The 72089-nt window shown below is 40.7% G+C and overlaps 2 long non-coding RNA genes across 2 annotated transcripts; one reads left to right on the top strand and one right to left on the bottom strand.

Moving 5' to 3' along the window:
• Positions 1-27331: 27331 nt before the first annotated feature.
• Positions 27332-41938, bottom strand: LOC106036405 (uncharacterized). The gene is made up of 3 exons (XR_001207271.3): positions 41844-41938; positions 31118-31225; positions 27332-30682 (listed from the first exon to the last, which is right to left on the bottom strand). It is a non-coding gene; the product is annotated as an uncharacterized lncRNA (long non-coding RNA).
• Positions 41939-46807: 4869 nt separating this feature from the next.
• Positions 46808-51117, top strand: LOC106036431 (uncharacterized). Its single transcript, XR_001207276.3, has 3 exons — positions 46808-47253; positions 47478-47551; positions 50541-51117. It is a non-coding gene; the product is annotated as an uncharacterized lncRNA (long non-coding RNA).
• Positions 51118-72089: the final 20972 nt, after the last annotated feature.

The raw sequence follows: 72089 nt of genomic DNA, 5'->3' as shown, positions 1-72089 counted from the left end.
AGCCCCCGCTTTCCACACAAGCTAACAGAGGTCACGCTGGCCAGAGTTTGAATCTTTCTGGCAAGCAGCTCGCTGCAGCTCTACACCTGGCTGGGTTTAATTTGTTATTTATGTCAGCTTTGCATATTTGTAAAGTTCAAGGGTTTATTGCCCTGGCCTGACCTTGCCAAGTCAGAGCTCACATGTGGTTCTCTAGTAGCAATTTCTTTCTAATAAACTTTACTTGAAAGAACATGTGTGATAGATTTTGTTGATGATTAAAAAGAATGGGGCTATGTTCATTGTTAGCCAAGCTGGTTTTGAAGTTTTGTTGGAAGTCACCTCTGTTCTCATTTAAAAAAAAAAAAAAATGTCCCCTTCCCCCCTCACCCCTTTATTTTACTGCACACCCTAATTATGTTTCATGTTGAAGCATGTAGCATTGTTTGGGCCTATACAGTAAAGACACTCCCCACCATGTGCTTATTAAGATCATTAAATTAAATAACATTATTCAGAGTTGTTCTTTAATCAGAGCATGTGCAAGCACCCAAAACCTGGGCACATACAAAAGCATGAAAATGCAAGTCTCTGATGTACAGACATGTAAAAAGCAACCAATGCCTGATGCACTGTTCACCAGCCCCAAAGGCTGTTGCTCCTAATTTGCTCTCTTTTTCCATACTAACAAGGAAACAAATATTTTCTGTCCCTACAGGCTATGTAGCGGGCTATGGTCCTAGCTCCATTGGAAGCAATGGCAAATTCACTTTGTCTTCAAAGGGCTCAGAAATTCACCCTCTTATGCTCAAAAAAATAAAAGCCAGTGGTCCCCTGAGAAATGGAACTTCTAAAACCTGCTTTTTTGAGTTTTCTGTGGAGTAGATTCTCATGTGGCTAAAAACACAGTTGTGTCTGTGTTGTTTTACCTCACTACTTTCAGAATGAACAACTCCTGCCCACTAGGTGCCACGCAAACTCAAGTGCTAGAAGCATTGTAGGGATTATTTAAACCATGTACTTTGTGCTTGTGCCCATGAGCCTATTTTTAATCTGGCACTGTTTATCCTTCTGCCAAGTGTGATTGATACTGTCCATCAAGTTTTAAAGTTATTAGAAATAGATAGATAGACAGACAATCAGATTATAAAATCCAGCTGAAAGCATTATAACACTGCTAGCACATCCTAAAATACTTTCTTCCCTTACAACTCCATTTTCCCACAGCTTGTTACATTTTCAGCTTGGACCCTAATTCTGAAGAGATAGCGTTAAGGAAGTTTTCAACTGATGTAAAGCAAGTTAGCATGTGCTTTTGTGATTACTTGAAGAGCATGTATGTGCAAGTACTTTCCGGAATCAACAGCTTTGATTGTAAATCATTTGAGGCAGGATTGCCATTTATTAAATGCGTGTACAATGACCTGCGTGAGATCCCTAACACTACTGTGAAATGACTAAATAAGTAAATAATACTGACATTCATGCTCTGACAGCAGCCGTCAGACTTTCCATTAAATGAAGAGCTTAAGAGGCAATTGTGTCTAATAGTCAAAGCAGGGACTAGGAAACTGAATTTCTGGTTGTCACTCGCCGAGTGGGGTCAGGATGCTCTGTCGGTTACTTCTGCCTGAAATATCAGTTCCTAGCTCCTTCTGTGAGTGGGACGCTGGCCTAAGAAATTGTCAGTGTGACACAAGTTTTTCCTTCACTAAGTGGCAAAAGACTCGTTTGAATTACGCTTATTGTGGGTTGGCCTAGAAAAGCTGCAGGGCAATCAGCAATGATCAGCGGTGTGCCAACTGATTATAAGAGCTCAGCCTTCAGTCCTATCTGAGATTTGCTTTCCCCAGTGCTCCTTAAACAAATCTTAAATCTCCTTGCTTATCTTCCTGCTGTATGAGGTGACTTTTCAAAAGAGCCAGGCAATTTTAGCAAACCATAACAGAAGTGTATGCACGTGTGTGTGTATATATATATATACACACTCCACATACTTCTTTTTTGCTTTCCTTTATCTTCTCTGTTTCTTTGGCACCACTGCTGTCGCTGTCTCTGTCTCCATATGCAGTCTTCTCATCATATTCAATGCCTTTTCTTTTCCTATCTCTTTCTCCCTTCCAGTTCTTTCTCTCCCTCTGCTAATTTCAGATCATTTTACCTCCAAGTGTCCCTTACTGACCCTACTAACACCACATATTTTTGTTCAGATAGCACCCATTTTTCCTCTTGCAAAGCTCTGTCATAGCGTTCACACTTCAAATGCAACAGATAGTTTGTCAAGAGCATGTTTTTGCAAGGAACAACCAAATTAAGGGGATCCAAAGCAAAGAAAAGTGGTCCATGTTCATTGGGTAGAAAAAAAAGTACGACCAAAAGTAAAGCAGAAATAGGGTTTCTAAAGCAAGCTGGAAAAGTTTCAGCAAAGTCCTAGCCCTTATTCTGATTACAGCTTAATTGGACACCCTGGTGTTTGAAGGGGCTCAGTGGAAAATAAAACAAATGTGCCTATTGTTCTTAGAATAAGTATTATAATAATAATCATTCTTTAAGCATCAGTAGTGCCTTTCATCTAAGGGCCATAAAGCACTGTGCAAACATTAATGAACTAAGCCTCTCAGTGCCCCTATAAACAAGGTAGATATTTTAGACACATTTTTTAAAGGAAGAGTGAGGCCCACGAAAGATAGCTGCAATTTGGTTTGTACATTTGCAGTTGGTTACTTAAGTCGATGTACATTTACACCCAATAGTAAATACAGCTTTATTTTCAGAAGTGATAAGTGTCCGTGGTTCCAATGGTTTTGGAAGCATGTAACATCTCTAAAGCTTACGTCCTACCTTAGGTGCTTTAAAAGTATGTGCTTAGAAGCCTCTGTCTCAAGTTCTCTGCCAGAATCAAACAACAAGCTTGTGCAAGAAACAGAGGGATTTAGGACTTCTGGTTCCTACTCCCTTCCTCTATGCAGTAGTCTACCATGATTTTTGTAGTATAGCTATCGTCCTGTAAAGACCTAAGCATAGTCTTCACTTTCGGCATGAACAATTCTATCGAATACGATACTGAACACAGTGAATACAATTGATCTAGCGTGCATAGGTTTTTACAGGATTGGACCTCACATATTTCCCTTTCTAGACTTTAAAAATTCTTGGATGGCTTCACATACCACCCAAGAGTTTTAAATATGAAATGGAGCTAAAAGCCCAAGAAACCTTGTTTTATCAACATTTGCTAAATATTTGGTGATTGGTTAAGAAATTTGTAAGCAGCATTTCCCAAGCATTGGCTTAATAAGAAGCTTTCATCCTTGCTCTCAGCCAATCCAAGTCCTAAACAGAACACTACCCAATTTATTTTTTAACAAGGTTCTCTGCTATTGAAACCAGTATGAAGTGCAATTTATGGGCTTAACATTCAACTGTTAAATTATCCTCCCAACATCTTTCCAGGCCACTCTCTTAGCTCTTCAGAAGAATATTTTATTGGAAATGGTAAATGTATAAAAATCTACTGTTAAAACACTTAACAAATCTCCCCTGTCAGGCCAGTAAACTGTAGTCCATCCACTCTGATCTGTGATTGCTGTTTCTCTGCTCCCCCTTCCCCACCTCCCTTTTCTTTGTTTAAAATATGCTGACCACACAGTGACCTCTCGTAACCCATTGGTCGAAAATTACAACCAGCCACACAAACAAGCAGCTCGAGGTCAGAAAGAGCAGGGTCTGCTAAAAGTTAGTAATCATACATTAATTCCCTGACATAATTAATCAAAATGAACCACCGTTATCTAGCACGGAACCTTTAACCTATTACAAAGGGGTCAATTTGCAAACCACTTGAGCATGGGAGTTTGGTACAAATAGCATACTCCCTTCATCTGGGATGCCCTAAGTAGGCAAAAATGCCTTTGAAGTCCCAAATCTACCAGATTTAGATATAATTTCATCAATCAAGTTAAAAGGCTGCCTTCCCTCCAAAAAGGATTTCATGTAGATCTGTCATCTAGCTCTGTTCAGTGGGTGACTGAAAATCCATTTGTTAGGCTCTTTTTGTCAGGATGGAGTAGGCTGCAGTTGGCTCTACATGTCAAAATAGCTGAAAGTTTATCAAATTGAAGGCTAAGAGGCATGATTTGTGTTAGAACCTGTGCTGGCCTGGTAAAGGAAGCAGTAAATCTCAGCTTTGTTATGCCAATCAGCTTCAATTCTGGAACTTAATTGTGTTTTCATTTGATATGACTATAATTATATCTATACAGTGTACGCAGCTACTCCTAGGGAATCAGAGACAGGACTTCACACATCTGTACAGCTCCCAGGACCACGCACAGTGCAGTAAGGCATCTTTCATGAACTCACCCAAGCAATGTCCCTGTGAAATAATATCTCCATCCTGAAAGTAGGGAACTGCTGCCCAAAGAAACATAGCCCTGATCTTTCAAGGGATTTTAGCACCCAGTTCCTTTTCAAATCTTAAATTTCTACCAAAATCAGCATGAGCAAGGCATCCTGACAGAATCGGGAGCCTAAATACTTTTTAGATTTGGTTTTAAACAGCATGTCCAAGGTCACACAAGAGGAACTTGCAGCAGAGAGGGGAGCAGAATCCAGGTCTCTGAAGTCCACTGAATCAACCTTCCTCCATCAGATTTAAGATCCCTACAGTCCATGGAGCCTCCCTTGAGTGTTATCTAATCCTCTTTCATATGTACCAATACTAACACTCCTCCGTATGTATATTTAATGTATTTATTTATTGCATGCAAGAATGGATGAGCTGTAGAGTTTTAGAAGAATATTATCTTATCCAGTGATATCATATATCACACAGGTGAATCTCAAGGGGTTTATGATGTTACCAAGACCCCAAAATAGAATTAATTTTAAGCCGTTCACTGAATCTCGTTTTCTGTGTCATATAATATATGACCACAACAAAGGTGTCAAAATATTTTAAATGACTTTACATTAGTATTAGTGCAACAACTGCATTTGGAAAGTATCACACCTACTTAAAAAGTTTCTGGGAAATGTAAAACAAAGTTATTGTTAAGGTCAGTGTTTTAGCAGAGGTCACTTGAACTACAATTCCCAATATGCACATGGAGTTGACATGTCTGGCTTTTAAAACAAAATCACAATTCATCATCTGAATGTCAGATCTGTGGCTTATGAGTTCCTGGTGTCTGAATGATTATGACACTTATAAAGTATATTTTATTATTACAGCCCACTCATTGCCACTCTCCATATGTGAAGTGATGGATATTTTAAATGTAATTCTACTTATTTATATTTATATCTTACTAGTGACAGGTAAAAAGCATCAACAAATCACTGCAATTTTTAACTAGTCAGAGACAAGATTTATTTTTAGTATAGTTAGTATGCACACTGTGGTTATTAGGAAGAATGATTCCCACCCAGAGAATCATTGTTTAGTCATGTTTAATTAAAATAAACAAACAAACAAAAAAATAAAAACCAACCTCAAAACAATCAGAAATGTAACAGAAAGGTAAAAAGGATGATGGCAGAAATGCATATCACAAGAAGTCTTTGTGTAGAAGCAAGGGGCCAGACTCTGCTCTCCTCTAATACGCTGGTCTGCAACCCAAGAGCCAGGAGCTGCCCACTGGCTGCAGCATCTCCCTGTGCTGGAAGTGGCCCCTGGAAATTGAAAATCTAGAGCTGTCTCTGGGAGGAAGAGGTGAGATTGCCTGCAATGTTATTTCTTCAGATCGTTACTTTTTCATATTATCTAATTAAGTACATAATTAATTTATTAAGAGACTTCTGAACATTAATTGTTAAAAAAAGTTAAGACTGCAAGGGACTTATTTAATAGATAGAGTCCTGGAAGGGGATACTGCAGTTCTGGCTCAGGTTCCTCTCCTCAGGCACTTCATTTTCTGTACAACTGTGAGTAAACAGCCTTTGCTGTTTAAAAGTTCGGTAAAGACCAAAAAAAAAAAGAAAAGATGTGTTCTCATATGGATGTGAACAGGACCACATAAGTTCCTGGACAGACCAGTGGTTTGGCAGTGCATCGCAGCTATGCACTGCTGCTATGATATTGCAATTAAGACCAGTTAGCTTTGTACAATCTCTGTAAGATACTTTTGTCATTACTGTAGAGACCTTCAAGGAGTGCAATGCTTCTTCTCCAGCCCAACAATCCTTCCAGTCTGTAAGGAAGGACAGCTGGCATCAGTTCCCAGGACACCTGGACATCCTGCCAGACAAAACTGGCCTCTGTCTTCACTCCACACACTGTACACACTGCATGACCTAGTACAAACTGCTGAAACCCTCACTTAGCATATGTGTAAAATGGATATAACTATAATTAATGACCTCTAGGGTCTCTGATAAAGCCATTTAGCATTTGCCAGACACTTTGCGGGCTTTTGGGTCAAAAACAGTAACTGCAAGGTAGCATTATGAAGAGTTTCATCCTCAAGTTATAATAATATCTAATAGCAGGATCTTCAAGTTAGAAATAAATCATATTGCAGAAATGTATAACACAGAAAATGCAACCGGACACATCACACATTCAAATAGATTTAAGGGCGCACCGCTTGTAGATGTTTTCTAGACCTGAGCCTTTACACAGTGATAAACCTGTTCTTATGTAGGTAACTTCTGCTCCTGTTAACAAATGTGGAACAAGTGTGAAAGCACCAATTGCAGCATCTTACTTCCGATGGTAAGTTGCTCCAAGGCATGAGTTACCGTGAGCTTATTCAGTAATACCACACGAAGGACAAAGAGGTTGCTGGTAGCTTGTTCTGCAAAACTGTCTGAGCTGCAGAGGCTTATGAGTCACACTCCAGAGAGTCTGAAGGAAAAACACATTACATTTTCCAGGCCACCAAAACTCCTGCTCAAAGTGGGAAACTCACACATGTTGAGCCTGTTCCCTCCCCCACATACACTGTCTCAACTCCCACAGGATAGGGAGTTTATTAGTTAATTCTTGAGCTTAAATCTTCATCTGAGGAAGTGATGAGCATCTAAGTCTCTCCTCCCTTCTTGCACAGAGATGAAAGTTTCTTAGTTGGCCTGTTCACTCCAACCTCCCCCTTTCTGGAAGAGATGAATCCCTGCTGAAGAAATCTGAAACCTCTGGCCACCCAGCATATCCTTCAGAAATAAAAGCATCTTCTCTGAGAAAATGCATGCATGGAATGAAGCACAATGCAAGGCAAGCTCTGCTTGCACAGAGCTGTAGGAAATGAAAGGTAAAAGCCAAAAAAGCCAAATGGAGTGGTGTTAAGATAACAACAGGACATTGTTTTGATCCCAGGAGATCCTGTGGTTTTTCTTTTTAATAGTGTCACATAGAGTAACTTATAAGGGAGGCAGGGAAGGTGACACAATTTTATAACTCTGCAGGGGCTTCACACCATGGGACAAGATTCCTATTGTACGGAGCAGTATTGGAGAGAAAAGGGGGAAAAGAAAAAAAGAAAAAGAAAGAAAGAAAATAAAAAAAAAAAGCTTGCAAAGCAGATCTAAAATTACACCTATTCTCAAGGAAGATACAAATCTAGGCCAGAAGGATTGCTCATTACAATGAACTTTCCTAGCAAATGCTTCACAGGTATTTATCAACCTAGCTGAGGGCAGGTGAGGAGGATCAGAAAAAAATCGGCCTGCTTTCTCCCCACAAAACCCTCAGCCCAGCTTCTACAATTGATCAGGTTTTGTTTTCTATCTACCTGAACCAAAATCTGTGCAAGAAGCCCCCCAGTTACTAGAAGGGTTTGGATGGAAACGTGATGGAGAGACAGGAAATTTCAAAAGTAACTTACTCACATATCATTCCCATCCAACAAAAAACCCTTTTAGCTACTGGAGCCAAACAGAAAACAAAAGTCCACTGGGGTCTGCAGGGTGTGGCTGTGCATTAGGGAAAGGACTGGATCGGTCCTACAAGGTGTAGCCCCAGTGCACTTCTTCCCTTCTGGAGTCAGATACCTGTCTCACGTTGCTTGCTGCAGTCAGTCTCAACAGCTCCAGAGCCCAGCACCAACAAACTGGTTGCAAATTTCAAGCTAAAAAGGTGGAAGGAACCCAAGCTGCTGCCATCCTCTTGTGAGAGAAAATCATAAACAGTCAAGTCCAAAATAACACAAACCAGGCAGTTTCAGGGGGAGAAACAAAATGCAACAAAACTGTGTGGGCATCTGTGATTTTTAAACGATAACGTGAACCCGTGACAGTAATTACAGTGGGATGACCTCCAGTGTCCCACTGTTATTGTTGTGAGGTAAGGTCTCCAAAGAACTCTGTCTGAGCTAATTTTGGTTATTTGCTACAGAACTTCTTTTCTTCCCTTCCCACTCTGCATCACACAATGCTCTTTTTGGTGTTTCCGTTCACACAGCGGGCACTGATCCCTGCTAGGAGAGGTGTCAAAACTTCTAATAAAATGACTGCTCACGCAGAAAGTCTCACAGCTGAAATTTTGGAGTCGTACAAACTCCCACACAAAGCAGGGCTGTCAGATCAGATTGCAAGGTGTCAGTTTACCCAATTGAAACCTGAGGTTCTATTAAAAAAATGCACAACAACCCCCCCCCCCGCACACACACACACAAATGGAAAATGTCAATCAAAAGTAATTAATAGTTTTCCTTCCTCTTTCGCACTCCAAAGAATGCCAGGAGACAATATTCTGTGAACTCAAATGACTGATGAATAACATTCATGCGAAAATCAAACTCCTGGTGAAACGCTCGCAGGAGGTGTCAGTGCTACCTGAAGCCTGCACTCCAGAGGCACGGCGATCCCAAATTCCTTGGCAGGGGCTGTGCTGAAAAGCGCTGCACAATGTAAAGTTTCGGAGGTGACAGAAGGCGTCAGTACAGATGAGGAGGACAGATGTGGGGTTAAGCCAGATGTGAGGGAAAGAGCTCGGGGCCAGATTCAAGCCTTCAGCACCCACCATTTACGTCAAGCAACTGTGAATGATCTCATTTCCCAAGTCATCCAGGGCAAAATGGCTTTGTGCGGAGGAGCCAATATTTACGGGGGATTATGAAAAATAAAGAATTCTAGTGAGCTTCACTTGAGACATGCAGGGATTTAAACTGAACGCCTCCTCCATACTGAAGGCCAGAGTTCTTTTATCCAGCAATATCTGCATAAAAGGGCAGTATTACAGTTTGCTGGCCCTTCAATTTGGTGCATCAGACAGTGCACCCAGTGCTAGAATAATACTTAATTTTTAATAATTAGCTGTGCATTTACCCACAGAAGCATGCAGAAAGGCTAACAGATCTGTAGCCCCATACTCTTCATCGCCCATCAGTCCACTAAATACATCATCTTTGAAAAGAAAAAAAAAAAAAAAAAAAAAAAAAACTCTCCCTTTTCCTTCATGTTCCTTTTCCTATGGAGAAATGCTCTCTTTTTGGAGCAGCTTCCCTCCACCTGACCAGGGATTTGGAGGAGAGGGCCATACCTGGCTGGCAGAGCTTGCTCTCTTCATCTGCACACCACTTTCACACATGAGTTCTCCCTAGCTCCCTTCAGCCAAACCCTCCTTGGCTTAGCAAAGAGCACCTCCTGAAACAGTTGTGCAACTTTTTCTTGCTATTTCCCATTCAGTTCTGTATGTAAAGGCGTGATTCTGCAATTAGGCAGTGAAGGGGGGGGTTCTCAACATGCATGCTGAAGTTCTTGCATAATTATGGGTGGTAAATGTCTCTACACCATCCCCTTTCACCACCTAACACATGCATTATTTTTACAGACAGACATCTTATGTATGTTCTGGTGTTTTGTTGGTGTTTCTTTTTTTCAAAACGTTTTTTCCCCATTTTCAAACATATTGTCTACAATCCTCTTCATGTATCCTTAATCTAGTCTGAATGGCGAGGAGCAGTATATGACACAGGTAGGTCTTCCCAGCCTGCCTACAGGCAGCTTCATGGAAAAACGACCACTGTTCTTGCTATCTGCAAAGGGACAGGCCTGGAAGTTGTTGCTGCTGTTGTAACCCCATAAAGCTCTCTTCTTTTGTTCTCTTCTTGAGACTGGTTCCTAGTACCCTTCAGACATTTTATTGATCTTTCTCCCCCTCTAGCTCATACATGCTAATTGTACCTCTGTAGCAAAACAATCTTATTATCATGTTAATTAGTGGGAGGGTTGTTGAGGGTTTCCAGTTCATTACCTGCTAATTTCAAGATAAATGAATCCACAGGTTACTAAGTAAATAAGGTCACCTATCAAGTACTTGTAAACGTGTTTGTAAACAAGGAGGGGAGATGGGGAGGGAGAGAAAGGGAAGCATGTTTGGCTTGGATGGTGGGAAGTAGCTTTGGACACGGATTTGGCATCCCATGCTGGGGTGACTCCATTTCCCTTGAACTCATTTGTAATGGAAAGCGAATGTTTGCTGTCCACCTGGTTCCCCAGTGGGACGTTTCCTCCCTGCAACTACTTTGTGCACTCAAAAGGCTCTTTGTGAGCAGATTACTCATTCGGAGGTTTGGTTGATTGTTGCTGCCTTTTGTGGTGAGAGCCAGGAGTGAGGACACGCACTAGGCAATACAGCACCAAAGGGGGAACAAAAAAGCATGGTAGTGTGAGTCACGGTAACCTCCCCCTCCACAGCCTCACATGGCCCAGGGTTATTCATATTGCCTTTATACGCGGGGCAACAGGACAAAGGAGTTCAATGGGCGAGGGGAAATAAACAGTCAGATCCTCTTCTGGGGTAAAATGACATATTGCTTTGAAATCTGTGCCTCTACACCACCCCCCAAACCTCCAGGGGAGATCTCTCTGAGTGGGGCAAGCGAATAAAAGGACCGTGCATATCTGGACTGTGAGGATTGCCGAGGTAAGTTATCAGCAGTCAAAATGGAAAGTGATGCTGAGTGAGCTCCCCTGGGGTTTGTCCTGGGACCGGCCCTGTTCAACGGGATTGTTAAAGCCAGCGAAATAAAGAATATGGGCATTAAATGTCCAGAGCACATTGAGCTGGGGAGGGTCACCAGCTCACTGAAAGGAAGGAGAGCAATTCAAAGAGATCTTGATAAATGGGAAAAAATGGTCTCGAAAAAAATAAGGTACCACTCCCTGAGGGCAAGTTTGGAGTCCAAGTCTGGGCAGGAGCAAGCTACATGGAGACAGGAAAAGCCGGGCAAGGTGGTGATTCTTCAACAAGGACATGAAGAGACGAGCAGATCTCAAGTCAAAGAGGAGGGAACGCTGTGATGATGTTGTGGAAAAGGCAAACATCATATTAGCATGTGTGAGCGGGGGTATTGCCTGCAGGACTCCTGAATGACCTCCAGCCCATGCAGAGCTGACTGGGGGCAGGTTTGGAGGGCGAGCAGAAAGATCAGAGCTCCAGGGAATCTGCCCTGTGAAAGAACACAATTGTTTCAACTGAGGGTCTTCAGAAATGCAAAAGATGAAAGAAGAAAATAATCTACCCTCCACAGCCGTACTGGCTATACTAGAAAGGAAAGAGTTTACTTTAGGGCAAGGATTCAGATCAGGGGAAAAGCTCAGGTGCCTATACCTAAATGGTTAGTGCCAAGAGTATCCAAGACAGGCTGGCAGATATAAGGGACCTATGCAAGATTTGCATCCTTGTGATGGGGTTGTAGGCCTGGCAAGATGCAACAAGACATTTAAAATGACAGTAGAGACCTGTGGTTAGGCATCCAAATGATTCCCTAGCTGAAACCTCTTAAAGCTATGGGCAGTGAAACACTGGAGTAGTTTCCATGAGGATGCTATAAAGTCTGGAAGAAGCTGGGTCTGTCTGCCTGCCTTGGAGCACTGGGGTCCAGCAGATTCCCACCCAGAACCACCTCAGGTCCTTCTCATTTTATGTATAGGGGAGAGTTCACTGACTAACCCTTCTTCTGGCAGTGGTGCTGGTGGATTCAGCTTTCAAAACCCACGTTTGACTCTGTTTCAGAGGTTTGGAATGGTTCAAAGTTGAACACAAAATCTCCAAGGGTGGTCCAGTGAATTAGACCTGAGGAGACAGTAGAACTAGGCAAATTGCAGTGAGTAATTCATCTGCCCCATCCCACCTTTTTCTCTGAGGGAGATGTCTGAAAACACTCTTACAGTTTGCCAGATTTGTTTCAAATTCTATTTAAAAGATGCACTAGTGGTGAATTTCCTTTTTTTCCCCTAGTTGCTTTTAAAATTTGGTATTTGTGCCAAAAACACTGTCGTATGAGTCACCTGATATTCTTCCACCAGCTGGATGAGCATACAGAAACTTGGATCATCAGCTTCCAAGGGTGAATGATCATGAGAAACACATTTAAAAATGCATTTTACAAGCATGCAAGATGGAAATAGCCATTTCAATGTTTGGTAAAAACAAGTGCAAAAGCACCACAAAAACTGGCCAGGCAAATTGATTTTTTTTTTTTAACTTTTTTTTTTAAACTCCATTTTATTTGAAGATCTATAGATTCCTCTGTCTTATATGAATTAAAAGGTAGAAATAGTCTCTTTTTTGAGTAGTGCTTGATATCAAATGCCTGTGAAACACAGCAAGCCCTTCTCTGAACTCTAAATTGCTTGCACTCTTATTTAGATACCAGAAGCTCAGGGAGTTTAAATTTCAACAATGGCAAATATGAGGAATATTCAGCATGATCTTATTGTTATTGCAAATAAACAATTTAATTTTATGCATGAACTGTAATCAAAGCATATGTATTTATTGCATTTTCACCTGCTTGAGATATAGGGTTAAAATGGACTTTAGAAACAATGCTTTCTGTGCTCATTCTCTGAGTGGGTTTGGGAATTTGGGGGTTGTTTTTTTCTGTGGTTAGTTGTGTAATTAAGCTGAAGTTTATTAAGCCAGACTCAAATGTTTGTATCATCTGATTTTGGCTTTGCTTTCAGAACACCTCTAAAGTTTCTAACTGTGTAAAGTGTAGATACAGCAGCCCAACTGGCATCTGAAACACTGAATTCTCTCTTCTTCTTTTTTTTAATTAAGATAATAAATTGGTCTTAAATTATCCCTGAAATCAGACCAGTGTTGATTACAATGGGTCTCATGCTGTGACAGCTCAAGATGATGTTATTTTTATTCCTTTTCAACGAGATCTTAATCTCTCCCTGCGTGTAAACAAATTGTCACAGTAACCTTGTTCTTTAATCTCCCAGCTGAAGACCTTTAAAGCATTGGGAGATAACAGATCTAACTGAGATTTCATCAGCTTTCAGGCTTTTACAGATATGCCGCATGCCTCTCCCACTGCTGCAGTCTTTAAATGTTGAAGGAGAGAAGTGCACATTACACTCAAAAGCTTGCCTTAAACGTTTGAAAATAGTATCCGCCTAGCAACATGCGATTCAGGGCTCAAATCTGCAGACGAAATTTGGGTGCGGGCTCATCAAGCCAAATCACTACCTGTTGTAGCCATCGCAGAACTGGCCCCCCATCTTTCCCGTGTCACTGGCCTGCCCCACTCAGCCTGGCTGAAAAGGTCAATGGCGTTTTAATGCTCGGGAGCAGAGCACTGCATGGCAGGAATAAACATTGGCTTGCTTTTCTTATTCTTCTGGCAAAGGGAAACAATTCCAGTGGGCAGTTAGGAAAAAGGATGAAAAGACCAGAGGTAACCCACTTTTTTTTCTTCCCCCTGCTTTGCAAATATGAACTAATTTATCTTCTAAAGCAACAGATACATAATTATACCTAGTCAGCTATTACAAATGGGGAAAAAGAGGCAACAGGCAGCAAAGTTATTTGCCTAAGGCCCTGCAGTCTCTGGCTCACAAGCAGTGAATGATTGCCCTCCCTGGGGAATCCAAATCTTCAGCCTTGCTGCTCTCCGCTGAATACTTTGGAGCAAACTCCCCGGATTAGCTAACATCAATAACTGGTTTTCAGCTAAGTTCCCAAACCCTTTTTCCACTGGCGCATGGCAAGGATAATGCTGCTGCCTCCAACTGTGAATACTTCTTTAAAAAATAATGTCAACAATCTGTATGTCAGGCTACTTCAGTGCATTCAGATGAGCATTTTTCATGTTTGAGGGCATGTAAGCATCATTATTCATAGTGGTAGGACTGGGAATACTCAATAGCATCCATAAACCTGGTGTGCATTTCGTTACAGGTGAACATTATTTGTGAGTAGACATATGGGTACATTTTCCAAACACTACACAGGAGCCACTGTACACACAAAAAAATCTGTTCCTGTTAAAATGGCTTTTGCCCAGGCATCTATTGATGCTTGGAAAATACACTCCATTTATTTACTGGCATGCCAGTTATTTGTCTATATAACAATGTTTTCTGTCAAGTCAAAAAATTTATTGTTCCTACAGTTTAAACTCTTTCATTGAAAATTCAGCCAAAACTATTCTAAGTCTGACAAAAAGGCCTCTCTGCAAACAACATAGATATCTGCATCAGGTTTTCAATAATATTGTCCCAGATTTACTGCTGACTTTCATTTGTTTTAATATGCTTCCAGATCAAATTTAAAAGCACTTCATATATTTCAAGAGTATTTTAAAGTTTTAGCAGATATATGTTAACAGCATATAAGTACCAAATAAATATATATACATACATGTGTGTATATATAATGCAAATTGTTTTTCATTAACATTACCATCATCTGAGAATTATTTCTCTGCTTCTGGATGTTTATGTTCCTGAGAAGTCTAAGTAAATAAGCACTTTTCAGAATAAAAACAGGCAGGAGTCTTCAGCTGAAGACGCTTAGGCTGATGATGCACATTACAATTGCATTTCACCCAAAATTTCTTTATCAGAAATAATAAAATAATTCAGCATTTTTAACAAAAATAATCAGGTTTCTCAATGCTAAGTAATCTTGTTTGCCAAACTATTTTCTTGAATAAGAAAGCCACAGCAAGTAATCTGAGGATACAAAAAGCTGTACTCCATAGGTTTGAAACATTTTTTTTCAGAATGAATTTTTATTATGAAATTCCTTTTTTTATTTTTTGTTAAGCCTTCTGCCATTCAAAATCTAAGCAAATGGATGCAATCAGCTCAGGAATGATTCCAGGGGATCATGGTTACTCATAGTTTTCTGAAAATATTATAAATTGGTAATAGGAAGTATTCATTTATTCATTTATTTGCCAGCAAGCTGGTAAAGTGACAAGACTCAGAGCTGAGTTTGGGAATATTTACTAGCTGAAGTTTGAAACCAAACAGCAGTAAACAGTGCTTGCGACAGGAGGAAAAAATAAGCTACTATTGATTATTCCCTGTTTTTATACTTTGTAGTTTCAGTTTATAAGAAAGGAAGAATGAAAGAAAATTAAGAGAGAGAGAACACAGGAGACTTTGCCTATGGTTGAGGGGTTTGATTGCTCTAGAGGCATGTTGTCCCTGCAACTGTGCAGCTCCTGACCACATGCCAAACTCAATTACTGAGCCTCCCCGTTATCTCCATCGTCTCCAGTGTCAGGAGAAGTGACAGCCATCAGCAAAACCTGCTCGATGTGAAGCCAGGGCAGGAATCCGGCCCTTCACAGCTCGGAGAGGACAACTTAGTTAACCCATTGCAGCAGGGCAAAGCACACCTCCCTCAGGTGCTTTGCTAGGGATAATTCCCACCTCAGACACGTATCTGAACAAGTATGTAAAATACCTGCATTATCACACGAGGCTGCCTCACTACTTCCAGCTTTACAACACGCAGAGGTTACAATCTGAGATAACACAAGTACACTGTTTTTCGCTAATCTGAAACTAGTTTCGGAGTCACTAAAAAACTACCCTTTCTCCCCGTCTTTCAAAAAAAAAAAAAAAACATTATTGATAAGACATTAGTAAAAATGTATAATGGTTTTAAGAGCTAAAGGGGATGGCTTTAAACATAAATATCAACAAGAGGCTCTGCTTTAGGTTCCATAGCTGCAGTTCACGTCCATATACCTAGTACCATCTATTCCTTATCATAGAGAGGCCCAGCAAAATACCACAGCCTGAACTAAGCATAACTTGTCTTGCAACTTCTGTAAGAGTGAAGATCAATTTTCTCCCTGAGCAGCAGCCTAATTCATCAGCAGATTGGAGACTCAAATGTGGCAAGAACAAATAGCAGAGAGCAGAGGAGAGATACGGAGAGAAAGAGACAGGGCTGGAAGGAAAATAAAGACAAAGCCATTTGCTAACTAATGCAAGCCAGCAGAGCTCCCAGTTGTGCCGCCTGGGCTGGAAGAGGCTGCTCCTGTGCACAGCCCTGGCTGCAGAAAGTCCCAGCGTTAAACGGCAGGGCAAGGCTGTGCGATCTGTCCTGTGCTGAGGCTTTGGTTTGCCTGGCTGGTACAAACACATCCCTTGCTCTCATTAGCCTATTTTAAGCCCGCTGAAATGAGGAGAGACAGGTATCGCCAGCCACCGCTCTGAACCGACCTCCCTGTGGTGCTGCCAACACAATTTTAAAGGAGATAGTGTAGATGATTACTTAAGTGAATTTACACATGATGGCAAATAACTATGCTTAATAAAACTGAGAGAGCCTTAATGATTTCATTTTGGTGATTTAATTTATAAAAGCAAAGCTTAATCATTTAATAGCATCATTAAGAAAACACCACAGGAAGTTTAGAAATAAAGAATCATCCATATCTCCTGAGAAATGAGTTTTCTTCTAACATTCAGCTCATGACAAAATAAAATGGAAAGCTTACAGCTTCTTAAATAATTGCACTTGAAATATAAGCAATCCCTAAAGAATCCGTTCAGCCTCATCTTCTGCAGCACAGAAGAATTGCATTTCTGTTCACCACAGTGTGAAAGAGGCTTCACAAGTAAGAGACAACACTGGTGATGGGAATGTGTGTATATTTTTTTGGTTAAGAAAGGCTTTGTGAACTAAACACAAATGTCACAGCAATAAATAATAAAAAAAAAAGTTTGTTTCGAAAGCAGCAGTTTAAAATAAAATCACATTAGAGCACCGCATTTGGCAAAGTGACAATGGAAGCATCCCTTACCAGCAAACGCACACTGTATGTGTCTGTGTGTCTATGCGTGCATGTGCGCACACCAGTGTGTCTGAGTCCCAAATGGAAATCTCCAAGGACTGGATTAACCAAGAGTTTGCATTGGGGTAATGGAAAATATGACCTCATTAGCACTAGGTTTGTCATTTGCTCCATAACACAAAAGTAAATTACAATGTATTAATGCAGTTAGTGTTGTTTTTAATGTGCACTGGGATACAATAAAAGTTTTTATTGGGGAAGTGTGATGGCATGTTTTCACTACAGCATTAGCACTAGTCCTCTGATAGGGCGGCCAGTCATATTACCCAGTGGAACACTCCTATAATGATGTAGTAAAATTTGACTCTGATATAGTAAAATCTGTTTATGGCAAAGTTGCTTTTTCACACAATCGGGCTGGGGCAGGGAGCAGCAAGAATATAGCTAAAAGAATTCTTTTATAACTGTATTTTCATAGAAAGTGCTTCAAAACAAACAAAGGAATATTCCCAGGCTTCAGGCCTGCCTGAAGGAATTACCATGCTATTCTCTCCATTTCCCTTTGTGTGGGTTCTTCCTTCCATCTCTAGGTTTATCATCCAGCAGCTGCCATAAATTAGCGTCCATGTCTCGGTGAGAGAGCCTAAACAGGAGCATTGTAATTTAACACACTTTTAATGGGCTTGTCACAAAGTTTTGCATGTACAACCCAGCCCACGTAAAATAACCCTGGGCGCACTCGATGCTTTAGAAAGGCAAGGTGATGGAGGAGGGCAGGAGGTGGGGAGGGACCCGTCCCTTATTGAACACAGAGCTTGCTTGTGTTTGCTGCAGTGCTGGCAGCCTGCACCCTCCTGCCCACGCTCCTTTATTACATTACCAACAACAGGTTTGTGGGACTAATGAAGGCTTGCAGGTGCTTTCCACATTGCTATTTGAAAGCTATATTTTTGCCTTTCACTCTTTCCTAACTGGACAAAGAAAGCTTCATGTATTTAAACTCGTCCTCATTGGTCTCCTCACTAGTGGCTATCAGTGGTCAGCTCAGGCTAGTCACAGTTCTCTGTCCAGCTCCCCACAACCATCAAGCCACTCTCTAATAGAGCATCCATTTCCAAACTCTTGTTTCTTATCTGTTTTCAAAACCTAGGTTGAGTCTGGACTTCTGCAGCAGCAGCTAGGTGCAGACCAAGCCTGGGTGAGGGTACCAGCCTCAACCATGACTGCTGGCTGTTTGGCCTTCAGCGCCCTGGGAAGCCACTCTTGCTGCTGCCATGACCCAGGGAGATGCTGGTGGCTGGGCTGGCAGCTATCATGGGATGTAAACGGTGGCCCATTGCAGCAGCAGTCATCACTGTTCCCATCCCTCTCCCAAAAACTAGCAGAGAATTAACCCAAGAGCTCAGATCCCATCTGCTGCCTCTCTGCTCTTTCTCCTTTCTCCTCCCCTCCCTGTTCCAACTTTTCATTTTGGGGGGGGAAAGAAACTGAGTTTTGCTTTTCCTTCTGAGATTGAACCAGCTCAAATATCCTTTTGGAGGGATATATGAGAACAAGAGCCAGAGAGCAAAATTTGCTAGGATGAAGCTATGAGAGCCATTCATTAAAACAAAACAAAACAAAACAAAAAGATAGAAAGTACTGAATAAGGCTTTGTAATGAATGGACCCAACTAGCCTGTGCCTGTGGCTCACTTGCTAGTCTAGTGACAGTAGTTGAAAGTTATTTATTTGTTTGTAATATACTTTTCCACCGGAACACTTTAGTAATAAAGAGACATGAGGGGAGACACATTAGAAAGTGTGCCATACATCAAAATGAAAAGTACCACATAAGCTACATGATAAACGTAGGATAAAATGTACTTTGTTTTCCACAAGACAAAGCAATAAGGAAAATGCTGTGTCTGAAGTAATTCTGAGCTTGGAACTTCTGCTGGTTATTTATTTTTATTAAGCAAATATACAACCCTGTAAATGTACCTGGTGCTAACTAAACAAGAATAACATGCAGTCCTGACTGGGAAAAGTTCGGAGCCCAACCTGGACAAGATGATGCCCAGGACAGGCAAAACAAAAGACTATGATTCAGGAAAGTATTGAGAGGTTTTAGGTGAATACCAACAGAATTTATAAAAGAAGCAAATAACGGGGCTATTGAAACTCCACATAATCATTAACAGGTATAAACATATCTCCTTCTTAAACACTCTCTCCTTCCCATTTATTGATTTATTCCCCAGTGGCATATTGTCTAAATCCTACACTGCGAGTCCCGAAGCAAGGACAGCCTTTATGTTATTTGTACAGTGCTTAGCACAGCTCGGCCCCGATCTTTCACCAGGGGCTCTTCTATTTCTTTTGCCAGCATAGCTAGTATAATGAGCGAGATGAAGATGAGAGCAAGGGAAGAAAAGCATCTGCAAGACAAGAGTCAACAAAATCTGAGGGTGACACCAGAGGACTTCAGGCGGGAAGCGAGAGAGGAGGAGGAGGAGGAAGAAAGAGTTTCTGCGGGGGCAGAGACAGAGATTATCTGACTCTCTTACTTATTTGCTTAGGAGCTCTTGCAGTTTTACTTGAAAATGCACAAGGAGAACAGAAAAAAAAAAAAGTTATTTTGACTTACAAAAGCAAGGAAAGGTCATTAGGAAGACTTGAGAACCAATAAAGCTCTTTAAATCCTTCCTACTTGTAATGCATAGAGCAAAGCTTACAGGAAAGCTGCAGCTAAGAAAATTACAAATGGTAATGCTATTATTTGGCATATAGTTGCCAAAGGCATTCAATATAAAGATTTTACAGAGGTGTCAACTGATATATAGCAAACACACAAACAGTCTCCAGCACTGTAACATATGCAAGGAGAGCTGAGGCTAAATATTAAGCATATGAATTATATATTCTTGCAATGCAAGGCTGAGAAAATGCTTGCTGTGCACCATAGTTAAAATGAGCAATAAATACCAGGGTTAATGCTGGCAATGTCTTGTTGTAGAAGGTTTCTCCAAGCCCCCGTCTCCCAAGTTTGGGTTTCAAACCATTTTCTTCTGTGTTGGATAATGAAGTGATTAGACTGCTCCTTTCCGAGACTGTTACATATTTAAAACAGGTTCCACCGCTGCCTCGTTTTAAACATCAGAACCTGTTTTGGGCGCCAGAAATGTGAAACATGAACATCAATAGCTTTTTCCTGCCAAGATAAGAGCTTGCTGCAGAGGCCAAACATATGTCTTTCTTTCCTTCCCCGAGGAGGTTTCTGGATAAGGAAGAGGTGTGTCTGTACCTGAGCTGCTTAAAATGGCTCAGCCACATATGGGCCTTTTGTAAACTTCCCTTTGCTCTTTCTCCACGGGGCAGGGAGATATTTTGTCCCCGGAGCTGTTGCCATCTGGGTTTCACAGGCTTGGGCTGCCTGAGGTCAGCCTCGCTGGTTAAAGGGATTAGGGTTGGACCCTCGTGGTAAGTGAAAGCAATGGCGGAGGGGCTCTGTGAGGAAGGCTCACCCAGAGGCCTACCCTTTAAAAGCAGCAGCAGGATTTTCCCAATAAAACATGAGGTGCTTCACTGCGACCTCAGTGCCAGCAGCAGTAGGTGAGGGAGGTGATAGCAATACAAATGTGCTGCCACGTGTCAAAGCAAAGCTCCTGCACCAGGCCGGGCAAAGCAAGGCCTAGCTTTGCCTGCCAGCTGAGGCCATGCCACTGCAGCCTCCAATGCTGAAGCGCTGGTAGCACTGCCTGTGCCCGACAGGACAAGGTGCAGCTTTGTATTCAGAGAGCTTGCCCAAAAGGCAAATTAGTTCTTGCAGCTCAAGTTTAATGAACAAAAAGTGCTCGTAGTAACCAGACCCTTCCCTCCCTCTGACAAGGTGGGGTAGTGTCAGGGCAAACTCAGCTGGGACCTGGAAGAAAGATTTGCCTTGTGTTTTGCTCTGCTTGAGCGACTCCGTGCAACCGAATGCAGGTCTGATCCACCCTTGGCTGCCTTCCCCTGCGGTCTCTGCAAAGCAGAGAGACACCTGAGACAGCCTGCCACCCGGCTGCTGGCTGCCAGCCCTGGGACGCTCTCTAGAGAGACAGACATAGCCCCAAACCTCTGCTTTTCAGCCGAGATTGCTTTCCATCCTTTCCGTTTTGCCACGCGAAGCATGCAGAGCTCTGCCCTTTCCAGTGCCGTCCCTGCATGCTAGATGTCTGCTTGTGCCTTGAAATCACAGCCCCAGAAGCACCAGGAAATATATAACAATATATAACAATATATAGCAATTCGGGTAACTCCAGAAACTCGGTTGGAGTGTAAAAAGGGGCAGTATTTCATGTTTACTTCTTCAAACTGCACGTCACCAAAACCAGCACGCCTTCGCATGACCCTTATACTGCAAAGACTAATGGGGATTCACAGCTGTGTTCAGGGATGGTGGGCGTCAAGCTGCAGGGTGACTTCAGCTTCACCCTTTCTTATACATTTTAAAGGCCTTAAGTGTGGTCTGGCCATATGTGTGCAGCCAATCCCTCCCCAGGCACTGAAATACAGCCGCCTTTAAAGTGGAAACAGCAGTAAGAGAGCACAGACCTGGATAGACACAGGAAATGACCCCAAAAACGCAGGGAGTTTTGGATAGCAAAAATGATGGTCGTTTTGCAGGATTTTGGCTCCAGTGAGGAGCCAGGGCTCCTAAATCTTTGCAATCAGCACCATCCAATTTTTAAGCAGTTAGGCACTGACAAATAAATGCACCATTTAACTGCCTCTTATTGAAATTAATAGGAATGAATCATCCTGGCATTTTTGAAAAATCTACCCGAAGCAGCTTAGGTACCTAAATATCTTCAGCATAGACCAAAGTAACTTTTCAAGTGCTAGTTAGAGCCTGCTTTCTAATGTGTCTCATAGCACTAAATCACGTATAATGAATGGGGTTTTTAATGAAGGTGAGAGGATGGGGCTTCAGTTGCCAAATCCCCCCTCGCCTTGAGCAGAGCGTGGCAGTAGCTGTGAAGCTCGCCTTCCCTTGGCCAGCTGAAAGTCGAGCACAAATGTCGCACCCCAGTTCCTCCAGCCTGTTTGCCAGGGTTGCATGCACATCACTTCCATCGAGCCCTGGATTCATGGTATTGCCCAATGCTTTTTTTTTTTCCTGGGACCCTGAGCATGCAGAAGCACCAGATGCTTCATGGGTGGGTTGCACCAATATCCGACATCCTCTCTGCTGTATCATGGCAAACTGCAGCACTCCCTGGCACCCAAAAAGTGACAAACGGGCTTTCTTCACACAGGCTCCCTCCTATTTGTCCATTGCGTTCATGATGAGCTCAAGATAACCCACTAGCTCCATGTTAGAGAGGCAGAAGCAGCTCTCTTGAAGACATCCAGCCACCAAAAATTCAAACTGCTGCAAGCACAGAGGTCGGAGGCAGACAGAAAGGGGCTGCTGGAGAGAGAAAGAGCGGCTGAATCGCTGCTGCGGTCATGAGCTTGTTCTCAGCCAAAGGCTTTAGTCCATCAGAGTTGCTGTGAGAAGAGAAGTGAAGGGAAGGCATTTGGGAATGCTTTGCATCCTTTTGTGTTTGATTTTGGATGGCTTGGGAGGCACAGCACATTCAGATCCCAATGTCATTGTTTAAGGGGTTGTTTGTTTTCATTCCCCTCCTCCCAACACAGAAAATTAAATTTGGCACACAGAGACCGGGCACTGATGACTCTTCAGGGATAGATTTTTATTACATTTAGGGGACAGTCAAAATAGTTTTTGACATTATTTTATTCTAGGAATTATAACCAAAATCCTAAGGGATGGAGACATGCAAAGCCCACTATAAAGCGGTGGGAGATGCTGATTGCCCAAGGCTCCTTTGAAATCCCAGATTATGTTATGGATATAGTCACACAATTGAAAGTGATCCATTTACCACAGTTTAACCAGTTACTGCCTGCCAGATGAGGTGTGGGAACTGCTTTCATGGTCGAAACAAACGTGTTAACTCACAAGAGGTGGTGCTGTAAGAAAGTGCGCACGGCTGCCGTGGCTCAGCTGATGGGTGGTAGCTCCTCCAGCCACCATGATTCAACCATTGCAGTCATGTGCCTGCAGCTCATGGTGAGGAGTTATTATATTGCTGGGATGTATCACAACAGCACTTCTAAGCTTCCAGCATGTGGTGGCCTCAGTGCGTCTGCTGCATGCCTGCAGGTACAGTTCCTAATGCTGAAAACAAACTATAAAGGATGAATGAAACAAATCAATGTGTAAAGGGCAGAATAATGCTAAGTAAAATGAATAATAGGTAAGTAACACATGTTTTCTGCAACTGCTGGATGTCCAGAATTGAGATTCTTTACTGCATTTGAGGGAGAGGGAGAATTGCTCCATTATAGACTTAGAAACATTTGTTATTGTAGGATTGCTCATTCAGACTCATTGCAGACGTACTTCGGGGAACAAAATAACACATGCCCAAATCTCAGCTGCTATTTGCACATGGTTGCTACTCTGCCTGTGTAAAAATTCTCCATATGTAAAAAATTCAAAAAACTTAAAGCACGAAGGTATCTTTCTTTGAGAAACATGCTTTGTTTCTCATTTGGAAAATATAAAACAAACTCCCCATATTTTTGGCCCAGGAAACTCAGCTGGCTACTTGAATTAAACTGGCCAGTTACATCTTTTCCACAGCTCTGTATGCGGTTAATAATAGCACTACTTTGAAGTTAGCCAATTCCTTTCCTCTGACAGTCTCACAGAGCTTTCGAAACACAGCTAAACGTTATTATTCCCATGCAGTGGCCCAGGATAAACCATGAGAAAGTAAATGATTTGCTGAAGGCTAAGGAGTGACAGAGCCCAAGTTTCCCGTGTCCCAGCCTGTTCCTGCAGGTCGGTGACATTCAGTTTGGGGGGTCCTAGAGTGCAATATATTTCCTTAAGTAGGAGGCATTTGAAAGCTATTCAGCCTGGTCCTTTCTTTATCACCTGGCTATTATGGGATTAAGTTGGAGGCATCCCCATCTCATATGGCCACATGGTAGACACTTGCCCCATGCTTGTTTTGTGAGAGGAGTTGCTGTGGGATTCAGAAAAAGGAAAGCAGAAGGAGTTGGCGCGAGCATCACAAAATCTGGCCTACCGCTCAGTCTGTGCCCAAATCCAAACATCAGCCAGAAAAGAGGGTTGCAGAGAGCAGGCTCTGAGTGGGATAAATTGTTGTGATGGGCTGGGAGCTATAGATATGGCACTTCTGTTCTTATTAATACACCTGCCATCATTCACCATGTTCATTATCACAACAGTTCTTGTATTTTTATTCATCAGTGAGAGCAAAATGACCGAGCCTCTTGATGCCTTTGTCTGTGAAACACTTTTGTCTGCTGTTTTTGTATCACCTTTGCCATCGCAGCTGTGAAAAATCACCTTGTTAATGTTACAGTGCTTGTTCTTGTGGCCCGGGGTGATCCCTTGTAGACTGGTGGGCAATGCTCACATAACTATAATCTGCCACATTTTCATGCAATTAGTATGCAGCAGAATTGTCCTCAGATACTCACACACATGCAAAAAGATTAAATAAGACCCATTTAGCGTCACGAATCGTCCTGTTAGGAGTTAATGAGGTCTGGTAGGTTGCCAAAGTCCAACACACAGAAAGCTCAGGCAGGCCAGGAGGGGGAAAAGGAGGAGCTGCTGGGTTCAGCCAGATAGACCTTGAAGTGCAACAGCTGTGCCTTGTCTTTGAGGAGAGGATCAAGTAGAGAATATGAGATAGGCAAACGTTGGCTTAAACTTTCTTCTCTCTTTGATTGTCCTTGGACATCTGCCTCATCTCCTGTCAAGAATGTTTGGCAGCTGTGAGCCCAGAATAACACTGCTGCTCAGCCAGCCCGCTATCGCAGTCCTCTAATACTTTAAGCCAACTAGTCTGTGCTGTGTGCCTCGACCGATCCTGAACTATGCTAATGCCTTGAGCTAACTAGGCTTTCTAACAGCCCATGAAATACATAGAAGTGGGGTCTGCGGTTTATTTTCCTCACGTGCTAATTGGCTTTGATTGTTGGCCAATTGGATTTCAAGTTTAGAAAAGGGTGCCCCAGACAAAAGGAAAAGTGCTAACTTAAGACCGTGGGAGAGACGGGCCATTCTGTTCAGTTTCTAATGTAGTAGACTTTATGCAGATGCATAAGTCTCAGGGCAATGACTGTCCTAGAAAGATTTCTCAAGCATAACCAATGCAGTTTCCTATAAGATATATGCTTCCATATAGGCTGAATGTCATTAATGCTCAGCTATTTGCTGGAGTGTAAATTCCTATCTTTCTGAACCAAAGTGTTTGCGCTCATTTTGCCTCAGAAATAAAGGGGTAGGTAATAGGAATGAATACCAGATTAATTCTGATATTTCAGCTGGTGGCTATATAGAACTAGAAATGCTTCTGCAAAAGCTTCATTTCGCCCCCACAGCCACGGCGAGAGAGTAGGAAGGAAGGCTTCCATCTTATACGTACCTCAACCCTTGTTTAACTGAAACAAGCCCTCTCCAAAGAAGGACACTTGGGTTCTGCACCCATGCAGCCTCTGAGCAGGATATGACATTATAAGAGTAATTCTTTGGTGACACCAGCTATATTACCACTGCATTTCTATTTATTTCAAATGAGTTCATGGGAAGAGAATCAAGCCATGTAAATACACCTGTGAGATGAAACAGCCCAAGTGACTTCTGAGGAATCTTTAATGTACTTATCCCCCCAATATCTCTGGCAGATAAGGTAGTGCTATTCTCCATCTTTTGCTGAGGGCACAGAGGGGGAAATTGTGAGAGGTAGTTGGGATCATAAATATCTATGAACATATGTACTAGAGAGACTAAAGGCCAGCTTTTCAAAACTAAAGTAGTGGGATTTGGGCACTTAACCTGCTTAAGCACTTGTAAGAACTTGCTGAAGAACTACAGAAAACTTGATCAGATGTGATTTGCCTTGGTCACATCAGCTTGCAGAGTGGGAGTCTGTGTCCTGAAACCCAATGATAGGAATTTAGTGCCATTAGGACCCAGCCGAGCTCCTGAGAAAAATCTCACGTAAATCCTCATCATTACATAAAACATCTAGAAATAGCAACAGATTATAGCATTGCAAAGATACACTGACTGGCAGTAGTTTTCCTCACTCTGTTTCATGAGGGGTATCCTTTAAACAAAACTCCATTCAAGATATTTTCACTTGCTCAGCAAATTTTTTGCTGAAGATCCATACAATTTTTGTACAAGCCACACCAAAAACAAGGATAAGCAATAAAGGTGTTTAGGCATGTGCTCATTCTCATACAAAACTTAATGAAGTTTCCTCTGTCCTTTGAGCCTTAAGGCAGCAGATACATCTCTGGTGCCTCTATCCTGGTAGTCCAGCACCTGCCTTTATTGGAGCAAACACAAAATTGTTCTCAAGCCTAGGCCTGATAACATGAACCTTTAGATCTCAGTCTCTAATGTTGTGCCTCATTGTTTTGAAATGTTCGGCTAAGTGTTTCCCACTCAGGTGCATCTTACTCACTCCAGATGGGACCAGAGCTGAGAATGCCGGACCAGCACACAAAAATGTTCTAGCGGTAGTTCCAGCTGGGACAAGAAATAGAAGTGTTGTAAATCTCATGACTCATTGTCCTGACAGTAGTACGGATAATTTGGATAAATTCAAACACAAGGCTGCCTTATCCAAGTCAAGCTTGAGCTGTGAACATTCTGATCCCTTTCTTTGCAAAAAGGTTTTTAACAACAACAAAACAGAAAGGATCCTAGTTCCACCCTATTTCCTTACCCTATGTAAGCTGCTGTAACAAAAGCAAAACCAGAGGAACTGTGCAGGGCGGTGACAAATTCACCAGATTCCTCTGTTAAATCTACTTCTTAGTGATAATATCAAGTTCTTCTCCAGGAAACAAGATATTGTCTCCTGGCGTACAACACACCAGGGGGAAACATACTTGCAAAAACCTCCAGCTACAGTGAATCTGACCTGAAGCACTTGTACTCAGGGAAAGACCTGCAATCGGCCTCCTCAGCAGTTCAGAGACACCAAGGGATTAGCACGGAGGGACTCTGCTGGCTTCCACACAGCCACATGCAAAGCCCCAGGTCCCTGCTCCTCCCTGCAGACGTTATTGTCCACTGGCATCTTGCCTTCTCTGACAGCATTCACAGGAGGTAAATGCTGCCTGTAGGAACAAACTGTCCCAACTGGACTCTCTGCTTCCCTTTCAAGCCATATCTCCTTCCTCTAAGAGCATCTCAGCATCGGCGATGTGAGGAAAACATGGTAGATAGCAGCTGTGGAGCCGAGACTATCGCAACACGCTTCCCTGCCTACTGTATTTTCATGTGGGGTTGTCCCACTTGGGCTCCCTTTGCGTCCTACGCTGCAAACGATCATACGGCCATCACCGAGGAAAGCTGGACACTAGACACCTTCTGCAGCTAGTCAACACGTCTCTGGGCTTTGTCAGGAGGGTTAACTGAGGGCTGATGCCAGTCACCTGCTCTCGCGCGGCAGTGAAGTGTGCCGCTTTCCAGTGCTCAGCGATTCCAGAGAAGCTGCAAGTGGATGCGAGTGGCAGATGCTAACAGACACCAGAGAGCTGAATCGCCAGCCCTGCCTCTCACTGACAAATTGCACCTTCACTGCAAACATCTCCGAGCGTAACTTATCTCCTGATCGCAGCGCTGGCCGCCCCTCTCTGAAAAAGCAGCATCCTTCCAGGTGGATTATTTTCCACTCAGAGACTGATGCCTGCAACAGCAATCTTGAAAGTCTCCTGCTATCTGCTTCTCACTCTTCACAAGACAAGACAAGACCACCCAGTGATTCGCCTGAAGAAATATTACACCAGCCTGTGGGCCGGCATGCCTGAAATTGGCCCAGAGAGCATATCGACGAGTTACCCAGCTTAGAAAACACAAGGGGATTAATAACTTGGACAGTGTGCTGGATAAAAACTAAACTCAGAAACAATTCCACATCCAAACCCCATCAGAATTTTAATCTTTACAGACTTTTAGCTCCGTAGCCCAATAAATCCTTTCCATAGTGACTCATTGTTATCCTGATCTTCCTTATAAAACACACGGTGCAAACAGTGTAACATTTTCCTTTCTTATTGCTCTCCTTTGTAAAACCATCTTTCCTTGTATCTCACTGCCATTTGCCTGTTAGTCATGGACTTCACTCCTGAATGAGCCACTTAAGAAATGTTACACTGATGTCAAATTGATACATGTCTTGTGAATACCTTATACTTTCTCTTTATTTAATGTGAAAGGGTGGTGTTCACAACTGATCAAAAATTGGGGACTTTTTAGTGCAAACTTTCAGATGAAATGCGGTTTTTCTATTGAAAAAAAAAAATAGCCTTTAGCAGAAATTAGAATATAAGAGTTCACCCAAGGCCACAAACATTTAGGGCTTCAGATTTTTCTTTTCTTTTGTTCCTCTTGGAGAAATTGAAATTCCTTATAGAGGACACTATTTACATTTCTTAAGAAACCCTCCAAACACGTTTTCTAAAGAATTCTGCTGCCAGATCTGGTAAGCTGCAAGCACAAATCCGTGTGTTTTGCTTGTGAGCCTGGTAAAGTGTTTTCCCAGATAGTTCAAACCTGGGAGCCCACATCGATAAATCAGCCCCGGAGGAAGAGCGGACAGATTTTTTCACAAGTTCTGAACAGGCAGAGTTGCGACAATGTGAATGAAGAACAAAAATACTATTGTCCTGTGAATTAGCTATCTGTCTCAGGCCACTCCCTACCCTTCCACAGGATATGAAAAGTCCACATAGGAATTTATGAAGCTGATTTCTCTACTATCATTGCCTTTACAGCATCAACATGCTCTTTATGTTGATGTCATGGTAAGTGAATCACAAATAAATCAAAGTTTCTAATTTTTTCATCAAGCGAGAACATTAAGACATTGTTGTAGTGCCCCAGGAGCAATGCAAGGCAGACCCTGAAGTCCTGGCTGGATCAGCGCAGCAAGGTGTGGAGTCCCGAGCACATGGGCAGCTTCATGAACCACCATATGATCCCCCCGGAGCTCTAAACAGTCAGCTTACATCTTGAAATTCAGCCTTGAATACATAACAGAGTCCTTGACCACTCTCCTATAGAAAACAAAATCCTGCTTATTTTGGCAGATGTTCATTTTTCCTTTAAAGTGCACCTATTCTATCTTCTTTCTGACTGTTTAGGGTATTTTTTCTAAGCACAACGTTATTGTGGGTTTAGGCTGAGACACGAGTCAATCCTTTCCTTTAAAGCAAACTGATTTCTCCACTTCTTTCCCTGTGATATCTATTTTGGAGGCTCTCAACTCCCTGGTGGGCCAGTGGGACATCCCGCAGCCTCTTTATGGCTGGTGGTCTGCGGGAGGGAATAGGATTACATATCTCAGCAGCCAATGGTGCTGCCTGTAGGTTCAATAAACGGGCTTAAAAAAAAAAAAAAAAAAAAAACACAGCATGTCCTTCTTACTCTGCTTTGCATGGTGTGACTGAACCTGCAGAGCCAGTGGGAGCGAGTTCTATAGTGATAACGGTCACCGTTGACTTTCCCTTTCCTGATTTCACCTCTTTCATTATGTTGGAGAGCTTTGTTCCAGACCAGGAGATTATGCAACAGGCTGAGGAGAAGATGTGACTTCAGTGAGATATAGCGTACAAAAAAGTGTGACAAATTGCAATGACAGGGGCTCCGATGGTAGCCTGTGATGGAGTGAAATTAAATCCCTAACCAAACAATACAGCATTATGCTATATTCTATAGGCACCCTTGTTGAGGGTAGATTGAGAGAAAAAGAGACGCGCAAAAAGAAAGATGCACACATACTTTCCCCATCCTTGTTCCCAGCTAGCCCTTTCCCCCAGTATCAGCTTGGGAGAAAACAAGAAAAAACAATAAAAAAATAAACCTTAATGCTTGGGTGCTGAGCAGGGGGTCTGGGGAGAAATGTCACGGGTGGAGACAATGCCCAGTGGACACCCACAGATCGTGGTGCTCTGCTTGGGCAGCCGTGAGGCCCTGTCACCGCCTGTCCCCATGCCTCCACACACGGCCTCCCCGGTCATTTGCCCTCCTTCCTAATTAAAGTGCTCCCCAAGGAGGGCTGGCTTGGAGGATGTGTGTACACCTTTGTATGCTCCACACTTCCTTGAGCAGTACCGCAGGGCGATCCTGATGGCTTTTTTCATGCTAAATAACTGACCTAGCCGGCCTTACTGCCCCATTCATCTCTTCTACATAAACAAACTATTCATTCTCCAAGGAATAGGTGCATCTGTTCACCCAGGCCCAGCTCCTAAGGGAAGCCAACAAGAGACTTGACACTGTTTAAGGAAGAAGGGAGCACAACATGCTGTTAGAGCAGCAATGCTGTCCTGGGGCCATCCAGGTGTTAAATCACTCAGTGGCCTCTACAGGGTCCGGAGCCAAACACTGAAACAAAAGGCAAAAACAGGGATGGAGAGCGCCAGATATCACAGCTCGCTCTCCCTCTGCTTCTCTTTTGCTTGCTAAGGTTTTCAGGAGCAGTATATTGCCGGGATGGAAAATGAAGTTGACTCTCAGAGGCTAGGAGCACTCAACACGACGGCGAGCTTTACGAGCTGGTCAGCACCACTAATGTTCTCAGAATAACACTCTTGTGGGACTCCTGAGCTCAGTTTGCCCTGGAAAGAAACAATAGTTCAAGCTGTGAAATGTTTTACATTCAACTTCCACCTCTCCCCCCTTCTCCAGTGGAGTTGCCATGAGCCCAGACTTTAAAAACATTTCAGACTTAAAAGGTTAAGATTTAAGTGCTGCTGATTTTATCTGGGCTTTTAACTAACATAGGCAGGTGGATTAGAGATATGTGTACAATCTCCACTCTAGACACTTGGGTAAATATGCACAAGTGCTGAGTGAGCCAAGGAAGGAATCTGATGTTATTGTCTATTAATTTGAAAGCAGAGATTAAAGAAAGTGCAGAAATCAGTAGTGTAAATATCAAAAAGGATTTCCATTTATATGTAAGAACATTACTCTAGCAGTCTGGCTATTTCAAATAACATGAAAGCTTTTTTTTTCTGAAGAAAAAGAACTGTGAATTTGTTTAAATTTACATATTTTCTTCTCCCTTTGTTTGCAGGAATGGTCGCCATGCTTGCAGTTAGGAAGCAGTTTGCTTGACAGGGCTGGGTTTTGTTCAGAGCCTGCATTTGCCAGAGGACCTGAAAACAGTAAAAGTATTTCATGAAGTTGCATGACATGCAACTGGGCCGGGATTTCCCCTTCCTTGCATTCTTTTTTTTTTTTTCCAGTAATATTTGTGATGATTTTTTTCCCTTTTTATTTTCACTGCACAACAGCTTGAAAACAGAGTCTGATTTTCTACTAATGCTTTTGTTATTCAGAAATACTCATGAAAATTTGGCAGAAATAATATGCAGGTGATGGAGCATTCAAAACCATTTTGGCTGTGGTTATTGGTTGAGTCAGTGATGTGGCTGCCTACCCAGCTTTATGGTATTGCTTCTGCCTTCTGCTTGGATGCCTACAACTAATATATTTTTTTTTTTAATAAATGATGGACAATAAATAGCGAACATCATCAAAACAAATGAAGTGGATGCACTTTCTCTTAGGAAAGAACAAAGAAATGTATCTACTCCATTAATACAGCCTATGTTTTTAGTACTGCACAGAACAATATTTTCTCTAGAATTGGAATTAAGTTGTGTCTGAACATGATAGGTGCTCTTTAAAAGCATACTTTCAGTTAAAATATCAATGTATTCTCTACTTTTATGAAAGCTTTACAAATTCCTGGAGGTCATCTGAATACTCAAAAATAATGCATAATATAACCCCATGAATCAAATAGGCCAAGCTCAGCACTTTTTATTAGCAGAAATATTCATGAATCTTTTATCCTTCTCCTTAGTCCACCAGCTCTTATTTTCACCCTGTTCTCTCTTTAATGCAACATTTCATAGGAATGCCAAGAAAAAGGAACCTGGCTTCAGGTTTAATTGCTAATATTTCTAAATTTAGTCAGCATAAAATCCATCTGAGGCTCCAAAGATTTTCCCTGTAATCTGTAGAACCTGAGTTTGAATCTAGCCCAAGAGAGCACGACAGCAAATAAATACCATCTGATCTCCACAGAAATCTGACAAGAGTTCAACTGTTTTCCACCTTGCTACAAGTATATCAGAGTTGATTTCCCAATGCAGTGCTGTAGGGGAAAAAGTCAATTAAAATGCAACTGTCCCAATTTCAGGGAAAGTCACTGATCAGCAGGAATCACTATACATGTGGTTATTATATGTTTCTTTCTTTCTCTTTTGTATAAAACAGGCCAGTATGATGTTCTTGTGCTGCCTTGCTTCATGACTCATGTAACAGCGGACAAACAGCAGTTCTATGAGCCAAATGACCCCAGTTTTCCATGCAACGGTGTGGCAATTGCTGGACTTGGCTTGTTCTTCCTGTCTTTCTCACTTGTTTCTGTGACCATTATGGGTATCACACTTAAAACTCAGCAATATTTGGCTGAAGGCACACAGTATGGGTTTGCCAGTTTTGTTACATACCAACAATTTCCTATTAGTGTAGTTGAAAGGGGATTAGGCTAGACAGAAAGGAACTATCGTGGATGCTAGAAACCAGCCACATTTGGTTATCATTTTGCCTGACCTAATCGTTCTTTACTTTGGACCATGCAAGGGTCTTATGGAATATTTCAAGTTTTAACAACCAAAGAAGAAGTGAAGTTTTCCAGTTCTCTTTCTCTAGCAGCTGGTATCACAGCTCTGCCTATATAGTTATTAACCTTGGCAAATTGTCCTAACTATTGCTAGCATTACATAAATGTACACAACATTATCTTACTGAAGGTTGGATTTACACAGTCTTATGCAGCAGCTACTTGATTTAAATAGAAAGTTTTCAATATTTCAGTGAGAAAGGCTCCAATCCAACAATGATTTAGTTTGGAGCAGTTTTTGCTCAAGATTATATATTTTTGTTTGTCAGATGATTTTGCAGCAAACATTTGGAAAAAAAAATACTATATAAAAAACTCCAGTTTCCACCCAGGTCTAATCTTAAATATCTGTAAAGCACAAAGGACTCTCCCCAGTGAAACACTTAATGTATCAGTTCCTCCCAGTCCAGGAAGATTAATTATCATGTGTAAGTAAATAAGAATTGTTTTCAATTCATTTCCAGATGTAGGAATATTGAGACTACATCAATAATGACTGAATAAAAAGATGAGCCCTGGGTTTCGGACTCCTTCGAACGGTTTGGATCAAGAGTTCATTCAGATTATGTTACGGCTAACAGCTACGCACAACATTTGGCTCAGATTCAGTTTCTTTGCATGTAAGGCCAGGATAGACCTTCAGTTCATCTCCTTCAACTCTTTTCTTAGCCCACACAATTATATTTCACTCACATAGTTCTAAGCTGAGCCCAGTGACATTAATTAAATGAGAGCATTTCAGAAATCAAGAGACAAAACTTGCCTGCTCTAGGCAGAGAGCAGGAGAGACAAGGACTTTGCCGTGGCAGAGAGCTGATAAAGGTGACCATGCCTGGGATTTGCCTCGTGTAACTTCACTTGTCTTTAGGGTAGATTTCTGCATCTGCTCTCACCATGCTTGTACTCCACTGTAGTCTGTGGAGAGCAAGGGCATTTCTCGCGCACAATTCATCTGCTTTGACTGCTTCAGGATGAGCCCTAGTGCCCCGCTGCTGTTCATTGAAGGGTGACTACCTTGGGCGTGGACAGCTGTGATACAGGTAGCTGAGGGCCATGTAAGAACATCCTCACCTTTTGCGTCCATGTCACTAGCACCAAAAATAAAGGCAGGTTTCAGGCTCTTAAGTATCCCTGTTGATTTAACCAAGCAGTTTCAGCCTAGCGATCCAAGTGCAGGAGAGCATATGGGCTGGGATTTCCAGTTTGGGGCTGCACCTACTGCTAAGGACAGCTGTCTGTCATGCAAAAGTATCTTCGAGGCTAAGATGGGTCTGACTGCATTCTATTTCTTTATGAAAGTGAGAAATTATATTATTGTCCTTTCACTCTCATGAGAGGCGCTTAAATGGAAAAGAGCCCTTGAATTTTGTTGAACATTATCAGGCTCTATTTTATTCTAGATTATTATGTAGATTAGGCAGTGCCTAACACTCAAAATTAAATATGAGTAACACAAAATAAGAATAAATTAAAAAATTGCAAGATGTGCTGGCCACTCCAGCTTTTGTTGTAATATTCTTAACACTGCATGACTAGAGGTGCTGGTTAAAAGAATTCAGTTTGATCCCCATGGAAATGTGCTATGAAGGAAAATAAACTATAGAAAAAGTGAATTTTGGAAATAAAAGTCCTACAAGCAATTGTTCCCTGCTTATCTAGCCAGGATTAGAAAATACAGACTAGTGCAATGCAATCTCTTCCAACATTTCATCTCAGCCATCACGTGTTTCAACTCTCTTCTGAAAGAATAGCCTCTAGGAAGAGGGCTGAGCGCAAAATTCACAGCACATAAATTAGCCTCCTTCTCGAGCTAGTGGGATATTGAGAGGAGACTGGAATTGCTTTGTTACTCAAATGTATTTGACATACTCTTTTGCCATTTTTTTAAACTCTCTTGGCTATTAAATGCTTTGCCCTGAATAGTTGTGATCCCTATTTAAAGGTGAATTGCTTTCCTTAAATCTAATAAATGAGCAGCTTGGCTTGTGTGAGCAAACGTAGCAGTTTTCACCAGAACTTGCATCCGCAGTGGTGATATTGCTATTTGAAAGCAAGAGTTTGAGCAATCACACAAAATTAATGGAAAATTGGAACAAAAGAGGGGCAGACAGGGTGAAAGAGACCTTTTAGAAAATCTGAATGTCTGTGGATTACTTAAGCTTAACTCTCCACCTTCATATACATCCTATAGCCCGTTGCAGAGTCTCAACATGTCCACACAACCCAGCACATTACACATACAGCACGCAAGACACATTAAGAAATTTGATATTAGGTTTCCCACTGATTTCTGAGCGAGTGGATGTGTGGTTGACTGTCTGCCTTTTTCCCTTTTCCCAGCACGCCTGGATACCTAGTTTTGCTGTCATCAGTCCAAACACATGCTCTATTTTCCCCTCTTTCTAAGCAAAACTCTTACTCCCGCTCCCCCTCCTCAATACATTACTCTTTCCCCTCTTTCATTGCTTCGAAGCAGTAGTGCCTGCCAGGAATGTGAGGGATTCAGAGGGTGTATAGAGCAGCCTGGGGAAGGGGCCAGCAGGAAAGAATTGCCCATCTTTGGCCCAGAACATGAGGTTTTCAATCTTCGTACTAGTCCCTAGAAAAATCAGGAAACAGGAGGATCAGAAGAAAGTGGCTTGCTCGGCCAGTACATGTGTCTATGACTGTGTGTGCATGCACTTTAACGTGGAATCTATATCAGTGATTAAATGGTCTTTAAATCAAAGCCAATAGATAAATAAGGGAACTATTCCAAAACCAAGGGGGTTAAAAAACACTCTGCATGCACCTGCTGGAGACGCTGTGCTGCTGGCTCTACATTTCAACTCTAACCTGTATTTGATATGGTGTTGTTGCAGCTGTGGGTTGGGGTGGTTTATTTAAGTGGCTCCAAATGCTTGTCAGTGTGGCAACCAGCTGAATACATAAAACAGGCTCTCCAAACCCTTTATGGCCCAGGGTCAGAGTAAATGGAATAATAAAATCCAAATGCTTTTGTCTCATTTTCCATCACCCAAGCCTTCCGCATAAATCTACAGCTTTGCAATGACCTTCGCATTCAGTGTCGGGGATGAGGCCGCAGGTCTGAGATACATTTGGTCTTCATCTTAGGTCTTTAAAAGCTTTTTCCAATTAATTTTAACTGACTTCCATAAGGATCAAGTACAGTTTCCTCCTCCCAGCCCCCTCGCTCCACATCCCACCCCCTTTCTCTCCTAGCCAGCATCTTCTTCAACCAGTCAATTGGGGGAACACTAGAGAATAATGCTATTGATCACATTATATGTGGTAGCACCAACAGCAAAGACATTTACAGAATGAGTGATTTAGCAAATGGGAAGTGAGACATTTCTTTAAGGAGTTTTAATTTGATGTCTTCCTCACTGCTGGGTGTCTGGTTTTATTTATTTCTCTACTGCCACATTATCCCCACTCAGATGTCATCAGGGGGAACCCACAGTCTTCTGTGCACATGTTTACAAAGGGTAGGTCACTATTAAACTAAAATATATATGTTTGGGTTTAGTGAATCAAAAATCACCTTGTCTGGAATTAACTGCTGAGGGCTGCTCCTTCCCCCTCCCCATCTGATCTAAATTAGATGTAAAGCAACATCTATGTGCTTCAGTTACAACAAAGAGCAACCCATGCCTCTGTCAGAAAGAAGTCCTCTAGACACTTCCATACGTCCTGACCTTAAGAACACGAGGATCTCCCCTCCGAATTCCCAAGCAAGATTTTAACAACCAGCTAATAAAACGGTGCCTAAAAAACAGCTCGTTCCTAGTTTTGGGCCATACTTTGAGAGCTGTAGTGAGTGTTAGGGGACACATTCACAACCCAGAGTTTCTATGTTTATTGTGGCCCCATTGGCTTCTGTAGAGCTGAACAGACCTACACGAGCAGAAGTCTTGGCCCATACTGTGCAGATTCGGTCAATAAAACAAACGGTCAGGTACCTCACTACTGGGGACTTGGGCTCAATTAACTTTAGACAAAACAAGGAGCAAAAACATCTATAAGACAGCTGCCTTCCTGTGGCCTGCCCAAAGGAAAATAGCAACTAGCTGGGATCTCCAAAGAAAATCTATATTTCTTGAGATTTCCTGTCCAAAATTTTAAACATTTTAAAAACTGAGGAAGTTCTGATCATGTTGGCTCAGCACCAAAGGACCTGTCTCCCTAATCAAATTAAGGACTCCTACCCAATGGTTTATGAGATTTATCTACCACTAATGCAAACCCCAGCCATTGACATTCAAGGAATTGCACCCCTTGATATGCTGAGAAAACAAAGCTCTTTGTTTGGTGTCAACTTACCCAATTTTTGGGGAAAGAAGGAAGGAAATGCTAGTCTAGTTAGAGAAATGCAAGAAAAAAAGGAAAAAAAAAAAAAGGAAACAAACACAGAGAGCAGGTGTTTAGCCAGTCAATTAATTTATATGGCTTCTAGCACAGCACAGGGCATTAACACTACCCCAGCACTGCACACAGGTGGCAGGGTGCATGTTCAGGAGGCGGGCAGGCAGCAAGACATACTGTGAATTTTCTCCCTGAGCAACGCAATTACAGAAACAACTGCAAATAACTTTGTGCTGATCCCCAGTGATGCATTCAGCAGTCCCTAATCTTCCAAATGTCTGCCTATGTGACGGTATGAAAGCTATGGCATTCCTTCAGCCCTCACCTATGGAGAAACATCTGGGCTTTCCTATCGATTCTTTATTTATGGGTTTCTCTTTGAGCACATTGAAAAGGGAGTCAAGTGAAGATCATTAATACAATCCTGAGAACACAAGAAGATACAGAAACACTAGGGAAATGTACAAACGAGACACACAACACACGTATTTCTACATGGAATTTTTTGAAAGTGATTTTCAGGCATGTAAGCTTATAAGAGAAGGAAACAGAGGCACAGGGTGAAACAGTTCAACCATGCCATATAGGGGAGGCAGCAGCTGAACTCAGATCTCCTGCCTCAGTTCTCCATGTGAGCTCCAGGAGCCTCTGTGCCTCGGTTTCACATGTGAAACTCTAAATGCTTAATTGAGAGGCTGTGTTTCCCCTGGAGTGGAATCAAATGAAACACTCAAGCTAGACACTCAAGTAGGCTTACTGGTTTAATTTAAAAGCGAGGGGGACTGGTAGCAGGGAGCTCCCGGTCAGGGGTCATTTGTTGGGGAATATACTTCTCACCTTTGTGTTCCTCGGGGCTGGGCTCTGGCAAACTTAATGACATTTGGCATGTCCACCTGCTCTATCAGTTTATCCTTGAATTAGACAGCTGATTCCAAAGTAGCTTGAGAGCTTCTTTGGGTCTTAATTTTTATTTTTTGAGATTTTTTTGGCTTTTTAGATTTGGATTATAGTAATACTAACGGCAGTAGAAGTAGTAGGACCCTACAATGTATAAGGGAAAAAAAAATCAATGCAACGCATGATGCAGTTTGCCTGGAGGAGTGACGTTAATTTGGAGCATTCAGCTTTCCCCTGGCGTCTGCTTTGTGATTATACAGAAATAGGAATTTCACAGGATCTTGATCCAGGAGATGAAGCTGACTTCATTCCTTTTTAAGACTCTGCATTTCAGACCAAACATCTGTTTGAAACTTGAGATGAAATTCACATGATTTAGACACAAAGCCGTGAGTCAATTAGATGTCCAGCATGCATGGTCAAGATCCTTGGCTCTGATCCTCTGAAAAATTAGCACGTAAGTAATTTTATACACATAAGAAGGCCCAGTACATTCAATGGGATTACTCCGGGTTATTAAGCTTTTCCCAAGGCAGGGTTCTCAGTTGGAACCAAACCACAAACCACATCAAGTTCATACAGTTCTCATACAAACATTTTGCACTTCTGAAACCAGAAGAATTTTCTCTTCACGGCTCTGCAATCATCACTCAGCAGCGGGGATACTCCTGAAGGAGATTTCTGACTCCACCAGAAGCCAGCGATGGGCCAAGAGGTGCTGAAACTCTTACTTGCAGCCCAACTAATCTATCAAAAAGGGACACTCAAGGCACTGTTGGAGCCAAATCATTCCCAAACAGAATGGTTTGTTTTGTTTTGTCTTTCTTTAAAAGCCATTGAATATTGTCCACAGTTTTTTCAACAGCATCAGTGGCTTTTCACCAAGAGATTTCTTCCTCCTTTTCCCTTCTGATATCAAGAAGTCCCACTTAGTGTCCAGAGGGTGCCCTGATCATCTCCGTGAGCCATGGGGATGTCTGGAGAAGAGGACTTTCCTCTTAAATTACAAATTCTTGTCAGACTCAGTGGGTGAGAGACCCACGTGCCCTCGTCTGGCCACAGAGCACAGCGCACTGGCACTTCTGAAGCTGCCTTTTCAGTGCTGACCTTTCTATTAATGCTAACAGGGTTTGGAGAAATAAAATGTAAATTTGTCTCTAAATGGATTAGTCTAGGCTGGGGGTGGGAAGGAAAGGTGCAGAATGGGCTATTGCTTGGAGCATTTGCACTAAAATTAAAACATTTATGTTTCAACACTTAATTTTATTAGCAGTACTTTGAAGATGCCTGAATGTATAATACCTTTCCCAAGTCCCCTCCATGCTCACTCAGACCCTCAGTGTGTGTGCATGCATGCAGTGCCTTGCTGGACTTTTACACTATATTTACCTAATAAATGTCCTTTTCCTCTCACATTTTGTCATGGGGGTGGTTTGTTGATTGTCGCATTCCGGGTTCTCCAGGGAAGAAAATAAACAGTCTTGCAAGCTTCAGCTCTGCCCCAGGAACCGTGAAACTGCAATCTGGGCTGAAAATAACCCCCCGTTTTCTATCTGCACAACACTGTGTGTGCTCATTTCTTCACATCAGCCCTGAGTTTACACGCAGGAATTGGGTAATACGGTTAATTGGTGCTTATGAGTGCTTTACCTAGGCACAGACCTTAAGAAAGGTGAGCAAACAGCGGTATTCCCACTTTTCAGATGGGGAAATCAAGCCATAATTGGCAAAGATCTATTTGGTTGCAAGGACTGGGAGGAAAAGTAAAGACTGCAATGTTAACCCCAAGATGTGCGGTTTCACATTTGTTAAAACTTGAAAATATTCTTCCTACTCTGCTTGAACCTCAGGGGCTGACCCTGCACAAGTGAAGGTGGAGATCAGTTAGGCCAATTGCCCAACACTCTGTTTGGCAGGACAAGTCTGGGGCCGTCTTACATGGTGTGATTTGTTTTTCCTTTTTTGACAAAATAATTATGCGGTGGAAAACATACAGATTCATTAAAATCAAAACGTTTTCATAGGAATAGATCAGCTATGGCAGAAAAACATTGGTGAGAAGAAGTTATGATATCTCATTTCGCCAACATCAAAACATTTCTGTTAATTTCAGTGCAATGTTTATATTAAAATTTGAATTTTCATGTTCTGTGTTTATATATTTTTCTTAAATTGGCACCTAACTGTTATTTAATGTTTTAATACAGCACACATTTTTCAGAGCACCTTTTTTGGCTTGGGAAATATCAAAATTTCAGCTACTCATTCTAACAGAGACCCAGGTTTTCCAAAATGTCAGCATTTCTTTGGAATAGAAACTCTGGGTTGTAGCCAGGCCTGAGCCCTCCTTATTGTAAATGAGGCCATATTCATTAGACAGCCAGCCACGGCAAACTTATCTTACACGAACATAGATCTACAGCATCATGTCTGGGCCAACACAGAAATCAGAGCTGACATATGGGGCTGACATAGATTCATTCCTAATGAAACACTCCTTTGTAAAAGTGATTAAGGGCAGCATGCTAGACAAATTATTCTAGAAATCTATTGTTTTCAGTGAAGATCTGATCTCTGGAATTTTATTTAAAACCACTCATCAGATTCTATAGGCTGACAGAAACCCCACTCCCATAGAGTGCCATAACACATCCAGCCTTTCTTTTTGCCCAGGGGTTTGTCCATAAGTAGATCCCCCCACCCCAGTTTAAGTTAACCAAGTGGTTCAGCACAGAAACAGGCAGACATCAGGCTGGGGAGTAGGAAAGAGGGCAGAAGCAATTCGGGCACCTTGTCACTGCCGGAGCCGAGGCAAGTAGCTGTGCATTAAATACAGCTTAAAACACAGTGCAGATGTGAAGCACGGAGGGTAGGTACTGTATATACACACACAGGGTCCCATAAGGTGAAAAAAAAGGGGGGGTTGGGAAGAGCAGATCATTCAGTAGTGGAAAAGTATCTGATTGCCTAATGTAAACTGTGATTAGTGGCTCAGTGCCTGGACAGTGAGCACTTTGCAGGCCCCCAAATACGGTCCCCAAATCAGCGTGCGTGCTGCCAATCTGTCAGGCAGTCCAGCTGTAACACTTTCTGGCATTGCAATGTCTTCAGCTGGTTTGTGTCAGAGCTGTCCAGTGCAGGGGGAGGTTTTCCAGAAGTTGGCTATTGAGTGTCTGTCTGCCTGGATCAAGGGTGTTGCCAGTTTAACATCCCAGCAAGGGGTCACCACATCTGGCCACAGAGCCACGATGGGAAGGGGAAGGTGGGGGGGATGCCCCACGGGATTTGGAGCGGGGTGATACCCCATCAGGGGAAAAAGCCACTCATCCGAAACCGCAGCACTTTGGAGAAATTCAAGACCGGTGCATAGAAAAAAAAAAAAAGTTTTTGAATTGCTCAGAGAACAGCCTAAAATTCACAAGTGGCATTGAACTCCCAAGTCAGATTGGGTCTCAAAGCCCCGAGCATGGAGACCTCTCGCTGAGCCTTTTCCTCCCTGTTACAAATTGATATTTTATTAGCTCAAAGCCAGATGCTTCTCTTTAAAACAGATTAATCTCAAGTTCATCATATCACTGGAGACCAAGCGAGGCAAGGGGTAGCAGCAGTGCCAAACATGTGTGAAGTGAATGAGACCCCCAGGTACTGCAGGGGGAGAAGGGAAAAAGGAAATATTTTTTTTTTTTTTGGACAAAGCACCACTCTGTTCTGATTTGGTAGCTTCAAGCTTCTTTGGTGAGGATGGCTAAGGGGAGCAAAATCCATACAATAAACCTGGCAGCTCTATGCACCCCCCCGCCACAGTTCCGTATACGTACATGGATGTTGCTCCTGAAGGATAAAGCTGTTCCCATCCAAGGGGAGAGGCAACAACACAACAGGCTGCAATGGAAAAGAGTAGGGCTTGGAAAAGGATTCTTTAAGAGGATCTTGAATCAAGGGTTAATTGTTTCCAAATGACCACTGTGTGGGAGACTATTATGGGATGGGCCCCATTCAGGATTGGTTTAAAGCTGCTGGTGGGTACCTTAAAAGAGGGCTAAGCAGCAGCAGCTGTTTTACATTTAAAGTGACTGAAGTGAGTAGTGAATTACTGTGGGAGACAAATGAGCCCATGACATGATTGGGCCTGGGACGGCTCTCCCAAGTGGCCACTTGTTTCATGAGAACTCCCACCCCCGGGGGTCTGCATTTGGGTATCAAAGGCACCAATAGCACCAATTAATTCAGATTAGCCCAGGAGAGACGGCCTGGTTAGTTGTCTGCTTCTGGATGCACAACTCCAATTGCTGCCATCTTCTCTGTCTTCAGGATGCCCCTTTGCTTATCCCAGGCTCTGGTTTTGTCTCCTTATTCCAGGTTGTTTTCCCAAGGGAAACACTAAGAGCACCAGCATAAGTCAGAAGCCAGCAAGGCCAGCAGGGTTGTGTTGGTGCAAACTATTCACAAGCACTAACAGCAAGACATGGGGCAGTATGCTGTGGAGCTTGGGTTTTGCCTCCAGAGATAAGGGTTAGTGTGGGCCCTGACACAGTTCATTTCAGTGCGTGCTAACACACACACAACCAGACCCAAATTTTGTCTGGGATGCCTCCACCCCACAGCATAAAAAAATCAAAAGATCAGAATTAACAGTCTACAGATGGGATAAAATGACAGGACAATGCTGTCCTGGTCATGAATTTCAACCTGAAGTTTGGTTTCCAACAGCTTTGCAAGACGTGCAGAACTTCCTTTAAACCACCTATTTTTTTTCCTCTCCTTTTTTTTTTTTTTTTTTTCTTCAGTACTGCCCTCAATTTGTAATACTTGGGTAGGGATGTTGCTGCCTCCCACTACAACCTTTTCTCTTCCTCTTAATGCACAGCTGCAATGTGCCCAAAGCATCCTGAACACACTCTTAGGCATTTGGCATTCAGGTCACTGACTTCCTGATGGTACCAAGGGCTAGCGTCAGCCTTCCCAGAATTGAAAGGAAGAAGCAGTCCTGCATGCTATTTACTAAACTGCATTAGTCAAAATACTGCATTTTAAAACCCCCTTAAGTTGTTATACATCATCATATAAGTCATCACAAAATAGTGAGTACGAATTCCTAAGAATTATGTTGACATGGAAATTGTCAGCAGAAGTGCTGGGAAATTTACATCTCCTCATATATCTGTGGTCGTATCCTCCATAGAAATTAACATATTATAACGCTAATATTTCAAGGTAATGTTTTCTCATGAGGATGCCATATTTTATCAGTTAATATCATCTGCGTAAAAACTATTCAATTACAGTATCAAGGAACGTGTGATTAATACTAATATTACGAATGCAATAGCAACTTTGTAAGGTGTCATCATAGCTATTCAAGCAGCTGAAAATGAAAGCAGCAGGGAAAAAAAGTTAGGATCCAGAGTCCTGTGAGGAACAGGGGTTCTTGAGAGGAAGAGTCCTGCAGGAAGCCCTCAATAATGAACTAAGTGGCTGGATGTTATAAAATCATAGAATCCTCTAGGCTGGAAAAGACCTTCAAGATCATCAACGTCATATTATCAGCTAGTCAGAAAGCTAACACCTACAGAACTGAAAATGGCCATAACACGCCATTACAGCTAGGATAGCTCCCCTTCTCCCTTAACCTGTGGATTTGTTGCCAAAGCTGAGTAGCACTGTAATGAGTAATTTATTCCAATCCATTTCCCTCTTCATGAATTGTCAGAAGGGGATCTTGGATTTTTTCAAATGTGTATGTTGTATGTACAACTGATCCTGTCCAAGGTGGTTATAGAGAAGCCATGGAGCTTCTTATATCTCACATGAGCCAAGGTTTGAGAGCTTTCTCTCGGCCTTTTGCCCAAGGGTGACTTTCAATCTATTCAGAAAGATCTGCCATATCATTGTGTGAATCATTTTGGGTCTGTAGCTCATCACATGCATATTCACAATTTCAAATTCAAGCTGTCTTGACAAGATGCTTAGGTCACATGGGCCATATCTGTTCCCAAATTGGAAATGGGTAATTTGGAATCAGCTTCCCAGCCCCCCATCCAAAACTCTCTTCCCACAGAAAAATCTGCAGCATCCCCCTGAAGTTCACTCTTCCATCCACCCTCCTGTCCACACACCTCCAGGAGAGGATTCATGGGAAGTGCTGTAAACCTGGCCCAAGTGAATTAGTTTGAATGTTAGGATAGTACAAAAAGATGCTTTTGGCAGCATTCCCCTAATTTATTTCACCAATTTAGGCAGATTTTAAAAAGGCAGCAAAGCACAAAATGAAAAGGGGACTCTAACAATTCTGAATCGTAAACACATTTTGAGCAGATTGTGCAAAGCAATTCAACTAAAATTAGATTATGAAAAGTACACTAAGTAAAACTGTATTATGGAAATGTTATGAAATTAATTAATCTAAGAAGCAGCATTGCCACCAGCATGTGCTGGCCCTGTAAACTCATGAGCTCCTTTGTTCCACTCTTAGCTTTCTTTCCAGATGAAGTTAACACGAGTCAGAGATGTGACATTTCTAGGTCTGCGATCCCAGTGAGTATTGTGACCTATTACAGTTTTTCATTTGATCCTTAATTTGAGTTTGGCCAGTGACACTCGCATCCACTAAGAATTGCTCTGGTAACCATAGATTGACAGCTAGTTACAATCAGCCCAGCATTTCTTTAATAGGTTTAGTTACCAGTGTGGATTGTTACTCAGCTCAGCAAATAAATAATGCATTTTCAATTAATACACAAATCTTAGAAGGGTTTGTACAGTATGTATAGCTAAATGAAGAAACACATTATAATTATATAGTAATTTGTTAAAATGATCGTTAATACTTCTGATGTTAATTACCTAATGGCAAAAAATTACAGAGGGTACAAGCAATTTGCCCTTTGTAATTGCTTACTAGGTTGCAGGATAATCATTTTGTTTTCTTCCTATAGCACTATTTATTGCATTTTTCTTCTGACAGTAGCTGAAGTGTTTGTGAGGTCAAAACTTAGCAGATACTTTTCTTAAGAAATGAGACCACATTTTTGGTACAAGTTCAACAGAGAGCATCCAGCCATGATTGTTGCGTGCAGTCTTCACTTAAAAGAAGTATTGGAAAGACCACAATACGAAGTGAAAATGATAGTTTTGGTTATGGACTATCTACACATTTTTATATAAAACAATTTTCTTGTGGTTGTTATGTAATGCAAGGAATTGAACACAGTATACTTGTTCTGCTGGTTCTGCCAGTGATTTGCTATATGACTTTGGGTTAGCTACGTGACATTATCTGTAGTTCATCACAGCTGTGTACGTGACTTCCAAAAAGAGCTTAAGTGCCAAAAATTATTACAGATTTTATTGGCCTTCACCTCTGTTCACTTTTCACACCTTAAGGGTGAGCAAATGATTCCTCAAGTAAGCAGGATCTCATTCACCTCTTTCCTCATGTTAATCAAAAGTAGATTTTAAAGGCATTATTTTTCCTGAGAAACATATTCATGGAATACATGTTAAACAGAGAATATCTTGTTGGGAAGCATAGAATGAAAAAGTCAGAGTTTTACTTTAAAGTTCTTGAAACAAATCATTTCATTTTTTTATTTCAGAATGACATTTTTAGAACAAATTTAGCCAAACTTAATTACATTTTAAAAGTTTTAAAGAAGAATACCTGACAACTAAATGAAACATTTCATCTAACAGGTCTTTTCTTTTCTTTTCTTTTCTTTTTTTTTTTTTCCCCCTCCAGTTTTAATTCCATCCAGAAAACTTAAATTTCCCTTCAGGCTGACCCAACCAATTTCTTTTGCTACTACTTTTCAAACAACAAACAGAAAAAAATATATATATTGGTTACTATGTTTTTTGCATACATTGGGTAGCTTTAAAAACTGGTGTTCCTTAAAAAATAGTGACTCTTGAAAATACATCCTCAGGTAGTTTCTCACGAGCCACCCAAAATCAGAGTTGATCAGGGTTGGGCAGAACCCAAAGTAGGGAGAAATATTAAGAAGGGGGATACTGGGGAAAGTAAGAAAATGAGAGAGGCATTAGAGGCAATAGGGCTACTGGGAAAGAGGGGGCCCCAGAGTAAACTTCCCCTCACATTACTTACATCTGTGTATAAACTGCACTGCTGATGAATCTCAGTTTTTATAGATAATCTGTGGGTGATACACAGGAAAATATGGAATTCATCAAATCCCTATCAGAAACAATTCCACTGAAGTCAATGGGGTTGCAAAGGCATGAAGCAGATGTGAACGAAGGAAGAATCAGAATCAGGCCCACTGTATGTACGCACAGGCTGTCAAGTGGATCATATTTTGATACCCATTTGGGAAAGGATCCCCCATTTAAACCTGGAGTTAAAATTGACTTAATAATGAGAACTGTAAATATGGAAGTTGTCATCAGTAAAGCTCAACGAGTCTGTTTCCAGGTGAAAACTGATGTCTTGTAAGGGTTAGGAAGGAATCTTCATCCAGCACAGCATCGCACATCGGCCATCATGACAGCAGATTTTCTTGCAGAATGATGCCCAAATGGAAGTGATTACACCGAGTGCAGTGTGAAGCAATAGGGCCATTCACACATAATCACGGTATAGATGTAGCAGAGATGGGTGTCAGCCAACGTCCTGGATCCAAGCACATTTGGATGTGAGAGAAGTTCAGATCTTGATCCAAACTTTGTTGTTCAGACCTGCCTCTCGCTGTCAGGAGGTGGCTTCTGGCCAGCTCCAGCTTCCATGAGTGATTCCACTTCACCCAATGACAGGTGGGACGTCCATTTAACTTAACAGGGAGAAGGGAAAAAAAGTCCTTAAGTAGATGCTATTTTTGGTGGTCTGTAATAGGCAATGCGAGGGGAATAGGAAGATAATTAGCCCTTTTACGCCACCTGTCCCCATACACCTCAATTTTCAGACATTCTCCCTTTTTCTGTGGTGATCCCCCCGCTCGCTGCTGCTCAGACGGATGTTGACAGTCTCCCTTTTAAATGCTCAGCCGCTTGCAAGGTTTTGCTCTCGGCAGGCTGAGCTGTCTGGCACACAGCCACTGACAGCGAGCTGGAGTTTGCTCTCAAGTCCCAGTGCAATCATGCACTGTCTGCTGCCTGCTGTTGCAGGAGCTTAAAAAAGACTCCTCTGGTCCTGTCAGGAAGACAACCGAATTATTAAAGCAACAGCCATTCAGGTGCTCAGAAGGACAGAAGGAGGCAGGGGTGGAAGCTGAGGTAAAGGGCTGGTCGGCCGCTTAGGCCAAAACACAGGAGGGCAGAAGGGATGTTGGTGTTGGAGGGGAAGAAAGGCCAAATGTTGACAAATATTGCCTTATTGAAGTGTGTCAGTAAATATCTGAGTGGAAGTAGGCTCCTTGATTCTTCACTGAGGTGGTTTTGGCCTACCCCTTCTGTGGTGTCCAAAACACCCAGTCCTGGCCTGAGTGTCTTTTCCACAGATCCAGGAAAGTGTGGGGAGCCCTCAGAGAGACTCGTATCAAGTAAAACCAGCATGCAAGAATGTTTTCAACAGGTAGGCCCTGTGCTGTGTAAGCAATGGCAGCATGTGTAAAAGACAACTTCAAATCATCTGACACCTAGACATCCCCCAGCCCAGCTCATGAGGCAGGCCGCCTCCTTCACTGAGGCGGAGGCTGAGTTAATGTGTGACTGCTGTTAATGGTAGAGTGAGAAAGACAAAGGTCTCTTGGCCATGTCCCTGGTCCACCTCTCCCACCCTGTTTCTCTACAAGTCAAACCTTATTAATATTTGCTTGTTATTAAGCATTAACATACCTTAACCTTAACATAACTCCAAACCTTACTGATTCCTGAATATGCACACTAATTCCATATTTCTGAAATACCAGGGATTTCAAGCAATTGCCTTTTGCCTACCTAGTTTCCAAACCCTTAACAGGATTTACAATGCAGGTGACAGCTAACCTTCATTTTCCCGAAAGTCAGGCCCTAAACTAAGTACCAAAACCACACTTCAGCACTGAAAGCTTTGGTTTTCTTCACCCTGAGACAAGCCATTGCCTTGAAATGACTGAGTGGCATCAATTTCTAGATTGCTAGGTTTCCTGTTGTCTAGTTTCTCGGCTAAAGCACCAGATTTCTGGTGTTCACAACTTGTGGAATTTTGCTTCACTGATACGGGAGCATCCTCCATCAGCTGGATGACTTCCTCAGGAGACGGCACTTTTAGCATCTGCATTGCACAAGGGGCTTCCTTCAGCTCTCATGGCTTCCTCAGCCTCCCTCTGCTGCCTCACCCAACCCCAAGCTCCCTATTAGCCCCACACCGTGGGTTAAAAATGCAAGTCAGCATTCTGTTTGCAGGAAGTATTATTTTATTAATAATAAATATAAAATCTTGCAAGCATGCAGTGGGAAAGCCAGCAAAGGAAGCCAAGTTGACAAGAAGCACTCTTTCCCCACCTGCAACCAAGCTTGCTAGGATGTAAGGCAATGCATCCCGCATTATCCAGCAGCCTTCTGAATGAATGCTTTCCGCCCTATGACAGAACGTAAACTACTTTAGCCTTATTCTCCTCCTGACAGACCTTCTAATTATCTCAGCTGTTTACAGCGCTCAGGCCCTCTGCTACCAATTTCTCCATTATTCTGACAGTCAACAAACTAGACCTATTAGAGCACAGCACAATTCTTGCCCAAGGCAGGAACTTTGTGAGACCACAAATCGTCTCGGTATTAAAAGTCGGTGCATAAGAACTGCCCTCAGCTTTAGCGCTAAATTGCTGGTTTGGAGACATTCATTGCTGTATATTGTATTTCCACTATATTCTGCTTTAATAGACTTCGTGCCGAAGTGTGTAAGAAGAGTTTTAAAGCCTGAGGTAGCAAGTAGACTTTTTTTTTTTTTCCCCATTTTATATATTTTTCCATCTTTTTTGTTTGTCACCTTATATTGCAAGGTTGGTTCACATACATAAAACACCACTGCAGTCACACAAGGATATCTCACAGCTAGTGGGAGAAACAGATTACACCACTAGAAGTTAAACAACAAGGTTTGGGCAGTCCAAGATTTTTTATTCCTTGATTCGTGTGGGGCTTCAGTCTTAAAATTATTTCCTCTATTCTTTGGAGTATTTAATTTTCCTATTTGGCAAGGCCAACCAGTTCTGTTCTTCTAATCTTCTGATATCAAAATAGTTAGGGCCAAATAAGAATAATAGATAGAGAGATATTACAGTTTCTATTAATAATTTGCATATGTTTGTTTAAGTAATGTTTATTCAAGGTTCAGAAAGCTCTTAGAAAATTGTATTTATTAATTACTGTACACAACACTCTATAAAGTATTTATACAGGGGTTTTATTCTGACTAAATACATGTGAAACATCTGATTCGGGTATACTTGTACCTGAGACCAGGACTGATTTTCAATGTTATCTTAAATTCAAGGTGCTCACAGGTATGTATTAGGTTCAAATCTCTCAGGTAACCTACCAAGGCATAGAAATAATTCCAGGTGTCTAAGATACACATTACTATCAAACCAATATATCTTGGCTTGATATATCTTGACTAATCCCAGCAATTAGCCCAAGCAGCAAAAGATCCAAAAACTATTTTCCCGAGCTATTCAATTGCTTCTGACTCAGTTAGGAATGCACTTGCAGCAAATTTCATTCAGCCCTCTATTTGCCAAGCAAAAGTGGTTACATTTATGAAAAATTAAAGCTCATAAATTGAAAAATTCTTTTAAAGACCAAAAAGAAGAGAAAATATATAAAATGCACACACTGTTTCAGCTCAGCAGCATGTTGGGAAGAAAGTGTGCTTTCACTGAACTATGTTACCTCTGCCTAGTGGAATGCTAGAATATAAAATGACATGTTATATTAGATTCTACTGAATTTAAATTCTTCCTTCAAGGCATTTATAGTGAAATAAAATATTTTCCATTGAAGACTCTTTGGAAAGTGACATTGCTTTCAGCAAAACCTTACTGAAGACAACTTCCAGTTTAGTGACATGGGGCTGGGTGAGTTGTTACCTAGCCTATCACAGGAAATCGTATACTGGACGTGCACATCAAGGAACAACAGAGAGGAAGGTTTAGCCCGGGATTTATGGTACAGACTGTTGCATTCCTGTGAGATCAGTGTCAGTATAAAGACATATTTAACTCAAAAGCTGACCATTTAATAGCTTTAAAGTGTTCAAAGTTCTTAAATTTTTTCGAACAGCTCTGCAACAGAAACGTGTCTGCATTGTGCCATGGTTTTGCATTTCATCTTGCAGGATATACTAATTCGGGATAAATACTGCTGTAATTTGGTAAAACAAAAAAATAAACTAATTCATCAGCCCCATAGCTGTTAAACCAGATAAATTCAGGAGAACTATGAGATTTGAAGTTTTGCTACTGAGATTAGGAGCTGATCTATTGATTTCCATGGAACTTCCATGAAATGGAAATTAGCACAGGCTACAGTCATTTGTCATCCTTTTCTTATTTGTTTCCAAAATTTGATTTCCTGTTCAGAAGAAGGGCATGTTCCTGGATGAAAGCCAGGCTGAAAGTAATCGGACCCAGGATGGCACTTTTAATAGGCTTTGGATCAGACTCTCCAGCTGGGGTACCCCGGATTACTGCATGCCAGAGGGCTTCTTCTCATCACAGAAGACTCATGTCCACAGTCTTATCCCTGTCTGAGTAATACAAAGATAATGGTGTGGTGTTTTTTTTCTGTAAGTTGGCAGAAAATACTGCTTTTTGCTATTAGAGGGAGACATGAAAATAAAATAGTGAGAGAGAGAGAGAGAGAGAAGTCAGAACTCCTTGGACCATTCTGAAATTAGTATTACACAAACAGAAATAGATAGAATAATTTAACTTAAATATGAGTACAATGACAATCAGTTAATGTTAATTTAGGGAAAATGTAAGTAAATAAATATACATTTATTTATACTTTTAAAATACTATATTAGATGTTGCTTTTTTTGTTTGCTTGTTTTTTAATCAAAAAAAGTCTTGTTGACAGAGCACAGCATACAAGTCTTTTTTTTTTTTATGTTGACCTTAATGAACAAGTTTACTGGTATTTTCTGAGTATGTTTTAAGTAAATAAAACACTAAGTAATTGAAAGAGAATTTCAAGCTTGCAACCACAAGTATTTGTAATTGCGGACCTAAGTCTAAGCTTTGAATTTATCCAATTATGGTATCAAATTGTTACCATATATACGACCAGCCCAAAGGGTGTGGGATGACAGTCAACACATCAGCCTGAATATTTGTAGGCATTATGTACCAAGATCTTTTCAGATCTCACAAACTACACAAGAACTGTTTGCAAATCTTGGCAAAACAGACGAGCTGCTTAGTAACATCATTTGGATATTTGGGATAAAATGTACCTTCCTTTGAGACCATGCGGAGCACCAAGGAAATGTTGGCCTTAGCAGTACTGCAGTATCAGACATATCCTTAACTGTTGCTCAAGCCTCTGTGGCACTTTTCATAGTTAAAATATTAATTTCAGTGACCTATCCAGCGGTGTATTTCAGGAAATTGTAGTTTTCCTATATAAAATACTGCTCTGAAATATAACTGGAAAATATATTAATTCTTCCCTATTGCATGCTGTGGAGTACTGAGAGACAGTTTCAGGATTATGATTTCTGATCTGGACCCCTCTTTATCTCCTAAATTAATTAAACCAAACCAGTGGGATAGACTTAAATTCACACTGGCTTCAGGAAAAAAAAAAAAAAAAAGTAACCCTTGTCTATCATGGGAGGATGACAGTAACAGATTATCAATTTAGGGAGCCTTGTTCCTGGTTGTTTCTACAGTTTTCATTAAAAAGACACACATGCGAATCATGGAGATGGGAGGCAACCTAGAAAAAAGATGTATTATTATGCGAGGCTGGGGCGTTGTATTTATATGTACAAGAGGGAAAACTTTATTGAAATGACTGCTAAAAACAGCCCAAGAGCAATGTGGGAAACGACAAGAAGGAAAATCCAGAGCCAGTGCCTCGTACGGGGAGCCGCAGAGTTGGAGTCAGAGACGCAGAAAGGAGAACAGGTGAGGGTCAGAAAGATAGAAAGGAGAGAGAGCAGCACTGGGAGAAGACATGAGAAATTAGATCAGAATCTAAAAGCACTCAGGAGAGCAGGGGAAAAGGCAGAAATTAGAACAGGAGCTAAGAGGAGAGCCGAAGAGGCAATAAAAACTCAAGGAGGAGAAAGAAAAACTGCAAGATGAAGAGAGCAGGATGAGAAAAAAAGGACAGGAGATAAATATGAGGTAACATAAAAGGGCCTCGACCTCCAGTTTGTAAAGGTGACGTGATTTCTGGTGTGAAAGAAAAGAAATACTTTGCATTTTTTGAAATGGCCATGAAGAGAAGACCAGGCTACATCTCAGAAATCAATATCGCATTTTATGCCTGCTGCACCCTTCACAAAGAATCAAGACAACATTGATTCAAGTAAGTAATATTTCATTGAAAACTGATCTTTGATTGCATAGCTGCGAGGGACTGGCTCTCAAAGTGCCTGTGTGGCGTGTGTGCAGAACAGGTGTCATTTTCGGGATTGTGTTAGAAGTGATGTGGCTTCATTCCCGGTCTGCGGAGCACGTGGAGAGCAGAGGACACGTCACTTTAGTCTTGGAGAGCAGCTGATGCTGCATCAGAAGAGCTGGTTTGGTCTCTAGGGTCATTAGTCTGTGTCTGTTAGTGTGCAGTGAGCGGGCTGGAAGGTTTGCTTTGTGGCTGTATTCATTTCAAGCGGTTAAATGATTATTTTAAGATAATTAGAAAAGCCTTAGACTGAGGTTTTAAAGCTGCTTTCCTGATCAATTGTAGCAGTGTTTGAGCTGCTGTGCAGTCATGAGGCAAAGGAGTGTCTCTTGGGCTGTAAGGCCAGGCTTTGGTGATGGTATTCACTGTTTTCAAGATTTTTTCCCCAGCATTTGAGTGTAAAACCCCCTTGGTTTTATTTCCCTGGCCCCTAATTCCCTCGGGAAAACAGGTTCACTGTTTATTTTGCTAGCAGATTTTGATGCATTTCGGTTTTCTCATACCTGGAAGGCTGCTGGTGAAGCAGTTTTATAGCAAAACCTGTGTTGGAATTCCCTTTTGGAAAATCACTTTCTTATCATGATAAAATCAAAGCAAGTGTGGGCTGAAGAACATACTGATGTTGGGGGAGAGAGAAGAATTTTGAACATAAACATCTGTGTATTTCATTGCAAGCTGGCATGGCCCACTCAGAATATTTAGCTTTTTTTAATTAACCTAGAGCTTTTTATTTTTATTTGGCCTCCCAAAAAACACATTTATGGCCAGCTGTCCCTCTGGACAAGGCTTCCTGCATTGCTCCCTGGCGCAGCACAGACCCTGCATGGCACTGAGCCACGTCACAGCTCCATGTGGGCATCATGGGAGGTGTCCTCCTGGAATTTTTTTCATGTCTTTGGGACAAACGGAGTCTCCAGCCTCCCACCTGCAAATCCTAGGAGGTAATTCACTTCTGGGGAAAAGGGCAGTGTGAGATTTTCAATTGAAAATGCATAAACAAAATACCTCCACAACTTTTCAAACTGCTTGTGAGGCAACAGGGACTTCCCACTCAAACTGGGGGTGAAAGCAAACTGTTAACTCTGTCCTCCATATTTTCCCACTGCCAGAGGCCTCCAGTGCTGCAGTACCTTGCTCATGGTGGAAATATGAAAATTGAAAACTTATTTTTAGCACCAGTGAAAATAAAACCCAACTGAGATGTTGATAAGCAGTTGGTGAGAGATCTCTGAACCTACTGTTGAGGATGAGCTTAGATTTGTAAGAGTATGATGGTCCTATCTCTAGCAAAGCTGATCTAATAGGGGATGTGCATAGTCTTGGCAATGTTGTGGGAAATGTCCGTATTGATTTTGGGAAGCTCCTTTGAGTGCAATACTCAAACAAGGATGAGACAGCATGTTCCAATATAACAAAAAAAAAATGGTTAAAGGAATTACTGAAAATAAATCTAGACTCTGACCAGCTATCACCATTGGCACTGTGGTCATGTGAGAAAAAGATATAGGAGAACACATTACTATGAATGGGACAGGTGGCTCCTGGTCATATGAGTGGTGGTAATGGTGAGCATTCACTCTGGTTAGATGGACATCCTCATCCAGAGGCTTCGCAAAGAAGAGCTGCTCGTGTCTGTGGGATTTCAGTGGGTAACAATTGCCAAGAGCTTCCAGTGGAGTGGTCCTGGACTTCCCTTGTCCCAGTAGCCACCAGTAACCACTTTAAGGAAGCCCAGCTTCTTAGAAACAGTGAATCCTGAACCACAGCCTCTTCACACAAAAATTGTTCTCCACAGGCACAGAATGTCCTTAGACTTTTTGAATTTGTGTATGGTCAGAATCTTGTCTATCAGAGTGTAGTGTGCTCAAATATGTCAGCCCACAGGACAGGTAATACTCATTTCATAAGATATCTTGAGTTTCATGCACTACCCCCCAAACTAAATACAAAGTGATAGCAATATATTTATTTATTTACAGATATTGATTTTTTTCTCGTGTATGCATGCCCCCTACATCCTTCAACTCTAACCACAGAAATCTCTTTTGGGTGTTTTTCCTAGTATTCAGTCAAAGTGCGATTTCACAGCTAAGCAGCTGAGACAGAATAAATGAGCTCAAATTCCACAGTAACACTCTATTAGAAATAAAAGAGAATACAGTCATATTCAGAATACTATGGTTTTCGGAAAAATATGAGTGCACCCTCACTAACTTGCTCTAGAACATGGTGATTGCTCTGCAAGCAGAACGGGTAGCTCTTAAAAAATGAAAAGTAATGTGAAGTCAGCTCCTTTGAACATAGTTTCAATACAATGTCAAACATTAATGTATGGTAATTGTTCAGTAAACGTTCCAAGAAAAACTACAGACATATTTTGAAAATAGGTGACTGAGGAAGACACTTTGGAGTTTTAGAAGCAACACAGAAAACTTGTGGCCCAAGAAAATGCCATATAAGATTGTGCATAGATATGTATATGCACGTCTGCATGGTTGTATATACGTTAAAGACAAAAAAATTAACAATGTCTGCAAAATATGGTCAACAAATAATGGGAAAAAAAATAGTTATTTCTCATGAACATAGGCTACTGATGAAGAATATTCATCATATTTCTGCCTTTCCTAAGAGGAGAAGTTAATACAAATGTGGAGAATGTGGCATGACCCATTGAGCTGACATTAAAAGCTTTAAATTGAATTACATTGGCAGAAACCTTCAAAAATTGTCTTGGGAGGAGAAAAAAAAAATCATGACAGAGCATAACAGATGTATGAAATTAAGAGCATTTAGGAAACATTATCTTTGCTGTATGATGGGAAATGTTTCTAATTGCACTCACAGGGTGCCTTTAAGATGTGCTGTTTTTATTTAAGATATGTTCTTTATGATCTGTTACGGATTTTGAGCAGAAATACGTATCAAAAAAAGAATAAAATGCATATTAAGATATATGATTTTTTGCAACAATCAACTCATCTATTTTCATTGTTCAATAAAACAAATTGCAAAGGCAAAGTTGTTGAATCTATAGGATGAAAAGAAGGAATCTTATTGGCTAACGAGAAACCTGTACCATACAGGATGTAATACTCTAATGCTCAAGGGTGGTCTTGTATGTCATATCACAACTGGACCGTGTGGATTTCCTGGTACATCTGCACCTTACTTTATGTCAAATGTTACTGCTGTTCTTTCCCAGCTACTGGATGCTAATTAAATCCAGTAATTGAGATGCAATAGGAAATACCGTATGTGGATTTAAGCATTATTAATAATGTCTGTACTGTAAGGCTTTACCAACCAGCACTCAAATAATGTTCAAAGTCCTATTCAGCACATAGTGAAAACTAGATAAAAATGCAACGGAATTTCTTCTCTTGCATATTGCAGAATCTCAGTTAGTTCCTGCTGTGTCAGAGACTCCCATAGATTTAATATGTATTGAATCAAATTTCCATAAGAGGTATCTTCTAAAATTACACTTCCCTTATGTTTACCTAGAGGTTCACAAATGGAGCTTTTCTAATGAATAAATACAACGTTCCAGCTTATTTGCTGTTGCTGTTGCTTTTGTAGCTTCCAATGATACTCATCAGTTTAAGGCCAAATACTACTGCCCACTGAATGCCATGGACTTGCAGCATTGAGTCTAGACCCCATTGGTTCCTTTTCACCTCAAAATTTATCTGATTTCCATTATGATGGGACATATCTGTTTCTTTTTCCATACAAAGGGAAATATACAGTTGCATTTCAAAATAATCCAAATATTACAAGAAATCTGTTCAAAGGGCAATATAGACAGAGAAATTAATTCCCTAGTCTCCTGCAGGGATTAGAATCAAATTGATGGATTCCATCTATGCGGAAATTCCACATTTCCAGATTGTATGCCATCTCTAACCATAATCTCTGAGTCCTACGTAACTCAGTGACACTATGCTAAATGGTATGGGATCTGAAAAAGAAACAGCAAGATCCTGCTTGAGAGGCTGAAGTGGATACCAATGAGGAAGAAAATCTCCCAGAGAGCTAGTTTGCATTTGATTTTTTTCCTTACAAATGGCTAAACTACACAACTCATTCACAAAAGAATTTGAGGAAATATACAAAAGCTTATAAAAAGGTTTGGACCATATCCTGGGGAGCAGATCCATCCCTATGCTGCATGGTGGTCCAGGCAGAGCCTCAAAAAACCCTGATGCTGCTGAATGCCTCTGGCAATGCAAGGATTGCCTTGCATGGGTCACATTTCTAACACTCCTTCTCTCATTGACTTGTCTGGGAGACTACACACTGGGAATTAGATGTACTTCTTGTCTGGGCCAGTAAGCACACCTGAGTTTAATCTCCTGTGCACCACATCCAAACGGAATTTTTGGTCTCATTTATCAGGTCTTTCCAAGCACTGCATTTCTATGCTAGTCTTGTCAGCTTACTAGTAACATGAAATAAACCACTCCTTATTTTTGCTTCCACATCCCTTTTTCATGAGTGCCTTCCTTGAATTAAACTGCAATGACCTTTTCTTCCCCTTTAAATCTTTACAATATTCAGTTTTTCCCCAACAAGGAAATTAGACTACATTAATTCTTCAGGATCAGGATATTAGTTTCTCATGTGTCAGAGAGCAGGTGGGACAGCCAATATTTTGGGCGATGGTACATGTGTACAAACAGATACACACCTCCATTTCAGATAACCTCGAACTCCCAAGCTGTCTTGTCACTGATATATGCATAAGTGTGTGATCTTATTATCTTTATTCTCGTCTTCTACAATCTGTCTGCTACTTGTATGCCAAACTTCTTTCCTCTGTCTTAAAGTATATATTCAACTATTTGAGAAAAAGATCATATGTTAGTACATAGGACTGCATGTATGGGCTTGGAACTTAGACCAGGAATGATCTACTGAGTATTGGAATTTGATATAATTTATCAAAATCACTCTTTAGGAAAGAATTTTGATACTTTCTATTTGAATGTCACTCTGCATACTGTACATGTTCTGCAAACACTTCTCAGTTGTCTTTACAATGTATGTACCATCCTTGCTTTAGAAATGGAAAAACTCTAGACAGAACTGCAGTGTTTTCCTTGTGAACTCATAGATTTATTCCTCATCACAGACCCTGAATCAGGAGTTACAGCTCTAAAAGCCATGCCAATACACTGAAAGTAAATATTCAAAAGCACTTTGTATATGATAGCCTTAGATGGAAACAGAATAAACTATTGCTTTGTTGCACATACAAGAAAACAAAATGTTTACTAATATCAGAACTGGTTCAGCACATTAATACTGAAAACTGACAAGATCCGGATGATTATTTCTGACATAAATTAGAGCAGGAAAAGGATTTGTTGTAATGGAAAGTCTTGCTAATGGATTAAAAATTACCCGAGTTGTCTGACAGATGTCAAAGTTAGTGGGGCCCAGGATGACTTAGAACCATTCAGTCTGCATCAGAGAAAACAAATGGCCTGGATGAAATAACCTTTCATTCAGTTCTATATTTTTTGTCACCAGCAGTAAAAATAAATAAATAAAGTAGTACAAAAACACCTTCCCAACTTTCTCCAAATTGAAATCATCAGGCTATATGAGCGTGTTTCAGGTTCATTGCTCATGAAAAAAAGGGAAATGAATCAATTTAAAAAAAAAAAAAAAGTTACAAGAAATAACTTAGGATTATTCTGTAACAGTCATACAACCTGCATTTTAAAGTTTGCAATTTAATTTCTTTCTGGTAGGATGTCCAACAGTAAAAACAATATTCAATGAGTAAAAGATAACCCACCAAATCTTGAATTTATAAAGGACAAGGAAGAAAAATATTATTCAGAGTAGGTAATTGGTTTCAAAGGCAGTAATAGATAAGAACTGGTAAGTAAAAACTTAAAAAGACAATTGAGAACATAAGTTCAACAGAGAAAAGGCAGCTAGCGAGGAGCAGAGACATGATTGCTGGTTGAATCAAACAACACACATAGAGCTGAGCTGAACTGAGCTGTGAGGAGCCATCAGGAAAATCAGAGGAAGAGTGAAAGTCACAGGCCACAGAAATCGTCACAGAATATTGCAAATAGTCCACAAGCTGTAAGGGAACCCAGGATTCATTTGGGACTTAAAGGCTTCATGAAAACTACACTTTTAGTTAATTCATTTGACCAAAGAAACCTAGGCCCAAATTTCCCTTTATGAATTATTACTTTAGAATTGGTATGTATTTAAAATGGTTTAAGAATGTAGTTTTTCAAACTGAATACACATTTCACAATTTTTAAAGTTTTAAAAAATGGAAAGGAATGATTATGTTCAATGAAATATTGTCTTTGGTTCAATGAAGTGACATGACCTGTTAGAAAAAAATATATATTATGTGCTATATTATAATGTAGACATTAGGGCAAATAGTCATTTTCCATGGTAAAGTATGACTGAAACAATATTCCAGCAAGTAATAAATGAAATCCTTCTCATTCTTTGGAAAAAAAAAAAAAAGTTTCAAATTTGTTATTTCAATAAGCCATTAATTTCTGGGTAAGGCTATGCATTAAAGTGCCAAAAAACTCATTGAAGAGGATGATATATTTCAATCAAAACAAGTAAACCTAGCAGAGGAAAAAAAAAATCTTTAGCCTGAAGAAATCTTTATAACACTTGTTTGGAATCCCTTTGGTTAAAAGGTATACATTCATGCTTTTTATCCAACATTTTAGAAAAGAGACAACAAACCACTGAAAATATTTCCATCCACTTCAATGGGTTCAGAAAACCCACTGAATATAACAAAATCCTTTTAAACCGTTATTTACACCAAACCTTCTCACGTGCATTTAGTGCTAGCACCAGCAATGAGAAACAGCGACTGCAGAGACCGCGGACCCTGCAAGTGTTGTTAACTGTGTTGGGCTGTTAGAAACTGAAGCACAATGACTATGAGCCTGTTTGTATTACTGAAATGTAGACAGAATATTTTTTAACTGCTTCCCCAGATGACAATCACACACACACTACTTTGACACTAGAATAAAGGTAGTGCAGTAAGTTACTTGGTATGTCTCCCATTTAAACTTAAAGCACTCATCTCCCGCAGAGAAACCTCCTGTGGTTCCTGGGGAGCTGGCAGCTAATGAAGTCAAAAAAATATCGGGGTTCATTAAGCACACAAGCATTCTGGTAAAATCAAAGATCAGCCTGGAACCCCCTTGAACATATTATAGTTACCATTAAAATCATCATCATAGTATTTGAGGTTAGTAAAACATATTGCTTAGGCTATAAAACACTCTAAACTAGTATCCCAAATGTCTTGCCTCAAGCTAGCACTTAAATTAAAGTTTCAGACAGCTGGCACTGGAATCAAAATAACAGTTTTGCACAAAGAGATTGGATAAACATGATTATTGTTTTCATAATTTATTTTGTCAACGTGCAGTGTTGTGCTTTGATCCATCCATTGTACTTGGGTATGATTTCTTTCACTTTTCAATAGGTAACTATATTTCACCGTGGATTTATACAGAAAACAATCCTAATTGATCTGCTGCTCTTGAATAATCTAATCCCTAATTGGTTGAGTCAGAACAGTGAGAAAGGCAGCATTGTGCACTTTAATTAATTTCCATAATCTGGAATTTTTGTTTGCTCGCCTCACAATTTGGTTTTCAAGGAGAGTCTAACATGACAGCATCACTGCTTAGCCTATGGAAAAGGGGGCAGTGTCCTGGGTACTTGATACAGCATGACTGCAACAGCCACAATCCCATAGTTCTTAATTAAGATTAAACCCATTTCCTATTTACCTTCGGTAGAGATTTTAAGAAAGAAAAAGTTCTTACTGCGTTTATAGCAGCTCAGCTGCTCCCTACCTCTTCGATGTTGTGAACATGGCATGCTCTCCCCTAAGTTTCTCTTCAGTCCAGACCTCCCAGCCCCATAACATGTTTTAATGTAGAGAAATATAATGCCAGAAATCTACTGCAGCAATCTTTTAAATAAACACACATTTTCAGAGACAGATCTCCAAACATTTTACATTTAAAACACAGTTCCAAAGCCAAAATGTGGCTTCTTGAACGAATCTCAGAAAGATTTCTGCATTATTTTACCCATGTGTTTAGCCAAGAAAAGATCTTCCCCCAAAATGCTTCATCAAATCATGACACACACGATTAGAAAGGAACAGCGGTTAAGAGAAGCTCCTGTTTTGCAGGCATAGGAGAGTCTTTCTACATTGCCGGGGAGTGAAAAAATGTTCTTTTTGTTCAGGTTGCCTGTTTGTGGCTGCTTTTTAAAGAAATATTTTTAAACGTTCAGAAATATTCTAGTTTTGATAAATATTTTTCTTGTAGGCCCCTTTGAATACTGTCACTACACTCAAATGTGAAATTAAACCATGGCATTGTCAAGAACTGGGCTTGGGCTCTCCTGCTTCAGTTTACACAATTGTAAATTGGAGGTATAAAAATATATTTTATATATACAATATTCACCTGCTTCATAGGTCTCTTGTAGAGCTTACGAACACATGTAAATTGCTTCGAGTCATTCTGCTGAAAGCATTCCATGGACAAAACACAGCTTTCTCACAAATATAAATTGGAATTACCCCCTACACACACCACCATCCCTTGAATTCAGTGGGATTAGTGTAAATTTATTGCACATGTGGGACAGAGGGCAAAACTTGTTTCTCTTTGTACAAACTATTTGTATGATTTTTGCTTGCATGGAAAATGGTGAGCTGTTCTGGTGTTCGTGAAAAGGATTTCTCAAGCCTGCACAGACTGAGCAGGTGCTCTTCAAGTTTGCCCTTTGCTTTCCACACCTGCAGTAAAATAACCTTTGCTTCTCTGATGGGAAGTCCACATGGAGCTGTGACCACTAGGGCAGCAGAAGAGGTAACCAACATTTGGGCTCTGGAAGGAAACCCATTTACCATCACCTGGGGCCCTAAGCAGACCTCAACTGGACTCAGGTCTCCAGAGGTCAGCATGTTAAGATGTTGCACCATTGCACACAAAATTCCAGGCCCTGATCAAGAGAGGAACAAGATGCAGAAAATGCTAGAAAATTGCCTATATTGATGTTCAGCCCTTTTCTTTCCTTCATTGGACATGTCTCTGCTACTTTTAATTAAGCTCTGAGATTCATAGCTTGGAGATCTTTAATAACTACAGAAAGTGCTTGCAAGGCAAATTTTTCACTTCTAAGAAGGATCCTTATAATAAATGTTACCTTCTAATTTATAGGTAAACGTAACCTGATTTTACCTTTACAGTAATACATTGCATAGCCATTTGTGTGCAACAGACTGATGACATAAAAGATTTTAACTTTTAATAAATGTTGAAAATGTTAGATTGCATGCCTCCAATACACTGTAAGCATAGTGCCTGCTGATGAATTAATCTAATTAACAAAGGTGAAGGTTTATAATTGGGGTTAACTAGAATTTAACTGGTCATTGTTCATACCCCCCACTGCATTGTCCCCTATGTAACTCACTTTGGTAGCCCTCCATGGTCCCTCGACCCCAACATCAAACTCAGGGATCAACCAGCTTGAAGGAAAAGTAGATACAATCATATTTCCAAGACTGTAATAACAGCAGAACTTAATGGTGTGATATTTTTACACTGTTTGGGAAAGAGACCCTATTTTTTCTTACTCATAAGCCCAGAGTATTTTTAAATAGTTCAAGTCCCTGTAGTACTTCACAGTTTGCAGTGCAGTTTAAAAAGTAATACATCTTTTCTTAGATGTACCCCAGATTCTGCCTTTTAATAGACATGATAATGAGATTCTGTGTCTTCATTTCCCAGTGTGCAGAAAGCTCAAATAAATCTTTGATTGTTCACAACCCTGGAGAAGGCTCCCAAGCCCAGGAATGTAATGATGTTTCTCTAAACAATCATTGCTAATGAAATTTAAGTGTATTTAAAATATATAGATGCGTGTGTGTATATATATTAGTACTATCAAAATTGGGTTTTATTCATTTTACTTTGTAAATTTGAATCTGATTGCAGTAAACTTAGCTCTCAAGAGATTCATGGCTAAGAGAAGGAATGTCCTGAGTTATTTCACTGACCTGCAAGACACACATTGAGCTTCTGCTTTTGAGTGAAATCCCTCTAATAGCTAAACCAAGGGATGTTTAAAAGATCCATTCAGCAGCTTCTTCATAAGATTAGGGACTGTGTCCCCAGACTGAGAGCATCACACAGCTGACTGCAGTCAAACTGCTATAACAACTTTGGAAGAAAGGGTGTTCAAGTAACTCGAATGTTATACAGCAGAAAATACAGAGGGGGCACAGGGCAGGTAATACTGGGTGAAGGGAGGGATGCTTCTGAATGAAAGCTGTCAGTTTTTTAAACAGTTCATTATTCGAGCAGCAGTTTAACTTTTTTAAAAGAAGACCCCTTCACAGAAGTCCTCCAGTATCAGCATTCTTTTTAAGGATTTCCTGAAAAATGCCTAACAGATATTCCAGAGTGTTACACGCTTTCTGTTAGGCGTGCAGAGTCCTTCCACCCATAGCTGATGGGACTGCCAACATGTATTCACAGCAAAAGCATGGAGAAACCGAAAGAGTTAATCATCAGCCCTGAGACAGTAATGAGAAGACACGGAACTGAATACCAAGCTGTGACAGCCAGGTGATACAGCTTCCTATAAAGCCCAAACTTGGCAAGGCTCAGGGAAATGTTACCCAATATCAGTCAAAAACACAAACAAACCTGGGCTTGGCTGTACGTGATCTGGGCACCTCTGAACCTCTTTGTCAAAAGAAATGAAATACTGTGGTTTCCCTTGGCTACTTCAGACTTTTCAGGATAAAACTCAGAGGAAACCTTTTTACAGGAAGGGAAGGTGAACAGCCATCAGCATTTACCTGTTGAGTCATCATTCTGCATGGTTTGTTGCAGATTGTTGAATGCAATTATCAATGTTCAGCAAAGACAAACATAACATCCTAGTCCTCAGGAAAAAATGCTAATGCCTTACACCCTCAGTAGTTGTTAAATTTATTTTAAAGGAATTCAGACTTAATGGCATTGCTTATTTTATTTCAGGACTCCATTTTGTCAATAACACTTCCAGTTTATTTTCATTCCTTTTGTGTTTCTGTGTATCCCAGCCATTTTATGCAAAAAAAGGATCACGCACATTCTTCATTTTTACTGAAAACTGACACCCTTCAGAAACACTGCACAAAAAGCATTCAGATTGTAATGCTCTCCATGTCTTAAAGAAGCCTTATAGGACTTTGGACATCACTAACTTCTAAAGGTTATAGCATAGAGAGACTTACAGAAGAGAGAAACTTGCAAAGCCTCAGGGAGGATGGAAATCTCCTTCCCAGGCAGAAGAGTTCCTTGAGTATGCAGGGTGGGAGGAAAAAGCAATAGGAAAGATGCTACAGACTTCCCTCCCCCTGAGGCCTGTGCAAATCCCAAGCAGCATACACCTGGGACACTCCATCCGCTCCCAGATTCTCAGAGGATCTCAGGTGGAGATTAGTAGCCTGAATTAATTAATTAGCCTCATCTCCATTCAAATTTCACCTTTTATTTTTCTTTTTCTTTCTTCTACTTTCCACCTTTGAAAATTATCTCTAAAAATCATATCTCCAAACATATTCCAGACCAGGAAAGAATTCCCTCTGCCCCACAGATAAAAGTGCATGTTGTATGGTAGCTGCAGTATTATCTCTTAAATATTTTTTTCCTTTCTAAGAAAACAAAAACAAACAAAAAATCACCAAATCCTGACTACAGGATGGAGTGCTGAGCTATTGGTGCTTGATTCTGACATGAAGAATAGAGAACTAGATTTTTAGTGGGGGTAAGCTAGCATTATCCTATTGCCTGCGTTACACTTTAGCATATGAAGAGGCTGTGTTTGGACCACAATGATCTTCTAGATACTTTGGGCATAAATAGTGTCTTCTTCTACTTAAGCAGTGATAGATATAACAGGAGAAGCTTTTATTACCTAGAGCTGAGATTCAACAGGATCAAACCAAGGTAAATTTTATAAGACTTGATAAATCAGGCTGGGATTATCTATTAACCAGAAGATTGAATAATGACACAGTTATGCATTTCCTCAACGTTGGAGGATGTTTCTTTCAATTCTTAATTTATTTTCTTCTGCATATGTCTTGAAAGTGAATCAATAAAAGCTCATCAGAAAAATAAAAAAAAAAAGAGACAGACAGACAGACAGACAGAAAAAAAAAAAAAAAAGAAAAAATACCCCAAACGTCATTTAATCATTGGACTGGTTCTGAATAATCATAGGAGCTGTGGCTGACTACTGCTTACAAAGCTGAGATACCCTGAGAACTCAGATATGCCAGTGCAGCTAAGTTAAAGCCCCATCCTATCTGGCAAACAGCTGCAGCCCCCTTTTAATTAACAGCATATTCCTGACTTGGTCCAGCTTGTATGGATGGGAAGGTGGGAAGGTGTTTCCCAAGGAAATCAGAGCAGGGACAGAACAGGGAAAAAGGGGAAAGGAGAAAAAAAAAAAAAGAAAAAAAAAAAAGGTGAGTTCAGGAGGGCAATGAGGCGGGGGTTAACAACGCTGCTTAAGATCAAGGGCTGAAGTGCTGAGATGCTGCCAGACTTGAAAACTTTAATTTACTGTCACTGTTAGCCCCCTTTGAGGTTTATGGTGGTATTTATACACACAGCATCAATCACATGAAACAAGGAGGGGATTTATAGTTTGTTTTAAAGACTGCAAATGCAATGTAATGCAAATAGCATGCCTCATGGGCATTTACATTTAATGGGAAAATTACAGATGCAAAAGATTGGTAGAACAAATTTTAAATTGACTTTATTACATCTAGTGCTTTTCAGAGAATACTATTAAAAAAAAAAAACACTAGGAGATATGGTAATGGAGTTCTACACTGTAGCTTGACAGCTTAAATTCCACTTAACTGACTTTGCTTGCATCTTTCTGTTTACATTACTTCTTCCAATAAGTTTGGCTGGCAAAATCTCTGGATCATAAACTGATTAGAAGCTTTGATTCTGTTTTGTTTCCTTTTTGGGGTTGGAATATTTAATGTGTAAAGCTGATTGTATCTCGATAACTGTTTTCAAGTTTCATCATCAGAATTTCTTAATCTAGACACAGTCAGGAAGAAGCTCCTTGAATATATTACCACCTTAATATGTGGCCATATATGCATCTTCCTTAATTTGTATAAGCTTCCCATATCTCCCCTTTATCTCTATAGATAGACCAGAAAGAGATGGCTGCATTACTTTACTCACGGATGGAGTGAACATTCAGAGTTAAACTCAGCTATTTATGGAAAGTCCATACTTTCTCAGAACAGGTTTATTTCCCAGTTTCCCGTGTGGTTCCAAACACTTCTGGAATGAGGATTGTTTACTGTTGGGGTTGAAGGTTGTTATCATCAGCTGTTGACTTATGGTAGATTCATCTGAAAGGTGTTGGTGGGCCTCAAGCTCACCTTCAGCAGACCAGAGGAAGCCCTGGTTCAAACAGGTGCAACTCTACTTTCTTCAGGGAAGCTGTGCCCAATTATATGAGGGGTGTTTTGTTTTTAACACCCTATAATAATTGCTATATTCCCATCCCATTCAGGCTTCAAATGAGCAAATAATTTAAGGTGTTTCTTAAGCCCATTCCTATTGAGTGAGGATTGAAGTACACATGCTGGTTTTAGTCTGTTTTAAAACAGCCTCTACATGCTGAGACCTGTATTAATCTGGTACAAGCCTTAAACCTTTTGTTTCTTCAGATTCCCAAATCCTTGCTGTCATACTACGTAACACCCTTGAAACCTCTTTATAGACCTGCTCATCATACTGTATTTTAGGTATAGCATAAACAAATGATGACCTGACCTTTCAAGAGCATAAAGCATGTGGTCAAAGATTACTAGAACCTTGCCTGTTAGGATTCTACTTTTCTAAGATTTCAAGCCAAACCTCCCTGAAATTACATCCTCTTTCTTTGTTTCTATTCATCATGCTTCACATGCATATTCCCTTGAGACACCCTATAAACATGTTATCACCAAAAGGCCATGATTAAGAAAGGAGATGATTTGCTATCAATTAGTGACTCTACCAATTCTACTCAAGTCAGTTGAATAGTTGTTATCATCATCTACAAATAACCCTCCAGGAATTTCTCCTCTATCCCTATTTTCAGTTTCTGTAGGTCTCTCCTACATCTAGTAGAGTAACACCTCACAAGAAGACTAATAACAAACTATGTGATATCTCAGTGCATTTATTAGTGAGGAACTGAGTGAGAGCAATGTTTGCTCTTTGTCCAGTTTTGAAAGACATATTCTCCAGGTGTTGTCACCCATAACAAATGTATAATGGCAGAAAGCAGCCTATATTAACATTTGAGCTAATACAAACATGCACTGTTTAAGCAATTCACCTGAGATTGACTGCCTTGCTGCTGTGACTTTTGTTTAAGGTTGTAATCCCATGTGATGACATTCTCTTCTGCAGTAGTCTGTTAGCACCACGCTTGGCAGTGTCACGGTGATGAGGAAACCATAGGCTCAGGATGCAAGAGCAGAAGTGAAACAAACTTTCACGCTCAGAAACCATTAATGAAGTAAACACACTTGAATGTTGACAGGTAACTCACAAAGCCAACTACCAGTCTTGTTCCAAATCAAACCAACACTTACAAAAAATGCAAATCTATCTGTAAACAAAATTCAGAATCATTTTTAAGATAGATTATCCTATGCTGGCCATGCATCTAATGCCTGAGCAGGCACACTAGCTTCAAAGCGGAGAGGGAAAATGCCTCTTTTCCTCCCATGCAAAAGTCTCTGCTTCCATTTTATACATTTCTGATGATCCATAAAGAAACTAAATTTACTGCAAGGATGCACATCATAATGCGGAATCCTAATATTTCAATGGCACTGAAGGTGATTACATTACCTTTAGGCACTATAAGTATCACTGTTTTCAATAAACTACTCATCAAGTTTAGCCATACCTGGAAGAATTTAAAGAGCTGAAGCTAATATTGTGGTACTTAGGAACACACATATCCATATCATGATGAGTGACCATGTGTTCATGTGTGATGAACTGGTGAATCATTTCTTATTGTGAAAGGTTATCTAGACAAACATGCACAAGTCACAATATTTGGACCAGTTTCACAACCCACAAATGGTGTGTGATGTAGGGGATTCCTACAGAATTTAATGAAAAGAAAATTTAAATCCCCCCAACCCCAAATCAACATTCAATGAGAATTAACATTTCTTTTGGAAGTAAAAAATTACACTGACAAGATGTGTATAAAGACAGAAAAAGTATCAAAATATTAACCCCCTTAAGTTTCAAGTACTTTTGTGTTTCTTGGTAAACATTTTCCACATCTCCAAAAACAAACACTGTTCAGAGTTTAGCCCAGGCTTCTGAGACACCAATTACATTGAAGCACTCGAGGACTGTCATGTGAATTTAAAGACAAATACTGTCCATATAGCACATACCAGCTGCCAGTTACTGTGTAGTAGGATATTCCCTCACCTTCTGTTTTAGTTTTATGAAAGATTGTTTTCTTTTAAAATGGCAGGTTCCCCCCATTCCTTCTTCACTGCTCACAGTGAGACATGTCATCTGATACTAATTTGTACTCGCTTTGTGTTTTGACTTAATTTGATTAATAACTATATACTTTAATGGCAGTGTGACTTAACAATATGCTATTATGTTGGTGCACTGCACTTCGGCATCTAGAAGCCATTCGTCTGCATCACAGCAACATTTTGAAACTAATTCAAAGAGGCATTATTCTGTACCTCTTTACCACAGGGTAGAGGTCTGCTTTTCTACTGGAATTGCCAGCTAAGAGCTGCAGGCCAAATCTGTGTTGAATTTATCCAAAGACTTCTCTTAGTGCTCACATTCCAGCCTGGCTATCTATAGAATCGTTTCACCCCTTTTCTCACCCTTATACTATTGATTGTCTTCTGTGTCTTTTTTTTTTTTTTCAGTTCCTTTATGCATTCATATTTTGGATATTTTAAAGTTTAGCAGCACAATACTACAAGCAAGGACAAAAACTTATCAGTACAATATGAATTTCTAAGGGAGCTTACAAATTTAAAAAAAAAAAAAATCCTGTGAAAGAGACAGAGAGAAGAAGAGGAAGAGAAAGAGAGAAAACAAGCAAGCAAGAAATAATTTATCACACCTTTCACAATACACCTATATCACAAATATAACTGAATTTTATGGTATTTTAAGAGATAACACATGTTTTCTGGTGTATGGGATGAAACTAGTAAATAAGTTTTAATATCCCTATTGGGAGGCAGAGAAATCCAGTGAATTCCCAGCGGCTCCAGATAAACTCAGAAGGTCTCACTGCACAGTGTGGATTATCATCAACAGTGAAGCAACTCACACAGAAAAGAGAAAGCCGAAGAAAAGAGAAAGCCTAGTAGTGGTAGGTTCTTCTTGATTCTGCTGCTGATAAAGTTCTATTCCTTTAAGAGAAGGAGGTTACATAGCTGGGGAAGAAAGAAAGAAGGAAAGAAGGAAGGAATCAAGGAAGGAATCAAGGAAGAAAGAAAAAAAAAAGGAAAAAGAAAAAAAAAAAGATAGGTTTCTAAGAAGATTTCAGGTTAAGGGAACTGGAAACATGCCAAAGCAGACAGTGTTTAGGAGAAAGAGCAGTCAGCTAGAGGAGAGATGTATTGGAGTGGAACTTCCCTATTGCTGACCTGGAGTCAGTAACTGCTGTTTGATATTCTTCCTTCTGTACGAGAAAACTTTCAAGTAACACCCATGGTACCACAAAGTAAACCTGTCTGAGTCTTGAGGCAATTAAAGGATCAAACATATTTGGGAAAAAAAAAAAAAAAAAAAAGGAAAGAAAGAAAGAAAGAAAAAACATGTAATTGCCCTTACCGTGGAAACAATAGCAGTAAAGTTTATACACGATGGTTTCCTTTGTATTAGACCAATGATTGCCACATGCCAAAACATAAACCAGATTGTATAATATGTAGGTTTTTCATAATTTCCTCAGATTAGTTTTTTATTAATGCCTGTCAACAGCAAATGATAGGCATGTGTTGCATTAACAGCCGCTATAAGCCATGCCAGCAGTGACTTTGCTATTAATCTAAAGCCTAGAGGAAGCTTAAAAGCCCATTGATTGAAGCCCATTTGCATTACATCTCAGAGGTTTTTACCTCCTCTGTTGTTTTTTTTTAAGCAACTATTAATTGTTTTTACATTTTCACTAATAATAGTCAATAATTACAGGGTTATTAACAATCATCTGGAGTAAACAGAGCTGATTATCTTCTCCAAGGTGTTCCAGCCATCCTTGGTTATTTATAAACTTCCTGACTTCGATCACCTTGGAGATTTATTTATTTTTTTAATTTCTCTTTGTGAATAGTAGAAAAGAAGTCCCTATCTCCAAGCCTCCATCCTCCTGTTCTCCTGTTAATGATAATCTGTAAAATATGCTCATAGGAAAGCAAAGTAACAGAAAGAAAATAGACTCCATATCAGCAACTGGCATGATCTAGACCTGAGAGATATCTTTTGTTCAGTTTTAGAGCCTACACCAGCACAGAGTTTATAGATTGGAAAAGGACTCGAAGCTTTTAATGTTTCAATTTCTTGGACATCAAGAAAAACAAGATTTACAGACCCTTAAAGGAAAAAATGATACTGAAATATTTAAACTGGAAGCTTCTTGTAAAACACTCATTTCTAATTGGTGAAATAAAAGAGTTTAGAATTGCTTTTTCTAATAGGTAATGTTCTGAGCATAAAGTAAAAGTGCTGTAAAAATTACTAAATTCTCACATTAGAAATAGACACACTATGTTCTTCAGTGTTTTTTTCACGTCATCAGATAATGACAGAAGTCTCTAAAATATAAGCAGCTATCAGATCAAAACAAATGAATGATTAAAAAAAAAAAAAAGTAGAAAATGTCTGGGGCTAAAGGAACATCCCAAACATTGATAACACGGTATTCAGAGAATTTATTAGTTAGGTCTACAGCTGTTGGCCTGCTATTCAGTTGAGCTGTATATTGCTTATATGCATTTCATGGCCAGAGCATTTCATTTCAATGATGGGAAAGTATATGAGAGTTTAGGCCAGGCTGTACAAAAGTAAAACAGGGCTCCTCTGTGTTGAGTTGCATATTTCTGGACTCAGATTAATTAACACTGCTGACACAAATCCAAGTTTTTGGTGAGTGTCCATCAAACTCAGAGGAATTTCATCCAAGGATGAGAACAGAATTAAGGCAAGCAGATATGGGTCAGCATTAGGAACAATCCATGATTTGTGTATATCCCACTCTTCATAATACAATATATTTAATAAAAGAAGCGTTTTTTTCCCATTCTGGTCAAACTGAAATCAAAATCCATATTCTGATTGGCTTCAGTACAGGTAGGAGTTGGGTTTCTGTGATTTTAAGTTTTTAAGGTTTTCTCCTAATACCTTGACTCCAATTTTAACCTGCAGATGCTCTCCTTGTTTCCACGACAGTGTAGCCAGATGGACATTGCCCATCACAGGATCCATGAGGTTGCTCAGTGCTCTGTCACACATGGTTCCTGCGAGCAAAGGTGACCAAGCAGGGCTGCATAAGCGTGAGAGATGGGCGAAGAAGCTAAGCAAGTTGAGCATTTAACATTTAGCATCTAACCTTTAGCATTCAGCTCCCCTGTCTCCTCTATACACAGAGCACTCCATTACAGCAAGACAGCCCCTATATACATTTATATGCATACATAGACTCACATAGGTGGCACCACCACCATCAACAAACAAACACAAAAAAAAAAAAAAGAAATGTGCAGAAAAGCCATCTCTGTTGTTTGTTCAAGGCAGAATTCCTGAACTTATAGCAGGCGATAATTGATGGGGTGGGAAATTTCAAAAAAGGCCACTTTTGCCGGGGTTTATGTACAATGTCAGCCATTTTATTGGCATTGAAAAATTAATCCAGCTGCCTAAGCACATAACAGCTTTGCCTCATGTGCAATCAAGGCCTACACATTTTTTATTGTACTCATCATCCCACGCGGGGGGAGAGGACTTTCCAAAAGAAAACCTGACAGCTTACTCAGGAAAAGACTGAGTAAACAGATAGGACTTGGATGTTGCCTGAAGGTCAGCAAACCCAGGCTCCTGAATTAACGGCAGATACAAATTCCAGCCTTAACTCTTTGCTCTGACAGCTTGCCCCGACTCCCACCCAAATTAAAATGGCCAAGATACTCTACCCTCTGATGCTCACCCCTTCAGTTATCCCACAGCAAAGGGCACATCTCTTCATCCAGGCTGGGATGGACACAGCACCTGAGCTGTATCCAGAGAGCACACAGGGGTATTTTGTGCTGGCAGGGACATTCTGGCAGCTCGTCAAGGCGAGCTCCTTATCAGGTGGTA

This window comes from Anser cygnoides, chromosome 11, assembly GCF_040182565.1.
Source record: "Anser cygnoides isolate HZ-2024a breed goose chromosome 11, Taihu_goose_T2T_genome, whole genome shotgun sequence".
Taxonomy (NCBI): domain Eukaryota; kingdom Metazoa; phylum Chordata; class Aves; order Anseriformes; family Anatidae; genus Anser; species Anser cygnoides.
This window is presented reverse-complemented; position numbering and strand designations above follow the sequence as displayed.